This window comes from Elaeis guineensis, chromosome 12 (assembly GCF_000442705.2).
Source record: "Elaeis guineensis isolate ETL-2024a chromosome 12, EG11, whole genome shotgun sequence".
Taxonomy (NCBI): domain Eukaryota; kingdom Viridiplantae; phylum Streptophyta; class Magnoliopsida; order Arecales; family Arecaceae; genus Elaeis; species Elaeis guineensis.
The window spans coordinates 12,373,112-12,445,200 of NC_026004.2; the positions used below are offsets into that span (position 1 = coordinate 12,373,112).

At 35.7% G+C, this 72,089-nt stretch overlaps 3 protein-coding genes and 2 long non-coding RNA genes across 5 annotated transcripts; 4 read left to right on the top strand and 1 right to left on the bottom strand.

The window, feature by feature from the left end:
• The first annotated feature begins 15,074 nt into the window (after nucleotides 1-15,074).
• On the top strand, nucleotides 15,075-18,522 carry LOC105055165 (GDSL esterase/lipase At4g16230). Its single transcript, XM_010936908.4, has 5 exons — nucleotides 15,075-15,309; nucleotides 17,228-17,340; nucleotides 17,459-17,665; nucleotides 17,751-18,003; nucleotides 18,119-18,522. Exons 1-5 carry the CDS (start codon nucleotides 15,075-15,077, stop codon nucleotides 18,328-18,330), a joined length of 1,020 nt encoding a protein of 339 aa, XP_010935210.1. The 3' UTR covers nucleotides 18,331-18,522.
• Nucleotides 18,523-19,157: 635 nt separating this feature from the next.
• LOC140852865 (uncharacterized) lies at nucleotides 19,158-20,901 on the top strand. The gene is made up of 3 exons (XR_012135784.1): nucleotides 19,158-19,432; nucleotides 20,019-20,071; nucleotides 20,773-20,901. It is a non-coding gene; the product is annotated as an uncharacterized lncRNA (long non-coding RNA).
• A 6,145-nt stretch (nucleotides 20,902-27,046) lies between these two features.
• Nucleotides 27,047-33,413, top strand: LOC105055161 (enoyl-CoA hydratase 2, peroxisomal). Its single transcript, XM_010936905.4, has 11 exons — nucleotides 27,047-27,249; nucleotides 27,359-27,381; nucleotides 27,490-27,595; nucleotides 28,403-28,476; nucleotides 28,636-28,708; nucleotides 30,241-30,280; nucleotides 30,586-30,658; nucleotides 30,749-30,899; nucleotides 31,801-31,871; nucleotides 32,904-33,077; nucleotides 33,161-33,413. Exons 1-11 carry the CDS (start codon nucleotides 27,187-27,189, stop codon nucleotides 33,246-33,248), a joined length of 936 nt encoding a protein of 311 aa, XP_010935207.1. The 5' UTR covers nucleotides 27,047-27,186; the 3' UTR covers nucleotides 33,249-33,413.
• A 4,887-nt stretch (nucleotides 33,414-38,300) lies between these two features.
• Nucleotides 38,301-45,582, top strand: LOC105055160 (rop guanine nucleotide exchange factor 1). The gene is made up of 5 exons (XM_073247084.1): nucleotides 38,301-38,909; nucleotides 39,083-39,199; nucleotides 39,289-39,827; nucleotides 44,164-44,514; nucleotides 44,870-45,582. The coding sequence occupies exons 1-5, from the start codon at nucleotides 38,597-38,599 to the stop codon at nucleotides 45,296-45,298; spliced, it is 1,749 nt and encodes a 582-aa protein (XP_073103185.1). The 5' UTR covers nucleotides 38,301-38,596; the 3' UTR covers nucleotides 45,299-45,582.
• Nucleotides 45,583-47,248: 1,666 nt separating this feature from the next.
• On the bottom strand, nucleotides 47,249-51,130 carry LOC140852964 (uncharacterized). The gene is made up of 3 exons (XR_012136023.1): nucleotides 50,581-51,130; nucleotides 50,295-50,356; nucleotides 47,249-49,815 (listed from the first exon to the last, which is right to left on the bottom strand). It is a non-coding gene; the product is annotated as an uncharacterized lncRNA (long non-coding RNA).
• Between the last annotated feature and the right edge of the window lie 20,959 nt (nucleotides 51,131-72,089).

Consider the following 72,089-nt stretch of genomic DNA (forward strand, 5'->3'; position numbering starts at 1 on the left):
TGATCCGAACCTAGAATTGGAGTGTATAGGATTGGTTTGTATCCAAAAAATAAATATCTAACTAGAAAAAAGTTAGGATTGATAGAATTCGATATTATAATCGTTGAATATAATTAGTGGAATAGAATTTTCAAGTAGGAGCTTGCAAAGTGGATGTAGGTGCTAGGTTAGCACCGAACTACTATAAATCTTTGTATTGTGGTGTCTTAATTTTTCTTCTTGCTCTCTTATATTAACTTCTTACTTATTTTAATATCCAACACATTGTTCATTATTTCCATTGTACATCATATATCTCATCTAAGGTGTATTTTGTAGCACTTTTTTACTTAATTTTTTTAAGAACCTAATTCACCCCCCTCTTGAGTTGTATAGCTGGACAACAACTAGTGACGCCTAACAGTATGTAGTAACGTTTCATTAGAATGAAATGGATGAATCTCTATATACAATTACTATCTAAGTCATTCTATCGTGGTCCTGACAAGACGGCGGTTATGAAATTTTTCATCAAATCTCAACATCTATCATATATCAAATTTATTCAACTCGAATTTTTGATATGAAAATGCTGAAAGTTTTGTTCTACTATTTACACTGTTTTGATGAAGATCTTCTGAACTCAATCTTATAAATCACATAAGACCATCTTTCTTATCTATCAAGAGCGATAGATTCTATATAAGTTCACACCATATTCCTACAATGAACCTATTGTAGCCAAATATATTGCAAGAGTCCATATGGCTAAAAGACTAAATATATGTATAGTCAAACAACAGTAATCCTATTATAAATAGCCAAGACACTACAGGTCAAAAGACTAGTTACACTACTGCAATATCGAGCAAGTCACCGATGAGTGAGTAGACATCCAAATGACTTCTCATATCGATCATACTCGGCATGCTTGTTCTCTAATAATTATCTGTACTCTTACTTCAATATTTTCATATTGTAAACTCAAGACTCGTCTATCCTAAAAGAAAAGTAATATGTGCATCAATTTCTCCAGATCAATCACCAGCTTTATGATAATCTATCGATCGAAAATATTTAAAAATTAATCACCAATGATACATACCTGAAATTTTTAATTTTTGAAATATGTGTTATGATCTTATTAATTATTTGGATGATTTATAAATACATAAATAATATGAAAGGATTAAATAAATCCAATTTCATTGATAATAAAAATATAAAATATAAAATTATATTTTAAAATAAATATATGTATCGGTTTGATTGACTTTTAGAACATACATCTAATATTTTCTATACCCTGAAGGTCCACTAAACATGTCTGACTTAGAAGCGATATTACTATAGATGAAGTGAAATTAGCAATTTCAGATTTGGCCAAGGGTAAAGCATCCGGACCAGATGGCTTTCCTGCATCCTTCTATCAAATATATTGGGAAGTTATCAAAGATGATATTATGATCTTTTTCCAATCCTTAAATAATGGAACATGCGATGTCTCCGGGTTCAGCTACTCTTTCATCACTCTCATCCCGAAGAAAAGGGATAATCCATCTGTTAAAGATTTTAGGCCAATCAGCTTAGAAAATTCTATAATCAAAATCTTCTCCAAACTATTAGCTACAAGATTGAGGTGTTTCATTGCATCATTAATTTCTTTCAGCCAATCAGCACTAAACAAGGGACGCCAAATATTTGAAAACTTCATTGTGGTTTCAGAAATAATTTGTCATTGCAAAAGGATCAATAGGAAAGGGACGTTTATAAAGGTTGATTTGGAAAAGACGTTGACAGAATCTCTTGGTCTTTCCTCCTTAAGATATTAGAGAAAAGAGGTTTCTGTCTAAAATGGATCTCCTGGGTGAAATAGCTATCACTACCTCTCGATTTGCACTATTGATCAACGGGCAAATTGGAAATTGGTTCTCAATAAAGAGGGTATTGAAGCAAGGTAATCCCTTATCCCCTTTTCTTTTTATTTTCGTAGCTCATTTGCTTTATCGCATCTTTCATCAGGCTGCTAAAGAAGATCTCATCGTTGGTATTGGTACAAATTAAGAGCTCTTCTACTAACATTCTCTGTGTCTAATGTGTCGACGATACTGCCATCTTTTGCCACCCAACCAAAAAATACTTCAACAACTTAAAGTTTATAATGTATGCCTGTGAACTTTTGACTGGTTTGAAAATCAATTTCAGTAAAACTCAGATAATCGGAATTGGACTTACAAATGCTGAGACATCAAGGCTATCCAAGTTACTTGGTTGTTGGACTAGTAAGCAGCCTTTCCACTACCACGGCCTGCCGCTCAATCATCGATCCATGAAAAGTTCTGAGTGGAAGTTTTTAGTGGAGAAAGTAGAAAGAAAATTAGCAGCGTGGAAGAGAAATATTTTGACTTTAGCTGGGCATTTAGTCTCGAACAACTCAGTGTTAAGAGCGATCCCCATCTTTTGGATGTCCATTCTATACATTCCTGCTGCTATTATCAAAAGGATAAATCAAATATGTAGAAGCTTGCTTTGGGGGCATCAAAATTCTTGCAGCAGATCTAAAATTCTTGCGAATTGGGAGCAGCTATCTCGTCCAAAGAAGCTGGGAGGATTGGGCATTTTAAATCTAAAAATTCAAAACACAGCACTACTCCTCAAATGGTGGGACTCCTTGTTTTCTGAAGTCGACAGGCCTTGGAAAACCCTCATACAGAAAGAATACTCTGCCAAGGTAGAACCAACAATTGACTCTCAATACATCCATCACATCGCCTCACCCTTCTGGAGAAGTGTTTTAAATACAGCTCCGATCATAAAATCTATCTCCTCTCCGGTGATTGGAAATGGCAAAAATACTTCTTTTTAGTACGATACTTGGGTGGACACCTCTTCTTTTAGCACCTTATTCCCCACTTTTATATCTGTTTGCTACTGAGAAGAGCATTAGTGTAGCAGAATTCATGGCCAAATCAAATTGGGCAAACAACTTCAGGTGCCCACTCCCTTCATCAGGCATCACAGAATATCAACACCTCCAAACCAAGCTCAGCAAAACTCATCTTACAGAATTCAAAGATCACAGACATTGGATATGGACCTCATCCAACAGGTACTCGGTTTCTGAGTGCTATGAGTTTCTAATACATGGAGGGATCATTTCTCATTTTGGCAAAGTGGTTCGGAAGCTCCCACCGCCAGAGAAATGCAAAATCTTCAACTGGCTTTGCTATAACAATTGGATTCTAACTTGGGATGTTCTGAACAAAAAAGGAATGCAGGGTCCTAGTCTATGTCCACTTTATGGTTTTCACAGCGAAATCTCAAACCATCTTGTTACATCATGCCGCTTCCCAAAGAAAATTTGGAGACAATTACTTCCCTACACAACCCTACTGGACGACGTCATAGAATTCTGGCTCCCATGGAGAAAACGATACGCTGACAAAAATCTCAAAAAGCTTTCGGCACCTCAGTTGCTATTACTTTATGGTGCATTTGGATGGAGAGAAGTAACAGAATTTTTTGTTGTGAAGCTCTCCGTCAGAACCCAATAGTGAATCTTATTCCTTCTTGAGGACTGGATGAGGAGCTCAAAAGATGAACAGTTCTCCAGCTTTCTCTTCAAGCTCTCCTCTTCCATAGGATACATCCCATACTCTACTTAATCTACCGTTCCTATGCAGACCCCTGGGAAATCGAATCCATCGCCTCCTGCTTCAACCCCAAACTCTACTTTTCGCTATTCATAACAACCTCACCTGTCTTTTACCTTCGCATTTTGTAAACATCGACATTAATTTTATTATTAAGCATAATATATCTACAAGGGAAGTGTCTCACTAACGTCATTTTATTATATAAAATTTAAAAAAAAAAAAAAAAAACAATCATAAACATACCTTACGACTCCTCTATAAATATCCAATTTTTGTGAAGATGCACGGACGATTCTGTTTGAGAGATTAATTAATATCACATGTATTTCATTAAAAAAAAATAATATGACATTCATGTTATGTGAAAAACACCTATACAAAGCGTGCACGCAACGCTTCAGACCCCATTGAACCTCACCTAATCTTTGATGTAGACATAACGATTGAGAATATAATTCAGAATATATTTAACTGTACCAGATATAGATATCTCAACAACTTTCCATTCCTCATTAGAAGGATTGTTTTGATTCGTTAATTTCATCGTCAGTGCACCAAATTTTGTTAATGCTCCACAGTCATATAAAATATTTTTTCATAAAACTACTCTTTCACTCTCTACTTTGTCATTGTAGTAGTACTCACATCTCTTGGGTTCAAAAATTTTATTATATTGACAAAATTTGTTTTCATGGCATCCTTGCCATCCCCAAGACCACATCTTATTATTAACAACCTTGCCATCTCCAAGACCGCATCTTATTATTAGAAAAAAAAAAAATATATATATATATATATATATATGATGAATTAACATGTGTTGCATTATAGATGAATCATGCATAGTGGGCCAATATAAAACTCGAGGCACATGTAAAATAGTTGTAAGAGGCAAAATTATTGTCTAGACCACACCCAGTGCAACCTCGGAGCACATGCACCATGGATAACATGTAATTGGGAATTCATAAAGTACAATATATATATATATATATATATATATATATATATATATATATATATATGGTGAATTAGCATGTGTCGCATTATAAATGGATCATGCGTAGTGGGCCAATATAAAACTCGGGGCACATGTAAAATAGTTGTAAGAGGAGAAATTATTGTTTGGAATACGCCCAGCGCAATCTCGGAGCACATGCACTATGGATAACATGTAATTGGGAATTCGTAAAGTACAAAGGTTAATGTGGCATGTTATCTAGTATACGATTTGGTTGGTCTATTTTGGCATGGTCTAGACAATAATTTCTCTTGTACGAAAAGTCTACCAACCATATATGTCAGATGAGAAATTAGATGAACTAGATCCAATGAATTAATCTATCATGGAACACATGTATGCTGGCTGTAACAAAGGTCCATTAATGGCTCCTATCATGCGAGAAATTATTGGAAGCAACAAGTCCACCGAACCAGTCCAACTTTGCGGTGATCGCGAGAAGAAAGACCTCCAGTGCGCCTATCATGTGAGAAATTTTTAGATGATTTGGTTCATTGGATCAATTTAATAGTTACTCACCACATTACCTCTATTTTTTATTTAATCTATTCAAGATCAAAACAGGATTGGGAATAAAACCGTACATCCGTCTAATAATTTCTCCTGCACGTCCTCAGTTATTTCGACTAAATCAGCAGAAAACTTATTTGCCAACAGTTGGATTCTAATCCGGGCAGACGAAGTGGGCCCTACTAAAGTCTAAAGTCGGGCCCTTTTGTTATGGGAGTGGGCAGACACGAGATAAAGGAAGCTAACGTTTTTTTTTTTTTTTTTTTTGTTACATAAGGAAGCTAACGTTTTTAATTAAAAAACAAAACAGAGAGAAACCGAGATATTATAGTTTTTAGGGCCATACAAACTCGGTGGATAACAGCCATTTTTCCTTTCCTGTAGCCATTAGCTAAGTAGGCTGGCATCTCTTCCTTAAAAAATTTTTATATTTAAATCCAAATCATAATAAATAAATATCATATTATTTTATTCTCACTATATGTTTTACGTTCTTGTAATGGATAATCTTCAAAACAATTACATAAGGAAAACTATGTTAGACTACCCTAGTCCCGTTCCTTGTTAAGATAAATTTTATTTTGGATGCTATTTCATAAAAATTACTAATAATTGCATAAAACAAGATTAATATTTTAGATCTAATGATGGATAAATTGTAAATAATAATTGGAAAGAAGGTGTGTTTGAAATAAGTTATCCTAAGAATGAATTTCGTTTCTTGTTCGAGTTTATGATGAGATCTTCTTTGAGATACAGTGAAGTAGTGAACCTAACTCAGCCTAAAGCTTTCTATGGTGAGCACAATTGCATGGAGATTTGATGGATAGGCTCTTTCAATTCTTCCACAAGAAGAGCAAGAAAGGCTTAAAAAAATTTGAAAAGAGAGAAATTGAGTGGAAAACAAGGAAATTCAATGAAATTTGAAAGGCTAGCACGATGCTCTCTTGGAGTAGTAGCACAAGGCTTCATCTAGATTTTTGTATTTAAACCTTGAGAGTCGGAGATCTTTTATATGCTTAGTCTTAGTAGTCTCTTAGTAAAGACCTTCATGACTATTAGCCTAATTCGTAACTGAAATTTAAATTGGGAATCAGCGCTTTTAATTTGGCCGGGATGTCTCCGTCGAGTGAAAGAGTAAGCATGTGCATGTGTCCACCTAAACCTTAAACAATGGAGAATCAATAATTATGTATATCGGTATTTAAATATCAAACGTTGGGCTATTAAGAATGTTTTTAAATTTTTTTTCAAAAAATAAATAATTAAAATTTTTATCGAAAAAATTTGGATCCTCTTGGTTGTTGACAAGAAAGCTTTGAGACTGTTCCACTCCCACAAGGTTCTTTTTAGTTTCTCCATAGACTGATAGAAAGCTGTAGAGGCACCATCTGCTGGCTGGCTGAAGACTTACCCTCCACGAACGGAACTTGGAAGCTTTACCATCCATGATGTGTCCGGTTTTAACATTACTATCTTTGCTCTAGTATAATTTTGTAATTTTTTCTTTTCTTGCCTTCTTCCGTTAAGTAATTCTATTATCTCACCCAATAAAATTTAGGTGGCACAGGACCTCCCCTTCAGTCAGCAGAAAAAAAAAAAAAAGGAAAAATAATTCAGGAGAAAATTAAAACTTTCCAACGTAATTGCCTAGAAAACACTCGCAGGCTCCACCTTGTCTGCATATGGGGCGTTTGGATCGGACACTACGGTAGTTTTGCCTTTCTTCTTGGTTTATATGCACGATTTCCACAAGCTTTCAGTTAATGGTTGGCCATGATGGCTTTCATCAGCTTCTTACCCAGCTTCCTACTATAAATAACAACTAGAGGATGAATAATAGCATCAGAGGTTAGAAGCATCGGTTGGAATTTATCCGATTAAGCTTCATCTGGATATGTCCCATATTAATACATATCGAAATTTATTTTAGTTGATTTAATTTGATTTAGACTGATATACTTGATGGTTATTGTGATAAAGTTATATTTACATGATCATTATGGATAATGTCCATCTTAGTCATTGTGATTGATTTAGATACTACCTCGATGGGTGAAATACGTTATAAAAGAATATTTCTTATGGATTTGATCTCCAACTTATCCGAGAGCTTGTGAAGTTCTCCCAATTGAAAATTTCAGAGTTAGAATTACAAAATCAAGGTACTGCTCGTAGATAGTGAGAAGCATATTCAGCTTGATCTCTTTTTGTGATTACAAGTAGATAGATTTGAGAGATCGAAGATGGCATTGATGGCTTTTTTTTTAAAGTAAGTTTTATTGTCCCATAAAATTTTAATATAATGGTAACAGAGTCATATAGATTATTTGGCTTGAAAATTGAAGCTTTTTTTATATCCATATAAAGTTTTCATGAATATAGATCTGGCCTACAACAAAGAAAAAAAAAGATTTGGAGAAATTATGTTTTTGGTCTCTAAACTAAGTCAATTTTTTTTTAAATAGTCCCTAAACTATAAAAAACTAAAGTTTAGTCCCTGTACTTTTTGAACCATCGTAATATGGCTCTTTCTTCATATTCCGACCACTTTTTCTCATCAGAAATCTCAGCTGGCAATAACCGATACTTACGTAGTGAAAAATATCTGATGAAGATGACATGATATAGATGACGTAGCATATAAGTGATGACATGGCATAACAGATAAAAATTTTATTTTAATGATATGGCATGGATGATGACGTGGTATATGATATAAAATTTTTGTAAGTGTCCAATCATCAAGTGACGTATCAATATTTATAGGTGATGTGGAATATATGATGTGGCACATACGTGATAACATAGCATGAGTAATGACATGGCATCTGATATAAAATTTTTTCAAAAATATTCAATCACCGAGTGACACATTAGCATGCATAGGTGATGTGGCATAGATGGCGTGACACATGCATGATAACGAGGCATGGATGATGACATAGTATCTAATGTGGAATTTTTCTCGAAAGCATCCAATCACAAGATAACACATCAATGCCCATAGTGCTGTGGTATAGATGATATGACACATATATTATGATACGGTACATATATGTGGCATAGATGATATGGCACATATACGATGATGTGGCATGGAATGTAATTTTTTTGAAAATATCCAATTATCATGTGATACATTAGTAATTCAGTACCACATCAGCATTTATATGTCAGTCACATCATCATCTATTCTACATCATCATCTATATAATAAATTATATTTTTTATCTCAAAATTTTATAAATATTTTTATATAATTTTTATATTTAAAAAATTTTTAACTAAATTATTTTATTATCAAATATGATTTAATCCAACCTTTCCATCGTGATAACAGAGAATGTGATGATTCTTAAGTGAGACGAATCATTGGACGCATTTCAAATCCAAACAGTCGCGACATGGCGGCTGCGCACTGCTGTATGTCAGACCACATCTCACGTCCATCTGAGCAGCGGGCCCGACGGCTATCTCGGTGGTGGTAAATGTCGGGCTATGTCGGTGGTGGTAAATGTGTGCAAGGACAGTTGTGGCAATAGTGGCATCCAACATCGAACCACCTCCATGCAGCATCCATGCAAGCAATGGGGTCGACTGCCATGGAGCCTGATGTCAAATGCGAGTCTATCTGAGCAGTGGTGCCGTTGGGCATATAGACGGTGAGAGAGATGTGCGAAGACAATTTTGGCAGCGGTGGCACGAACATAGAACCGTATGCATGTCGTGTTCGTCTGAGTGGCTGGGCCGACTACGATGGTGGCGGCATCCGTGTGTGCGATAGATGTGGCCGGCATGGTGGAGCAAAGCTCCGAGGCACACAGCATCCATCTTAGAGGTGGGGCCCACTGCAGCAGCATCTTTCTATATGGCTGGTCCAGTTGTGGCAATAGAGTCACGCAAAGGCGATTGTGGCACTATCGGACATCGGAACACATGCACAGTGTCCTTCTGAGCGGCTGGATCGACGACCGTCCTAGCAGAGGTAGAGACATGTGAGGCAGCTGTGGCAGCTATGATGCTGGATGTTGAACCGCTTGCATGCGACATTCGTCTGAGCGGTGGGGCCAACTGCAGCAGAGCCGTGCTAAGGTGGCTACGATTGCGGCGGCGGCCATGCGAGCAACGGATGGCGTTGGGTGCAGCTGGCATGGCGGCATGCGGCTTCGCGGCATGTGGCATCCATCTGAGCAATGGAGCCCATTATAATGGAGTCATGCGAGGGTGTTCCGGTGGCGGTGGCATCATCATTGGCGTCTGTGTGGGGGGTCTGGAAGTGGTGGCGGTGTCGCCGAATGTCAAACCACGCATAAGTGGCGTTCGTCCAAGCGGCGAGGTCGGCGGCGACAGAGGCACGCGAAGGCAGCTACCGCAAGGTGGGGCAGCGGGACCAACTACGGTGGAACCATGCAGTGGTGGTGTCCATGCGAGCGATGGGTGCATCCAGCATAGTGGAGCATGGCTCCCGGGCATGCGGTGTCCATCCAAGCGACGGGGCCGCTGCGGTAGAGTTACGCGGGGACAGCGGGGCGGCAGCGGCGGCGGTGGCCATTTGAGCGTTAGGGCAGCAGCAGAGTGTAAATTAAAACATATTTGAAAATCAAAAGATTTAATTAGATATTTTTTAAATTATAAAACAATGATTGAGATCCTAATTAGGAGATCTATTCTACTGTAGTTGGAGCAAATGCCTGAGATCCTTGGTTGTATAATTCACGATTATCGATCTATTTTTTTAAGGAGAAATTCGACAGCAGTAGCGAGCTTGGCAATGGCAAAACTGAGAATGTCGAGTCCGCATATTTTTTTGTTGTCACTGCTGTTGCTGCCAAATCTCAAGTCAAAGAGTTTGAAACTGGTCTTCTCGAATGTAAGCAAGATGTTGGACTCCTCGGCCAAAGACTCCTCAAGAGAAGGTGAGAAAATAGGGTCCTCGATTGGAGACGAGGTTCTAAGACAGACCACTCCAGATGTGGGAGAGCAAGACCATTCCAGATGCGGGAGCAGGACCCACAAGAAGTCCCTAATCAAAGTATTTCTGATGGAGACCCTCCGATGGTTAAGTCAGCTCAGAATTGGAGAATATATAGAGAGAGAGTATTTTGAGGTGTTGTGTGAACTTAACTGGGGTCCCTTTTTCCCCCTATTTATAGAGAAGTAAAAGTTATGCACGCCAGGGGGACTGGTCGTTCCCAGAAAGAATGTGTGAATCGCACTAGAGGAGATTGGATTTCTTCATCTGCAATGTGGAGCCAACCGGCAGTTATCTTTTGGGGTGGAATCTAATCTTTGAGGTTAAATCTTCCTTATCAGGCTTTTCTATGATTGTAAGAAGACTTACTCTTCCAGAATGAGTTTCTTGCCAAATCGGGATGACCTACCCAATTTGGACTGCCCTTAAGTCGGCTGTAGCTAATCCTTACTTTTTTTGGCTATACCCGAGGACCTAGTCAGCCAAGACTAATGCTGGTCCACAACTATCGTTATGTTACCATCGCAATCTTCAGATCTCCGAACCTGATTTACTTTAAGACCATCTTGGGGTTCGAATCTAGCTCTCTATTTTGAATATTGATACCATTTTTGATTTTTTAAATATATCTAATAACTCATCCCGCATCAGAATCATCACCTTCTCTTCCATCATACTCGAAAGGTTAAACTAAATCATACTAGAAAATCAAAGGACCTAATTATAAATATTTTTAAAGTATAAGGACTATTTAGGAATATTTATGAAACTTAGAGGATGCATCATATAATTTATGGAACATGAGTGATGACATGGCATGTGGTTCCCAACATGTCACTTAATGATTGGACACTATCAAAAAAATTCAAAGCACATGCTATGTCACTTATGGATGCTGATGTGTCACTCGATGATTAGATATTTTTGAAAAAAAACTCCACATTAGATGCCATGTCATCATCCATGACAGATTATCTATGCCACGTTAATATGAGTGATGACGTGTCACTTAGTGAATAGACATTTTCAAAAAATTTCATAGTAGATGCCATGTCGTCATCCATGCCACATTATCTATGCCACGTACCTATGAGGATTGACATGTCCTTTGGTGATTGGATACTTTTGAAAAATTTTATAATATATACTCGTTATCATCTACACCACGTCATCTATGAGTGCTGATATATCACTCGATGATTGGATACTTTCAAAAAATTTTACATTAGATGTCATGTCATCACCCATACCATGTCATTAAAATAAAAATTTTCATTCGTTATGCCACACCATCTTTGTCATGTCATCTTTATCAGATATTTTGTACCACGTAAGCATCGATTATCACCAACTGGGATTTTCGATGAGAGAAAGTGATCAAAATTTGAGAAAATGATCATATCTAAATGGTTCAGAAAGTACAGGAACTAAACTTTAGCTTTTTATAGTTTAGAAATCTTTTAAGAAAATTTGACTTTGTTCAGGGATACATGATTTATCCAAAATTTTTTAGGAGGAAATTAAAACTTTTTGATGTAATTATCCAGAAAACACTCATTAGCTCCACCTTGTCTACTTATGGAAACCTAACACCCCTTGGGCACTAGATCGGACACTATGACAACTTTATCTTTCTTGTTGATGTTAGATGTATACTCTAGAAGTCAATATGACAGACACATTTGTAATAATTCTAGAATATATTTTTATATTTAAATAATTAATTTATCAATAAAATGGATAATTTTTATCCATTATTGTGTTATATATCTGAAAATCATCCAAAAAATTAATAATTTAAAGATACATATTCTAAAGAGTTTAGACTTTGAGACATGTATAATTAATTCTTAAATTATTTCAAATCAATGAATCATCATAGGAATGGTAATTGATCCAATTAGATCGACACACAGATCATTTTCTTCGAGATAGACGAGTCTCGAATCTACAATGTAGAGATATTGAGCGAGAGTGCGGATGGTTGTTGGAGAACATTGATACTGAGTGTAACCATACGAGAGATCATATGGATATCTACTCACTCGTCAGTGATCTTCTCGATGCTGTAGTGGTGTGAGTAATTTTTTGACCTGCAGTACCTCGACCGCTCATAATAGAGTTGCTGTAGTTTCACTACATATAAATATGATCTCTTAGCCATTTGGATCTTTGTAGTATATGTTGGCTACAGTAGGTTCATTGTAGGAGTAGGATGCGTACTTATAAAGCATCTATCGATCTTAATAGATAAAAGATAGTCCTATAAAATTTGAGAAGCTAAGTCCATAAATCTATGGCCATAGCAAGGTGATTGATGGGAAAAAATTTTCATAAATATCATATTTGAACCTGAGCTAATCTAATCTTTCATATGATGGATGTTGGGGTTTGATGAGTTTTCATAACCTCCATCTTGCTAGAACTCATGACAGAGAAACTAAATCATATGGTAACTACATCTAGAGTTTTTATTTTTTATTCTGCTGGATCGCCACTACATGATGCTAGACATCACTAATGGATTATGAGAACTCACTAGGATCATTTCAGATCGATAATCCTTATCGAGTGTAAGTTAAAATTATTCTATCCCATCAAAAGATACTATGATGGAGATCGTGGTATATCTCACTATTAGACAGAACAAGAACCTATAGAGTCACACACAAAAAAGAGATTCTTGACTGATCAGATGGTTGAGTTACGATTATGAATCATAATAAAAATCAATTATCAATATTATTGATGATGTAAAAATTATAATTAACTAATTCGCTAAGTGTTAGTGAATTATAGGAGGATCAATTAGCAATTAGATTATTGTCTGCTCAATTTGATTGAGCTATGAGGTTCAAATCAGATCTAATTAAATTATATTTAATTTGGTATGGTTTAGATTTGATTAGATTAAGCCTAATTAGATTATGAGTAACCCAATTATATAAGGAGATCAATTCCTAGTTTGACTAGAACTTGATTGAATCAATTTTCTAATCAGATTAGGATATAATTCAGATTTAATTTGAGTTTTTAATTGAGCTAGGAATTAGCTTGATTTGGATGCTACCTAATCCTAAGTTGGTTAGGATAAAATCAAATTTAAATTAGCACTTAAAGGAATCCTAACTAGTTGGACTAGAATTCTATCTTCATGCATCCCACATATCCACGCCTATAGGAATACCGCATCCCCATGGTTTTTGCATGTCCAAAACATCACACCAAGCCTTACACATGTTCTCCTTTGCTCCCCTTTCAGATCTGGTTGGATTTGGAATTAAATCAATTTGGTTATGAATCAAAATAGGAGTTGTAGTTTGATAAGGTGTTGACCTTGTTAAAACCTAAATCCTATCCAACTCATGGATGCCATCTATAAATAAGGGGGCTTTGGGATGTGGAAATAAGATCAGAAAACCTTCCTTGAAGTGTGAGCTTGGGCATGGGTTCCTCTTGGGCATTGGGTTTTAGAGAGAAGAGAGAAGTGAGATGAGAAAGGGTTCTCATAGCTTCTTTCTCATCTTCTTCCTCCTAGTCTTCTTCTTATTTAAAAGAGTCTTAGAGATTAAAGAAGGTTCTTTTCAACTATTAAGGAAGCAATCTTTATAAGGGAGCTAGCATCCTGAAAAGATCAAAGAGTCTTTGATTAGATCAGACCTCGTGTGGATATCCATAGAGGTCGGGTATGTGCGTGGCTATACCAGAACATGAGATATCCTCATATTCAGATCTGAAGAAGGAGTTCAGCGATTCAGATATGTGATTCTATCATAAAATTATTTTTATTCTCTAAAATCAAATGCTCTTAATCTTATTTATCATTATATAAACTAGATCCATAGGTGTTTAAATTAAATCTATGCATGCGTAGGATTAAATCTGATTTAATATAGTCTTCTACTACTTTTATTCAAAATTATTTTAAAATCTGCATGCAAAATACCTAAAATTCAACAGTTGATTTATTAGTTAATTATATATGCACGCTTCCCACAAACTTTCAGTTATAGTTGGCCATGATGGCTTTCATCAGCTTGTTACCCCACTCCCCTACTCTATAAATAATAGCTAAAAAAAGAATAATATTTATTAGAATTTATCCGATTAAGCTCTATCTAGATTTGGCCCATACTGATATGCATCCTCATTTGTTTTAGTTGGTTTAATTTGAACTGGACTTTGATGAAAGATAAGTCTCTGATAAAGTGATAAAGATATACTTAATGGTTATTATAATAAAATTAACCTCTATATAATCAAGGTGAATAGTTTTCATCTCATTCATTGGTGACTGATTCAGATACTATCTCTAATGGGTGAGGCACGTTATAAAAGAACAACACCAACGAATTTAGTCTCCAATTCATTCGAAAGCTTGAGGTCCTTCCCATCAAAAATACTCAAAGTTGAAATTGAAAAATCAAGATGCTACTCATGAACCGCGAGGAGCATGTCCAACTCAATTTATTTTTATGATTGCAGTTTGGTTGATTCGAGAGATTAGGGACGACATCAATGGTTTCTTTTTCAAGTAACTTTAATTATCTTATAAAATTCTAATATTATGGTATCATAGCCGTATGGATCGTCTAGCTTGAAAATTATAGCTTTCTTTATATCCATATAAAGTTTTCATGGATATAAATTTGATCAGTCAGAAAAAAAAACTTTTTTTAAGAAGAAAATTAAAACTTTCCTGCGTAATTATCCAGAAAACACTCTTAGGGCTCCACCTTGTCTGCTAACGGAAACCTAACGCCCGCTGGATCGGAGACTATCACGACTTTATCTTATATACGCACGCTTTCCACAACTTTGAGTTATAGCTGGCCACGGCGGCTTTCATCAGCTTCTTACCCCGCTCCCCTAGTCTATAAATAAGAGCCAGATGAGGAACGATAGCGTCAGAGCTTAATTAGAAGCAGCAGCCATGGCGTTAGTTCCTGTTCTTCTCCTTGCTCTTTTCTTTTCTCTGTCTGTGATTGGGAATGCTCAGCCAAAGGTTCCGGCGATCTATGTGTTCGGTGACTCCACGGCGGACGTCGGAAACAACAACTACCTGCCGGGTGCAGGCAAGGTCAACTTTCTTCCTTACGGCATCGACTTCCCGGACTCGATTCCCACCGGCCGGTGGACCAATGGCTACAACTTCGTCGATTTCTTCGGTACGTGAGAGCTCTAGCTTTAAATGGATTAATGTTTACGATGGACATGCATTTTCAATTTGTTTTGAAGGGCAGAGCATTTTACCGGTTATTTTATTATAAAGAGGATCTTCTTTACAAGGTAACATTAGTCAAAATAGCTTTATATATGCACACACATAATTGTGTGTATAATGTATATTTTTATTTGCATTCTTCATATACTTACTCAAAAATAAGGTAATGATGTCACATTAATTGCAAATCTTTAGCAATGGACATTAGGAGAGCTAGCTAAATATTAATCATTTATCTTATCATAATATAATATACCTTTTACTAAATTATAACCGTTATTTGCTAACATTTTATATTTAAGCTACTCAAGCTTGGCTTGAGTTATATATATAGAAATATTGATTGAGCTTCAGATAAAATGTTCAAACTCGGCTGTTATGATAAGATCCAAGACAAGTGCCATTAATTATAATTGTTGCAAACTATAAGTGTTTAGGCTCACTTCATTTACCTTTTGATAATAAGGCTCACTTCATTTATAAATGGAGTTTTATATGCTGATAAAACTAGCTAAAGCAATGCGATATAAAAGCATACGATGCATGTTAGCTGTTCTACCGAAACAGTCTCACAAACTGCTCGAACTGGCAATGATCTTTTGCATGTCATCTAGATGATATTTTGTACATTTGATGGGCTAAGGGGCTAAAGGATGAAGGAATTATGAACTTATGAGGCAGAACAATTGCCCTAATTTGCCTCTTATCTCGGGTCGTGTACTGGTCAAATATGTCCATCTGCTATCGCTGATGAGATCGCCATTTGATCCTCACATGGAAAAGTGGAGCTGGTAATGCAAAGATATGATCTCTACCGAGCCATCAATGTCGTCCATCTCAGAGAAAAAGTAGAATACCTTCTCAAAAAGAATAAAAGCTAGAGCAACCAAGAGACACCCCATATGAGTACGTGCGAATAATGTATGTACCTCAGGTCCATGGATAGATGCTATCCACGGGTGTCTAATTTATTTTTTTCTTGAAAACTTCATACTCATTTCTTGTGTTATCGTCAATATTTCTCTTTCATGAATGAGCAAATTACAAAAATATATCAAGTACACTTTTTATCTGGTTGATGTTTTGTCTCCTACCTAATTATTTCCTGGGTATTATCTTAGTGAATTGATGGACGTTAACAACAACAGCAAAAACAATAATAACAACTGTCTTGTTATTTTTTCTCCACTATTTCTTCAACCAACCGTCTTGTTAATAGTTGGTCCATTCTTCTTGATCATAAATCTCTTCTTGGTTTTGGAAAGCTATGGGAGAGGATTAGGAACTATAGAAGACCAGGTATTTCCTCTTCAGATGTCATGTTGCTGGTGTCTAATGTTCTCTCTGTTTAGGCTGAAATGCTGTCTTTGCTTCTCCAGTGCTGTGACATCTTGTGTAGGAGACTATGATGGTTGAGGTTTCTCTGATGTTATGTGCTTTTTTGAATGCCTCTTAAGCATCCTGCTTGCTTATCTGATCAGTCTCCTATTTACTTCTTTGTTCTTCTGATAGGATGTTGTTTTTTTTGGGTTTCCTGGCTGGGGAATAGTAGTCAACCTGTAGACCTCTCTCTTCCCTTCCTATCTCTCGTATATTCTACCTTATACACCCTGGATGTGCATACTTTTTTCTGAATAAAATTGCAGGTGACTGATGCGGTAATCTGCCCTCCAGTCTCCTTTGCTCTCAAAATAATAATAATAATAATAATAATAATAATAATAATAATAATAATAAGAACAACAACAACAATAAAATGGGGAAAATAATAATAGTAAAGAAAGACATGGATCATAAATTCTTACGCTATTATTCCTCCCACTTGTCCACTTTTAGCTACTGATCTCTGATGATGTGCGCAGCCCGTCAGATGGGCTTCCAAATGAGTCCGCCACCATATCTTTCCCTCCCAAACAACACCAGCCAAGTTGGAGTAAACTACGCTTCTGGAGGATCTGGAATTCTTGACTCCACTGTGAGCACAACTACGCTTTCTACAATGCTTACATATTTTGTTTACCTACTTAGCTGCTTTAGAACTCCTAAACAACTAAACAACACCTAATCAATATATTCATTTGTCTATATACCAGGGAAACCATACCCTCACTATGACAAAACAGATCAAATATTTTGCCGCAACTAACAAATCAAATATTGTACTCTCGAAATGTATCTTCCTCATCAGTGCCGGGGCTAACGACATCATTGCCCTTCTTGCAAAGAACACGGCATCAAGCATCACACAACCTGAACAATTCTACAACAATCTCATCTCCAACTACACAAAGCAAATCGAGGTGAACTTCCTCTCTCTTTTCTTCTCAAGTAGCATTACATTTCTGAATTTCCTGAAAAGAGCTAGTTACACTTTATAATGACTAGGCATTGTACAACTTGGGAGCAAGGAAGTTTGGGATAGTCGACGTTGGACCCATCGGTTGCACCCCAGGCGCAAGACTATTATTTAACCATTCCGGAGCCTGTTTCGACGCCGTGAATGTTTTGGTCCGTGTTGTTAATGATGATGTCAAAGTTATGTTAAGCAATCTTAGCTCCACATTGAAGGGGATGAAGTACTCGCTCGGCAGTGCTTATGCAGCGGTGTCAAATATGATAGCTAATCCAGAAGCAGCTGGTAAGCTCAATAACTACTCTTGGTGCAGGGTCATGTAACTAGTATTAGTTCCTGCATCTTGGATAAAAAGGTTAGAGTGATCAAGTAACTAAAAGTTTTAATAACACGTCGCCAGGTTTTAAAGATGTCACAAGTGGATGCTGTGGAGGTAGTTCGGTTGAGTGCACTCCGACCACTATCTACTGTAAGAACCGCACTGAATACCTATTTTGGGACGCTATACATCCTACCCAGAGGGCATACGAGGAGGCAGTCCTAGACATCTACAGTGGATCACCGCCGTTTGTCACCCCTATTAACTTCAAGCAGTTGGTGGAGGATGCATGATATATAGTTAGAAAAGAAGTTGCTGCATTATTCAATAAGGCACGTAGCCATTAATGTTGGGGAACTATAATTGCAATGCGCATGAGAGTCTAGCTAGTTGCCATCAGGGGTGATGGTGTCTTTAGAAATAAATAACATGGGTTTGGGTTTGACTACTGTACTACAGAAATTCTTACTCATGAATTATAATAATATATTGTCCACATATGCATTGCCAAACTAATGCAAACTTGCACTAGGGATGGCCATAAATATATCTTGACAGTTTAGCAAATAATTGCCACGGTTGAATATGCACTGTGAAAATTTGAGAAAACTGTCATTAATTAAGAAGCTTTGCGTTAGGTTTACTGATGACCATCGGATCTGCCATGAGAAGTCATGGATCGATGCATAACCTGCGTTTCCAAATATATCTCATACAAAACCAACAAGTGCAGCGCAGCCACATGGAATGCTCCTAAGTTCTATACAGTTGTATATATGTTAGACTATTTCTATGGTTAATGACCATGAAATTTAACCAGTTATCCCATTGTTGTATGCCTAAACCATAGTAGAAGGGAATCACAGGAGAGGCTGCTGAAAGAAGAGCTTCAAAAGTTAAACTTCATATTAAATTTGATGATCTGTGCGAGTTTACAACCTAACATGATGTGAGATCCGGCCCGGCCTGGCCCGGCCCAAGGCCGGATTCCCTGCCTGCCACGTGGAGGGTCCGCGACATGGCTGCTCGCAAGGGAGGCCGCGCGCACGCCACCGCTCCCTCCCCTGGTCGATGCGGGAAACTCCTCTCTCTCTCTCTCTTCCGCTCTCTCTCTCTCTCTCGCACTCGCGCGCTCTCCCTCTCCCTCTTTCTCTCACGCGCACTCTCCCCAACCCTCTTTCTCTTTCCCTCTTTGTCCCGTATCCCTCTCTTACTCTCTCTGTCTCCCATCTGTGTGTGTGTGCGTGAGAGAGTAAGAAAAGAAGAAAGAAACAGAAAGAAAGAAAAAGAGAGGGAATCTTTTCTCCTTCCCTTCTCTTCTTCTCCTTCCCTTCTCTTCTTCTCCCTTCTTGCTGTGTGGATTGTGGTCACTGCCGTGGATGAGCTCTTGAGCAGGTAAGATTAATCCCCTTTGGTATTTGTTGGCTGATTTCAGTTAGAGTTTGATGAATGATTATTAGAATTCTCTTAGATAATTAATTTCTGTTATAAAGTAAGTAATGGATGGTAGATGGAATAGAGAGGTCAAAACAGAAAATTAGAGCATTGAAATGGGGGAAAATTTGGAGAGGGGAGGGGACTGTCAGAAGAAGAGTAAGTGTTACAAGAAGGTGGGGATGCTAATGAGAGCAGAGCTTTAAGAAAATTGAAACATTAGAAGTTAAGCTTTATGGGTGGATTGGTTCTTCTCTATGTTAATTTGAAAATTTTAACTTCCTAAAGATTTAATAATTTAAGCTGAAATTTTAATCAAGGATTGTTGACTTATAAGTCAACTTGCTGGCAAAATTTGGATATTTTTGGAGGAGTTTAGCTAGAGTAAATAATTGATGAAAAGAGATTATTGCGAAAAAAAAAGAATGTGGGAGAAGGCTGTTATTTTTTTTTTTTTCTCTCTCTTCAAAATTGAGGGATTTTAAGAAGTAAGAGACATGAAATCTTGTTATAGCTTGTTAACTTAGTTATGGTTGTGGTTTGCTAGGTTTCAAAAAATCCTAACCGAGGGATTAATTGCTCGACTGTCGACAACTTTGGGTAAGTAACATTTGCATATTGATATGATATAAATGATTATAAGTAACACTTACCTTTTGATACAATACAAATTATTGCAAATATTACTGACATATTAACATGATTACCTGAATCAAATGAGAATCATCTTGTTCAATTAAGTCAGTGCAAATCATTGTAGATATATTCAGATCTGATAATGAATAAAATTGTGACATATTATCTCTTTAATATGATACGATTTATCATATGTGACACTTACATTTTATCTTGATTCATATGAAAATCATCTTAATCGATTACATTTTATCATGATCAATCTGAATCAAGTAAAGATCATTTTATTCATTTGAAATGATACAGACTATTGTCGATTCAATCAAATTTGATTATACGTGAAATTGCAGTGTATCATCTTTTTGATCTGATGTGAATCACTTTAATTAATTTTTATTTTAATTATGCTTGAATGATGTGAATAATAAAAAATTTACATATTATGAATCATTGATTTATGAATTGAGACTTATAAGTTGAACTGAATGATTTGACATGCTATGATCAAATCAAATTTGATAAATTATGATTATTGTCTATTGAAATACGTGCATCATAGCTGTATCAAAGTTGTATTAAGTTATATCAAAATTGCATAAAAGATGTATTGAAAAGAAAAAAAATATATGAATTATGGTTAATGTTATGTATCACTTGATTCTCAGCCCAATTGTGCTGATGTTCGAACTTGAGATACCCACCATGAGGCGTAAACATGGATTTGAGATCTCCACCACAGAAGCAAGCATGGACCTTTTGAGATCCCTTACTACAGGGGCAATCGTGACACCACAGTAAGAACTGAGAGTAAAAAGAATTGGATACCCATATTTAAGTATAGTATAATAAATTAAATATATATATTAGACTTTTATACTACTTATTGATTTTCACATCATTGAAAAGCTGATATGTAGCTGCATCTTGAATATCTTTAATCTAATGATTTTGATCTTGATCAGATTGATATCACATCCTATATGATGTATTTGAATTGCATAACATCATGATTTACATTTAGTTGATAAATGTATCTGTTACTTACTGAGCCGTGAAGCTTATAAATCTTTACCTATTATTTTTAGATTTTGAGACTAATTTTGGGTCCACACCTGAGGTATTTTGGGATTTGTATATAGAAAGTGAGGTCGGTCTGTAAAAGGTGGTTAGTTCTCAGGATAGTAAGTATATATTAATGATTGTACAGATCTGTTTTGTAAACTTGAAGTTTTAAATTGATCTGTGGAATAGATAGTAGTTATTTTATTCTACCGTTGCCTATGCAATGAGTATTGGTATCTTTCATATTATTTTAAAGTTTTGTCAAGTTGAATGCCTTACATGCCTATAGGAAGGGTACTCAATAGGTATACGGCGGCTATTCACATTTTTTGAATTTTATTTTAATTTATATTCTGGATTGGGGGCATGACACATGATGTGATAATAACATGATGCCATCCTAATCTAAGCCTATTCTATATCCAAAAAAGGAGCATGGAACATGTTTCAGACATTGTGATTGCAGTTAAAAAACCCTTAGGTTGTGTTTGGTAGCTGACAATCTATCCAGATTGTTGGCAAGTTAAAGGAGCCCCACTGGATTATTGCATTTGGTACATTCTTTGGATGGTAATCTGGATTACCTTGGCAATCCAGATTATCTCCCAGAAGATAATTCGGATAACCTAAGGGAAGGATGGTTATCCAGATTATCAAATATTTGGTAATCTGAAATGAAATATTTAGACGAAATCACCCTCTTTGTGCCTGCTCCATGGGAAGGGCAGATGGCCCGATGGTGGCTGTGGCCGGCGAGGCGACCGGCTATAGGAACCCGGGTGAGGGTCGGGTGGCCACCCGGTGGACAGCAAGGCTGATGAGGGTGCTGGCCAAATGAGCAATAGAGAGAAAAATAAAGGGGATTGGTTTTGGTGGTCTATTTCCGACGATCCTTCGTTGGATTCTAGCTATTGGAGGGTTGATCGAGAAGAGGAAGAAAGAGGGAGGAAACAAATGGACTTTACCTTAGCTCCATCATCCTTCTCCCCAGCGGCCTCCTCTTCAACTCAACCTCCTTTGTCGCTTCCTCCCTAAGCGGGGGGTGCTCGTACCGATGGGCGGCGAAGCTGGATGAGACGGCGGAGGGGTGCGAGCTAGATGAGATGGCGGTGAGGATGCAGTGACAGGGTAGTGCGAACGATCGGGGGACCAGAATGCGATGCCAAAGGCACTGCGGATGGGGGCCGCGGGGGTTGGGGTGCAGGGGACTGATGGGGTGGGTGAGGGCGGCGACACGGGTGGGTGAGGGCGGCAATGGAGGGCGGCTATGGGGGGCATGGGATGCGGGTTCACCAGAGGGCCAGAGGATGGTGCGGGAGGGCGGGAGCAAGCGCGACGAGCGAGGTGCCGCTGGGGGGGAGGAGAGGGGGGTGTCAGGGTCAGGCGTGCGGGGGAAGGAGAAGGAAGGAAAAAAAAATAAAAGTAATAAAAATAATAATAAGTATTACAATAATTTTTATCATTAAAAAATTAAATAAATAATTTATAATGCTAAACTAATAATTTGATTTAAGAATATTTTGAGAATTTGATGTTACATTATCAGTAATCTGATTGTCATACTCAATATGTCAATCAAGATTTTCAATAATTTTACTACAATATTATCTCCGTGTATCAAACAAAGTAATCAACATTACTAACAATCTATGCAGATTGCAAGTAATCTAAATTATCTTTTAAGATTGCCTGATGATGCATAAAATATAACCTTAATACTTCATCTGTCAAGGCAAAGTTGGTAGGTTTTGCATTGAGAAGAGACAAACACAGAACTTGGGGGTCCCTTCGCTGCGAAGCCGTAACGGTTCGCGCTTGATTGGCGAAGTACCGTATGGAGATCAAAAACAAACAGTAAGCATTACCAACTGGGCTCTGGCCCAATGGCTGTTTAGGTTTCGACTGCTTGGCAGGCTCGCCAATTGGCCCACTGGGCCTGGGTCACAGACGATAACAATGGGAGCCATTGGATCCTCCTATCTAGGGTCTTAAGCTTATGGAGGCTGGGCTTCAATTGAAGGACAATTTGGTGGATATGATAGGAAAATTGTAACCAAGGGCCCCAAGGGTCCGGTCAATCTGGATTGCATCGTTTACAATGGAGTAAGGATAAGTCAGCTTGATTTAGGGTCCTGTCATACAGAATACAATAGACTGGTCAAAATAAACTAATGTCATGTTAGTTTATGCACAACTGGGTCTTGACTTGATGTAAATTTAATTCAGGAATATGCCAAGGTTCCCTATGCTGTTGACTTAAAGGTTGGAGTCCAATCTAATGAACTGTTTGTCTGTCCTAGCAGTGGATGAGTTTCTACTTATCAAACTTTAGCAATAGTGTAAGAACCGAATTATATTTAGTATTAGATATCATGGATCATCAAATAACGTTGACGGCATGAAAGAACTCTCGATTGGACCGCTTCTTTGCAAGTTGTGAGAAGGGAGTGAGGAGAGCCAAATGTCGTCACCCTTTCCTGCTCCTACCTAGTATGAAGGGTTTAGAGTTTATCAAGCATCATTAAGAACATTGCAATGCCGATGCAATAGCAAATTTAATGGTAATGATTTAGCTAAGTGAAACTGAAAATTTTGGAAATATGAAGAAGATCAGCTAACACTATGGAAAGAACTCAGTTAATGCAAATTTGGGGAAAAACTCAAGAATAACATAAAAAATGTACGAAAAAAGTATGAGAGGATGACAAACAAGAGCAAAGGCAAAAACAACCTAATCCACAACATCATACAATAGTAGTTTGTCTAAGTCTGTTTTTGGTTTGATCTTTTTAATTCAAACTCATGATTTTGTTAATTTCATAGATTTTAAATATTTGAACTTTAAGAATCAATTTTTTAATGGATGCTTGGTTGTTAAAAAAGTGGTCAGGAATATGAAGAAAACATATGCTTGCAAGTATAAAAGATAAATGAATTTAACAAATCTTAGAGACAAAATAAAAATTTCAATTTGATATTTACAGGCGTTTGTGAAGTTTGATTGGAAAAAAAATGCCTAGCATCTAAAAGTTGTTATTTTTAGTTTTAAAACACCAAATCATCCGGTGTCATGACTTGCTCTATATCTAATATCTGAAGTTCGTGATATGACTTGCTCTATATCTAATATCTGAAGTTCGAACCCATGGTTCTTTTAATTTGATGATAATTAATTCTGAAAATATCTTGAAATTGATAAATATCTCATGACTTTTTGTTATCTCAATTCTATTACTTTTGAGTAATTGAAAAAATATCAACCATTCTCTCACATGAAAGATATAATCTGAACCCTTAGTTTTTAGACAAGGATTGCATCTTTCATGCCAAAGAAGGATCGGCCTTTTTCTATTGCAAACAGATGCAATAGACTTAAACTATATTCATGGTTTTTAGATGCTGTGTTGTTTTATATTCTTTATTGTTATTTATTTTTTTCTATCTATTGCACCAAAAAAAAAAAAAAAAAGGAGTCATCTTCCTTTATATGAATCTATTGTTGGATCATGCAATGCTCACTTTGAAATAGATGAATGAAAAGTTCAGAGTGCTTGAAGATCCATGCGAGATGCAATCCACAATCGACATTGGGAAAGATGATCAATCATTTTTTTGTGCAATAGAAATCTAAGTTTTTAGACAAAAATTGTATCTTTCACATAAAAGAAGGATATACTTTCCTTCGCATAAATTCACCATTGGATTGCATGATCAGATTTATGCCTCTGGATGAATGAAAGAGTTTGAATGCTTGAAGATCTATAGAGGACATGATCCAATGATTCACATCAACCATTTTCTCATGCAGAGGCCCAAGGACTGGAGCAAAAGTCCTTCATTTCTTGCGTGTGTTTCATTAGCCAAACCCTTGTCTCTTTTGGTAGAAACTAGCATATAACCTATGCAATATGCAGGATACCTTTTTTATTTTAAAAATAATATATATTTATTAATATTTAATAAAAATATGATAATCAAACTTGAGCAGTGAATGTTATTAAATTTGGATATATCTTGTGAAGATTTAATGGCCCAGATTTGACGAAGCCCATTCCTAAATCCTTTATTTCTTTCTTCTTTTTTCTTTAGTGATTTTTAAAAACCTTCATCTCTCCTTCCTCTCCTCCTTTGATCCTCTTCTCTCATATGCCGCAACTCTTCTGATCGCCAAGTCGGTGATGTTACTTACTAGAAGAACCTTCTTCTATTGGGTCACCACTACCACCACTATTAATGACAACAGTATTTTTGAGCTCCAAACAAAGTAGTGATACTCGGTGTGCCGGACTTGATTATAAAGATATCTTCGGTAGCCACATTCTCATCCCTTGTAGGAAAAGATGGCAATGAGAGATAGCCTTCTGAGATTCCAATCAAGAATTGGTTGGTAAAGCAGCCAATACAAATATATCTAAGAGAATTTAAGGGTTAAAAATTGAGGAAAAAAATTTCTTATATTGAAACACTAGGAGAAATCAATTAGAAGGAGGAGAGAAGGGAGGAAAAAAAGAGAAATTTATGGAAACGTAAAGGAGAAAAAAAGGTCATGATCATTCCCATAATGTCACATTTGTATTTATGTTATTGAAGCCGAAATATTTCTATATAAAATTTAAAAATTATTTATTAAATATATTTCTAAGAAAATATTTTCAAGCATATGTAGTGGATTTATTATTTATAAATATAGCAAAGGGCCATGATTATCTCATAATGTCACATTTGCATTTATATGTATTAAATATATTTTCAAAAAAACTTTCATGTACATATGATATACTATTTATAAATATGGCAAAGGATAGCTCTACAATTAAGGTAGTCTTATCAAATGTGCTATTTATAGTCTTGCTTTAAAAATATGACGAAAGAAGAAATACTATTTATTATTTTAAATAATTTTTAATATAAAAAATATTTGTAAAGAAGATTTTTTATTTTTTTTAAAATTTATTTCTGATTAAAGATCATAAGACTTTTTCAATAACCTTGATTCAATGGTGAAAATTTGATAATAGATATGGTTTCGCCAATTTGATTACAATCAGACAGTGTCAAACTTAAGAAAGATTATTTTAGGAAAAGGTTCGAGAGCTAGTACTTGATGAAACAAAAGGTAGAAAAAGGCATGGATCTTCTCAATTGATGGCTACGATCATGTTTAACTTTTAAACAAAAGAAGCAGTAAATAAATAAATAACTAAAAAAAAAATGATTGTAGAAATCATACCACATGGCCATGTATTTTTAAATATATTTTTTATGCAAAAATATATCAAATATAGATATGGCATAAATGTATTCCTAAATATAATTTTTTATTTTCATGTATACATATGGTGGAGGGAGGCTCAGTCAATATAGAAGTTTCTATTTTAATTATATATATATATATATATATATATATATATATATATATATATATATATATATATATATATGTGTGTGTATATGTATGCATGTATGTGCGCGTGCGCACACACATAGATTGCATTTGATGAATTGCCAGATAGCAGTAATCTAAATTTACTGTAATTTAGATAGATTGTCAGTAATATTGGTTACTATATTTGATACACAAAAATAATGTTACAGGAAAATTACTGAAAATTTTGATTAATATGTTTAGTATGACATCAAATTTTTAAAATATTTTTAAATTAAATTATCAATTTAATATTTTAAACTATTTTATTTAATTTTTTAATAATAAAAATTATTATATAAAAAAATTATTATTTTATAAAATTATTTTAAAAAAATAATATAAATTATTTGATATTTTAAATTATTAATTTAAAAAATATATTTAATATAATAATTTAATAAAATTTTTTAAATTACCTAGATAGATTACCGGCTGCCAAACGCAACCATAGAATTTGCTCATCCTTTAACCATTCCACGGCGTAACGTCAGCTCATCAGCGAAGCTCAGGAAGCATTCCCCGACGCCAATCTCTGTACTCTATCCTCCCATCTTGGCTCATTCTTCTCGTGCTTCGAGGAGATCCGGTCATGGCGAGCTCCAATCCCTCTCCCGTCGATCCGGAGCTGGTGATCTCTCACAAGTTCCCCGAGGTTTTCTTCTCTCCTCCTCCTCTCAATTCTCCTCACCTAGAGAAAAATTTCTCGGTCTGCGTGTAATTGATGTCCTGTTCTCTTATGTCTCCGTTCTTCTGCCCACAAGACTTCATTCTCCTACACTGAAAGGTCAGTTGAGCATCAAGATGTGAAATTTCGAAATTCTCTGGCTTCATGCTGCTAAAAGGTGGGATTTTTTTTCTTCTAAATTTTTGTTTTGATTTTTGTGTTTAATAGAGATGTGGCGCTCTATGCCCTTGGAGTTGGAGCTTGCGCTGGAGATGCGTTGGATGAGAAGGAGCTCAAGTATGTTTACCACAGGGACGGGCAGCGATTCATTCAGGTCAAATATGAAGCTTTCTGCGGAGAAAATCTTTTTCTTAATATGAAATTAATTTCTTCAAGATGCGATTTGGTTTTCAATAGGGGGATTGACTTTTTCTTATGGCAAAATCTGCTACCTTTTGGGAGGCATAACTCGGTAGATTCTTTTGATTCAAGTGTATGATCGGATATGTGAAAGCTAACTTTGAGCCCTAAAACTTTTCAATCATGAACAATTTAATTTAGCTTTACTGGCTTCAATTCCTAATCATTAGTAACGTTGAAAATAATTCAGCTGCGATGCAAACCGCCAGCCGTATTCTGTTCTTGACAAGTATTTACATGGTCTACAAAACTGGGGCAAGGTAGAATATATGGATACGTAGCCTGGAAATTCCAACAATCAAGGAGACTCGTATTGGTAGAAAGGTTTAAAAAGAGGAGAGAAGACCACTAATAGCCATAATGGAATTTAATAAAATTGAACCGATGAAGATAGATATGATAGATTGAATAATGCAAGCTGTTTACAAAATTCTGCATCCATGATTTATAAATTTGACTCCAAAAAAGTGAGACTGGATTTCTATTTGGTACTTATGAGTACTTTTCCTGTTGTGTCTGTTTTCTCCCAACCAAAAAAAAAAAACAGGAATGTTATTGTCTCTATAGTTCTGATAATACCATGTTTTAGCAAGGATTTGTTGTTTTAACAAGGACGGTTAGTGTAAAATCTTGAGCCTGTGAAAAAAAATTGCATTTTGATATTTGGCAGCAATCACCTGGTTAAAGATCTTGATGACATCTTGAATTTACTGATATGCAGGCTTTGCCAACTTTTGGTGCTCTGTTTCCATTCCAAAATAAGAAGGGTCAGGTTGATGATGTGCCTGGCATGCAGTGAGTACATCCCCTGTTGGAATCGGCTTTGAATCATGACTTTTTCCATGAGTATCTAGATTTTATCATGTTTTAGTACCTTGGCATCTCTAATTGATATTAAACTGTATTCATACTTTTGTCTCATTATTTGAACTGTAAAACTTATTCCTTATCCAGATTTGATCAGAGGCTGCTATTGCATGGTCAGCAATACATGGAGATATATAGGCCTTTTCCTTCAAGTGGTTCTGTAAGACTTTTTGCAGCAAAAATTTCAGTTTTTGAATATTTTTATGGAACATATTTAAGGGTGAAAACTAAGATGTAAAGATCCTCATGCATCTAGAGTTAGCGATCCTTAATGCTAAAAACAAGCAGTCTTAGGTCTCGATAAATTAAGCCATCTTCTGAGGTGAAGCCTAAATATTTTAAGTCGCTTTTACAGTCATCATCATCATCACATCATCTACTAGTTCTTCTTAGATCCGAGGGATTCTGAAGTGAATGCAAAAGAATATAAGTCCTTATGTTCTTCTAGAATTGAGGCAACAAGTATTGAGAAGGCGAAGCATTCTTTGCCATCATAAAATTCAATAAATCTGAAAGTTACGGACTAAACTGTCCCAAATCCTTGTGAGAGTTCAAGTGTCAAGTACTCTAAAAGTTTTCTACCATTTAGCATCAACTAGGAGCCAAAGGTAAGTACAAAACACTTCAGTCTTTTTTATCTGTACAGAAATGACCCGCTCTTTTAGATTAAACCCTTAAGTTTTTTTTTTTTCTGAGTATATCCTATATTTACCTTCCATGTTTTTTCTACTGTGAACAAGCATCTGCATAAAACAAACTGTTATCAAATGCTATTGAATGACAAACAAACATTGATGCATCAAAGTTTCCAACATGGTAATGTTACATATCTTGTACTGAGGGTGCACTTTGTGACTTTTACCTCAGTTGCATGACTAAAGAAAGTGCATCACCTTCTTTTAGCAAACTGAGAAATATCAATTATTCAGAAGGCTGCTAAAAGTGGATATTCTGAAGCTAGTTTAAGATGAGGCTGAAGGGAGGAGTAACACCTATCTTGTCCTATGATGGTAGATACTTACCTGTATATTACTGGACTAAAGAGTTGCAATGACTAGTTGTGGTTGGGTTTTGAATGATTTGAACTAAGTAGGATATCTTTACATGAAACTATTATACATCCTGATTTTCCAGCTTATGTTTAAATCTTCAATAAGCAGCTGCTATCACATTGCCATAATTTCATCCAAGACAACTTTAACATTTAAGCTTTCATACCTGTGGTATCAAGTTTATGAACATGTCTGTGATAATTCTGTATCTTTCCTTTTTGATAAGCATCATGTATTTGTCATGTTTTTTGTATCCCCTTGCAGTCTAGCATCATATTACTACCCAGGTCCACTCAATTCAACCTTTCTCAACTTGTATAGTTGCTTCTCCTGAGGTTCTTTAACATGCTTTAAGGGGAGGACATGGGGTTGTAGGCTCCATCAAATTTTCCTTTAAATCGTTACTTTTATCTCTTCTCGTTTTCTTGCGTGCTATTAGAATCATTTGATCCTATATTTTTAATTGCTTAAATTTCTGCTATCAACAAGATATGCTGAAGGCCCTTTGATACTCTTTGTTTTAAAAAATCAGATATGTAAGCGAATACTGCATGAAGTTTAATTCAGCTAAATTCATGACTTTTATCTTCAGAAAGTGCCCAAAATTTTATGCCATTCCCTTTTTTTTTTATTGAATCAGATTCTAAACAAAATAGCAATCGCCGGCTTGCATGACAAAGGTGTGTTTCTAATAGTGCTACATTTGCAATTCTGAATTCTTTATCTCAACTCTTTTTTCCGTTCTTTTTTCATTTTTCTTTCTTTTCATAGTATAGTGGCTGTTGTCATTTAATGTGTACTATCTGTTTGTCCTTCCACTAGTGTAAGGGCCTCCAGCTCCCTTCAGTCCACTAAATCTGATGGTTAATTTTGTTGCTAAAAATCATACCAAAATTGCAAAAAATATAATCTCCAGATAATGTCATACAGTTATGATGTTCATCAAAATTGGGATTTTTCAGTAATATGCTCTCTGATACTCCAGGAAAAGCGACTATTATTGAGATAGAGACTACTAGTTATATAAAAGAGTCTGGTGAAGCCCTGTGCATGAACCGGTCAGTAACATATTAATTTTTTGTATGTTACTTGTTTGTATATTGAGAGAATTTGCAATATATAATCTTTTGGAGTACCACTCATTGTAGGAGTACCATCTACTTGCGTGGTGCCGGAGGCTTCTCAAAGTCCTCACCACCATATTCATATATAACCTATCCGGCCAATCAGGTTTCTCGTGTTTCAGTTCCAAAATACAAACCTTCTGTGGTTTATGAAGACCGTACACATCAATCCCAGGCATGTGTTTTTTGTTTCAGTTCTCTTGTACATTTTGTTAATTTTGTTTTGTAGGAATCTGTGCCTGTGACATATCAACTTAAAACTATTTATATATTTTTTTTCACTTCCATGTAAGGCTATAGAATAAACAGAAATGTCATACAAGGACATTTGACTCTCTTCTTATCTTTCATAGTATAATTCTAATAATTTCTAAGTTCTACTGTATATAAATTTGCATGATGTTTCATACTTTTGTTGCTTATTTGATTTATTTAATTGTTCTATTTTCGCCATTAATCATGGTTAGATGAGTTAGATAGTACTAGATCTTTTACATTATTATTAGCTAGTTTTCCAACATTAGTCTTGCACTTGTAGTTTGTGGAACAGAATTGAAGTGATAATAGTGGATAAACAATTCATTCTGAAATCAATAGAGATGCAAACTCCTAGACACTCTCCCGAGATATGTACAGACTCTTGATTTTTCTTCACTTTCTTGCTCATTGGGCATATCTGTGGAAAATGTCTCTTTTTTGTTGAAAGGCAATATGGGTGCTTATAGGTGCCTCTCCCCCTTGTTCTCATTTTCTAAGCATTATAACTGTTTCACCAAGGGAGTGCTTTTAGGCTATTTGCTTGCTTCTCGTTAGCTTTACATTGTAAAGATACTCCTCCTAAAACATTATGTAACCAAAGCATTCTTTATCTTCTTAGGGGGGCTGGAAATGCTTTGCTGCACTTACCATTTATATATGAGCTTCTATGATTGACACTGCCATGTTACTTATTCTACATATTGTGATAGTCTCCTTAACAGTTAGCTTTCTGTACCAGCCCTTTTTCTTAGACCATGAGCTAGCCAATCTCCTTTCCCCATGTGGAAAACTGATGCTCTAATGCTATTATGATGCAGGCCTTATTATACAGGCTATCAGGTGATTATAATCCTCTACATTCAGATCCCATGATTGCACAGGTTGCTGGGTATGTATTTAAAGGAATAGGCATGTCTAAGATTTCTTCTCAGAACTAGTTTGGCTATCAATTATTGCCCCCTTTTTCCTTTTCATCTTTTTATCTATTCTTGCATGTATGTCATATCATCATGGCCTCTATAACACCAGTGCTTAGCTTAACTACTTTGCATATTTAGATTTGTCTAATATAGAACTCATGCTCGCTTGATTAAAACAGGTAGCAATTTTTTGGACATGCTTGCCATTGTATTCTTGGAGCATTTGCAGGATAGAAGGCTAGAATTATAAGGCCTTTAGGTTGTGATAGGGTTATAGGCAGATAGATTTAGTTATTTCCTTAACTGTTGTCAAGGAAACCATCATTTTTCTTTCATCTATGGACCTTTCTTAAGTTCATTGTAATTCTTTTGAATAAGGTAAAATTCTCTTTCTTTGAGATCAAACGATGATATATCAAGAGTGTGATAATGGGCAGTAGTGATTGATGGGTGATGAATTAAACAGATAGCATAGGTTGATAGGTGAGAGCCCTCCTGAATTCTTGCCTGCTATTGCAGGAAGAGGAAGTGACTGGAAATGCTTTTTTTCATCCATCTTGCTTGCTGTCAGAATTTATCAGAGGAAGAAGGCAGAAGCAACCCTGCCTCATGCGGGGGCTTCTTTTTTTTTTTTTGGTTAGTTTTGTTTTTTTGGGGAAAGGGGGTTGTGGAGAGAATTGGGTGTGGTTCTCAATTCCTAATGGACATTTTGGCTAGAACATCAGTAACCTTTTCACCCATTTGCCATTTGGGGGTTGGTGGAACAAATTCCCACTAGCGCATTGGCTCGTGTTACAGCTGGATATCCATTTTTCTGGAATAAAGTAATGCCTGTTGCTTCTTCACAAAAATTTCTTTCACAGTATTTGATATTTCCAAATTTATGCTGCTGCTAATTAGTTAGTTCCATGAGGTCTACTAATCTTCTGACATAATCATGCTTTTTTTTTGGAATCCATTTCATCTCTCTTCCAAATGGATTAACTGGTGGTTTCTTGTAGATTCACTCGTCCAATTCTGCATGGTTTGTGCACTCTTGGTTATGCGGTCCGAGCCATTATCAAATCTCTGTGCAATGGGGAACCAACAGCAGTGAAAAGCATATTTGGTCGTTTTCTTTTGCATGTATATCCAGGGGAAACTTTAGTCACAGAAATGTGGCTTGAAGGCCCAAGGTAAGAAAGTTTTTTTTTTCTAAATTTTTGTCGCTCATGTCAGCCCTCATCTCGGAATAGCTAACTCCAGCTTCAATGTGCAGAGTGATATATCAAACTAAGGTGAAGGAACGAAATCGGGCGGTGCTATCTGGATATGTGCTACTTAAACACATCCCCTCATCCTTGTAATCCTTGACATTTCTTTGCTCATTGCAACAAAAGCTGGATGTGGGCTGTGACTTTATTTTTAGCAGTGACATACCATCAAGAAGTGTAGAGCTTGACTGGTGGTCAAGTGCAATAAATATCAGACCTATGTCAATAAAATGCCATGTTTAGCTGTTCATACTGTCACCACTGTGTTAATCAGATCTCTTATGCATTCTACATTAGCCTCCTACTATGTGTACAGGTGTCGATGGACTGTGTGCTGTTTGGATTGACCAGTAAAATTGTTTAGAACTCTTTATCTCTTCCAACATCATCCTCCATTCCCCTTTTTTCCAGTGGTCATCACCCTCCAATATTTCGACTTCTTGATTCTCTTCAGGGTAATTTCATCTTCATTCCTAGGATCCTGCTAACTCCATCTCCAAATATACATGACCACTTCAAAACTACCTATCAGTGAACTTGCACTCTTTTCTTGCGAGAATAATTGGTTTCCTAAGCAACAAGATCCCTTAACCTTACTTTGAGTTGCATTGTACGCTATGTAGTATGTCTTCCCAGTTTTTGGATGAAGCTAGCATCACAAAATGGTTACATCTAATAGCCATGAATAGATCTTAATTAAGATTTCATCGGCTAGCATGATATAAGTTTTCCAGTGTAGCTAAGAATTTATGCTGATGCTGAAGAATGTGACACATCCTTTGATTCCCTAGTGCTTGTGCAAACTAACCAATATTTCACGCATAGCATTATGGGAGGAGGGAAACAAATTCAAAACATGAATGCAACAGCTAGATGAATTGGCTAAACATGTCCTTCGGTTGTGCTACAAGCCTGCAAATATTGCATGCTTTATCTAGCTAAATATATTGGCTCATTGAAGATGCAAGGATTATAAGATCTACAAATGTGTTCTGTAGGAACGACGATGACAAAAAGAAAAAAAAGAAGAAAGAAAAAAAAATGATGCTTTGGCAAATGGCTCCACATCAACAGAACTACTGTTTTGTTCCCACAAAAAGTAGATGTAATAGCACTTTTTAAGCTTGAATTTGGATTTTGAAGCACTTGAGCGCCAAGAAATGCTGCCATGAAAGATCCACAGGGAAAGTTAGATACTGGCATAGCAATGACGTGCTGAAAGGACCCGACTAGTTTTTCTGAGAGATGCTCATGTAATGTTCGTCTCATCAAGTTCGAATTCAAGTGGCGGGCAAACCTTTCCACTCGCCCATTGCCCACCAAGTAATATTTCCGGGCCACTTCACGAGGCGGATCTGTAGAATTTCTATGAACTATTTTAAATCAAGTAACGTGCTCTTGGGCGGCAGCCTTGCACGAAAAAATTCACAGCCTGGGGATGGAGAAATTGTATAGACTTAGTCTACGTTAAATATTATAGATTAGGCCAATGAAAAAAATGTCACCGCAGCCACAACCATCTTAAAACACCTATTTAGCCATCTCAAAATACTGTTCTAATATTTTTTTATGGGCTTAGTCTACAATATTATTGTAAACTAAGTCTACCTAATAATTTTTTCCTTGGATCTCCCAAGAATATATGCATCCATGCATAAAGAAAAAGTGGCTGCCGACGCCACTCTCCCAGTTCCTAACCATGTGCTCTTCTTGGTATTCAGTGGCCTTGAAACTTCTATAGGATTTACGCAATTTCTTTTTGCTTCAGTCTTTTGAGTTCTAAACCTCTCAAAGGCTTCCAGCAAAAGTTGGACCACGAACCCTTATGGACTGACTCCTGACTAGGACCGGATCCGAGGGCAATCAATAGCATGATTGCTTCTTCTAAAGTTTACATGAATAACTTGACCATGTCATGCTGATTCGACTTGGTACGATCGAATCAAAGAAAATGTTAGAGAAAATGGACTAGCTGCAATTGTGATGTTCTAACATCCTCCAGTTGCCAATCGTAAATGGGTTAAGATTTGACTTACATTAAATAAAACCTACCCATCCACCATTCCAGTATGAAGCCAGGCCAAAGCATGATGAGTTGGTGACCGCGTTTATAACAACCGAGATAATGATTGGAGAAAGTATCACTGTGTGAAACAAAATTGGAACCCCTTCTAGCACTACTTTTTTTCCTCTCCATCTAGCATTCAATGTTATGAAAACTTCGTTGTATTAATCCATCTAAAGGCCTGTCCGGGTGTGGCCCATGCTAATATATGTGCTTGATTGTATTTTATTTATGAGCTTATGGCTTGAGATATATAGATCCAGGGATTTAAATGTGCATTAAGGTCTATCGGCCAAAAAGAGGTGGACGCATCTCACCTCTCATAACCATCTAGAAGGGAGCTAACATTCATCGCAATCCCATAATAAATAGTTTTATTGCCCCATAAAGTTAACGAATTTATCATCCAGACTCTCTGAGTGTCCTGCCTCTTCTGTGAGAACTCACTGTGCAAATCCTACTTAGGCATCCACTTGATCCTCTTTTTATTTCATTCTTCAATATGCTATTGTCTATAGATTGACTTATAAACTGAATGTTTGCCAATGGTAAATGAAAGATAAGTGACATGCTTCCAGCTCTGCACAAGTTATTATTTTGTGAAGACAAGTCATTGAGGCCTGGCAGACTAGGCATCTATGCACCACAACTATTTTTTACATCAATCACTGCCCAATATTCCTTGCGAATCGTTGATCGAAAACCATCAGTCAAAGCCCAAAAGCCATGGATTCTAGCGCCCCATGTGGCTTCGGGAATGATTGATGACTATTTCTTTATCTTTTCTTGAGATTTAACCCAGACCAATTTTATTGCTAAACTAATTGTTGATTTTAGTTTTTTCTTGTCTGAGACACTTTTAGTTCATAGCAAGCTCGATCTTCTTCCTAGTTTCTACTCTTCTTGTTGGATCAAGAATTTTCTGCGACTATGTAATAATTATCGAAATTGATTTGTTCAATAGTTTTGTTTTGTCTTTGGACATTGTATTATTATAGTCAATTATATTGGGATTATATTTTGTTGACTGCTGCAATAATTATTTTTTCTAAATTTTAGATATTTTATTTTTCTGATTTTTATGAATATATTTATGCTAGGCAGAGACATTAAAGATCTATTTACAAACAAAAAAAAAATTGCTATATTATTATGATTTTACCATGTCAGTCAACATGAGAAAGTTTCATATTGACAGATAGATAGTAAAATCATATTGATGCTTATTATGTAAATTTATTTGGAGAATTATTTTACAAAAAAAAAAAGCCAGAACTATTACTGTGCAAATGCATGCATTCTTTTGGCTGTAACAATCATCATATTTTGATTTGTTTAAGTTGATTAGCCATTGAATTGTGCAAATAGATGCCATATATTATAAATATGGATGCAACCACAATGACACATTGGAGATCGATAATCTAATCTTCATCCCTCTATCTAATTATTATTATAAATAATAGCAACAATAGGAGTACTGCTCATCTCAATCCCGAGCGAATGATTGGGTCACCACCAATTAGGTCGCCCTTCTTATCTCATGCAACCCCCTGATCACCATTGGATGGTGACAAATGACACCACGCAAGAGACCAACATCCCAGGATATATATATGTATGATAACAACAAACTCAATGCTTGCAAGGAAACGCATCAAGATTTGGATGAAACCGGCCATGTATGTTGTTATCTACCAAACTCTAATGCATCCTTCTCGTGATGTCAAGCAGCCCCTCTCCTCCTGCAATCATACTCTGATCAGATCTCCATTTATTAAATATAAATTGAATCATTGTGTTCAATAATTTTTCCCTATAAAGAACGGTACGTGCCTTTGCCGATTTGTATATAATTTTGAGTGTGCTAAATCATTATCGCATGCTTCGAGTCTACGGTATCAGAATTACAATGTACAGCTCATCGATCTACTGAGGCGGTCATCAAAATGTTCCCTGCCATGATTCCGTCACGCTGTAACAGTTACTACCTAAAACGCCCCTATATTTTATTGAAAGTACGAACCAGCCCCACTGTTCCGTAAAGCGCGTACGCCGTTTACACTCTACCACCGGAGCTAGTGTAGCCTCGTGCGTCACATCGTGGTCAAAACCGTCATTTTGCTTTTCTTTTGTGGTTAACTTATTTTAAGGGATTTTAATTGCTCAGACGGAGTTGGTGACTGCCAAACTACGCAGCCCCACAGTTTCACCTAGGTGAAGCGTGCACAAAAGGTTTCTCAGTGATGGCCCCAGAATTGGACCGATTTGTGTATTCAATGCGATACAATTGAGCTGAGATTGAATTTGAGAGGTTCAATTTACAATCACAATATTGATGTATTAGGTGATAGTTTATAGTTGAATGTTCTATCCTATTCTTATTAAGCCAATGATGAATGCATACATATACACCATCGGTGATCGAGAATTGGATCTCTGGTCCAATCTTAAATTTTTTTTTTTTTTAAGTTTTGATTTCCTTTCTATCAAACAAAAGGGAAAGTAAAAGTGCGTTGATGTAAAAATTATCAAGCCAAGCTTATCTTGAGGAATGGGTTGGTCACCTTATTGGGCTTCGTAACATTTTTCTCACGGCAAACAGATGGAACCGTCTCTTTCGGCGGCATCCCGCTTGTCCGGTGTTCGTCCTGAACCTACGGGTCGAACACACGTCCCACGATCGTACTCTTTAAAATCCACGGACACCCAAACGACACCCGCAAGATATACCCCACTCCCAGAAAACGGGCCCCACAACAAACAGGACTTGCCCAAAACGTACTATGTATAACAATCCTATTACCGGTGCACTTACGTGGCGTTCAGAAGCGTCGTGGTCCGACCGGCCGAGATCCGACGTCCACGTTGACATTTTTCTCTGACGTGTCGGATGATCCAGCCACAGTAACACTGGGCCCCACCACAAGGAATCAAGGGTAAAACTGTAAAAAGGAAAAAGAAAATTTAACATTAAAGAAAGAGCGCGTCATGTCGGGCTGGTGATACGGAAAGGAAAGAAGCCGCCTGCAAGCGTTTGCTCTTTTGCTTTTCCAGCAGAAACGAAGATGGAAGGCCGATGGAGAGAGAATCTTAGAGAGAGAAAGAGACAGAGAGTTTTAGAGAGAGAGAGGGTTAGAGAGAAATAGAGCAGTTGGTTGGCGCCTTCTTCTTCTTCTGCTTCCCTTGTAACTCTACTTTCTCTCTCTAGTTCAGTCCTTTACTCCTTTTGCCCACTGTCGCGGTCCGAAGGCCTACCTTGTACGAGATACGATCCGAGACGTCCACGGCGGAAACGAGCGGGAAGGATCACTGATCTCAGCAGCCGGCGGTAAACTGGATCGGGTTTACAGGGCTAGGGTTTTCGGGTGGGGGAATGGGGAGCGTGTCCTCGGAGGCGTCGGACGAGCGGTGCGGGAGCTACAGCCCGAGCGCGGATGTGAGTGAGTCGGAGAGTTCTAGTGATTTCTCCGGCCGGAGGTACCGCGGCGGCGGCGGTGCCGGTGGCGCCTCTTCATCGGCCGCCGGGGCGTCCAGCTCCTTCGCGTCCTCGCCGCTGGCCGCGGCGCCGGCGGGAGAGAAGCCCCGGGCAGCCACCGCCGCCGCGGTGGCGGCCCGGGCGCTGATGCCCGGTGGGGATGTGGTGTTCTGGGACGCGAAGCTAGAGAAGCGGGAGACGGACTTTTCTGGTTCGTTGTCTATATTTTCCTAATTTTTCTCTCTCAAAATGAGCAATGTGCATTTTTTTTGGGTTTAAAGAACCAAAATAATCGCATCTAGTTTGAGATCCGGAAGAAGATCCACTGCATTTTTGCTGTCGTTGTTCTCATTTTTATTAATTGATGGATTAATTTTTCTCCAGAAGTGGAGATGATGAAGGAGCGATTTGCGAAGCTTCTTCTCGGTGAAGACATGTCCGGCGGCGGAAAAGGGGTTTGCACGGCGCTTGCGATCTCAAATGCCATCACAAATCTCTCTGGTGACATAAATTTCTCTTTTTTTCCTCTGTTTTTTTTTTTTTCATTTTTTGTGATCTTTGTTGACTTTTTTTGGGGAAATTGAGTTCAGCTACCGTGTTTGGGGAGCTGTGGAGGCTGGAGCCGCTGGCGGCACAGAAGAAGGCAATGTGGCGCCGGGAGATGGAATGGCTTTTATGTGTGAGTGATTCCATAGTGGAACTCGTCCCTTCTCTCCAAGAATTTCCCGGCGGGGGGACCTTTGAGGTGATGGTCCCTCGTCCCCGCACCGATCTCTACATGAACCTCCCGGCGCTCAGAAAGCTCGATGCGATGCTTCTTGGGATGCTGGATGGGTTCCGGGAGACTGAGTTCTGGTATGTCGATCGGGGGATCCTGGTTGCCGATGCTGATGAGGATGGAAGTGGGGCATACCCTTCTTCGTTTGGGAGGCCGTCTATGAGGCAGGAAGAGAAATGGTGGCTCCCATGCCCACGGGTCCTGCCAAATGGTCTGTCTGAGGATGCCAGGAAGAAATTGCAGCAGTGTAGGGATTGTGCAAATCAGATACTCAAGGCGGCTATGGCAATCAACAGTGGGGTGCTTGCCGAAATGGAAATCCCTTATGTCTACTTGGAGACATTGCCAAAGGTATAAATATGTAAATTATGACTTCTGATACAACTTTGAATCTGCTTAATTGGAAACTATATAGGATAAAACAATTGGATATATCTGAATCTCGATGAAGTGTGCTAACAAGCATGTTTCTAGTTTGTAACATTTGGATTTAAATTTTAGTCCACTACTACTTAGTGACGTAGATGAGGCCTGCAATTCAGTGATTTTTATTAATGGATGTATTTGCATATGTTGAATCTTTACAAGGTAAGTGCTGCATTTGGGCTGGCATATTTATATTGTTACATATTTTTCTGTTATACTTCTTTCTTGTCAATGGCAATCATATGGAAGGTAGAAGTGGTTTTAGAAGTAGATGAAGGCCAAGAATGTTATCCAGACAAATGATGGTGGAAATTGAATCCACATTAGGCATATCATAGATGTGCAATTTGGTGGTCAGTTCATGTAACAAGGAGAAAAAGATGGCCCAAAGAAGTAGAAGGGTGATGGAGAAAGAGAGGACGAAGGCTTATTAGAAGGATTATTTTCAAGAATGACATGGTCATCAAGGGTGTTGCTGGAAAAGGCACATGTGGAGTATGAAGAATGCAATTGGAGGTTGCTTAAGGAATCTGGAAATATGAGAACTCTTTATCTCTTGTATATAAACCTCATCACATCACTATCCTCCTTGCTCAAGAATGTATAATCGAAGATATCCATATCCAAGAGTTAGTTTGGGTCAGAACAAAGGATATACAAGTGAGTATAGCCAGCTATTCGGTAATATAATCAGTAGAAAAGAGATATGTTTACTGGGTTTTAGGAAGGTAAAAAAGAAGGGTGGGGTCTAGGGAGGGTCAGATGTATGCAGCATTACCCCGTATACAAAGAGGCTTATGTAGTAAACCAAGTAGTCCTATGTGGAATCTCAATTATCTTCATAACAGACTCATATCAAGAAGATTAAGATATGACTCTGACAGCAATGTTTAGTTTCTAACTAGATAGTAGAAAATGAATTTGTGAATGTCAAGTTATGGGTTAGGACTGACTTCAAATTAGAAAGTGCTAGAAATTGACTAAAATGAAACACAAGGCTGGGAAGGAAAAGATGAGCAATGAGCCATTGTAGATGCATAATAGGCTTCTTCTAAGACATGTCAAAATCCAAAGGCCCAAATGACATGAGGGAGGAACTATAACTATTGCAAAAGGACTAGTAAGTAGAAAAGGTGGCTTCAACAGTTAATGAATGTGGTCAAGCTATGAGATAACAATCTTAGAATACAACTACAACACATGCAACCAGGATGGTGGAAAAATGGCATTAATGATGCTTATTTGTAGCAAGTACATGTTTTGTCTGGAGCTATTAGAAGCCTTTCAGGAGTAAAAAAGGAGCTTATTGTAAATAACAAAAGTAGTATTGGAAGAGGATGAGGCAAAAAAAAAAAAAAAACTATCAGAACTTATTAGCACTTATTACAATTAGCAAACCTGTAGATAGCGGGGTGCTAGTGTTTGATTGTTCAGAGATGTTTACTTTAATAACCTACTTTCTTGGAAGTAAAAACTAATATAAGTTCACATTTGCTATCCCAACAATGCCAATTTGTAGGAATAGATGAGGTGCAAATAGGAGGTTTCTTGGTAAATTGCCCATTATCATGATATGGAGCTATCGAATATCTAGAGGAATTCCTTGATGAGCCAACCTTTCATGCTTGCTATGTATAGATTTGCCTTGACATGAGTACTGATAAAGCTACATGTGAATTTAAGGAACAATGGACTAAGAAGTAATGCTCACAGCTGAAACCAAATATTACTTGCAGATCACCTTTTAGTTGGTGATATTTGGTCCTACTGAGGTTCGGATCAGGGCAGAATCTTTGTTCCACTTGTGGACCATCATCACAACTAAGGGCAGTAAAGTGTATCAGGGCCTCTAGAGAAAGGTATGGAACTTGAAAGAGAGAATACCAATTTCTAAATACCAGCTGTGCTAAGAATCTAAGATGAAAGTTTTGTAACCTAGAATGGGTGAATAATCTCCAAAAGGTACATGTGGACATTGAAGGGGTTGGGCTGTGTACTAGATTGGCCCACACTGATGAAGGCCTGAGGCAAGGCAGACCAGCCCAATCTTAGCCCCACTAGCCGCAATCCTAGTATGGTCCACTGCCGTAGCCAAACAAGGGTTCGCCCAAGTCATCCTTTGGGCAAGCTATGGCTGATTTCAACTCAAACCAACCGGTCGCAGTCCAAGCTGTTTTATGAAATGGCTAGTTTTTATTTTATTTAGAGAGACTAAGAAATTGAATAAGTACATCTATAAACTCCTTGCATGGAATTCGAGTAACACGTGAGTTTCATTTGTTGTACTATAGCCTTTGTTTGTTAACACCTAGATTACGATTCAATGCATGCATACCTTTTTCTCTTTTTGTGGGCACCTGCGAGGGGTTGGGGTGGGGCTGTGTTTGGCTAGGTTGAGAATAGCAATCAGGTTCACAGGATGACAGTCCAAGCTCAGCATGATTCAACAGTAACTTGCTTGGTTCAGCTCATCAAAATACAGGTTAAGTCAAGCTGGCAATGCACTGGCCAGACCCAAGTGTGTCCCCACAGAAAGGGACAACTAAGATGCTAAGAAAAGCTTAAATAACATTCATACAACAATGGTAAATGGATTATGATTAAAGGGTGAGCTAGGGCACATAATACCAGAGAAGCCCCAATATGAGGACCTTTGATCACCAAAATTGCATGAAGATCAAAAATAAATGCATCAGAATATGTAAATATAATTAGAAGACAAAGGAAAAGCACCATTCAAGGTTTCTGATGAAATATAAGGTAGAAAACTTGAAATATAGCTTAATCTTGTAGAACCAGATAGTTCACTGGGAAGCCAGTTGGTGTTATTAATATCATGAAAACTAAATTATGGGCTCTATGGTCTCTAAATGAGTTAAGAATTTAATTAACAAGGTCACAATTCTTGTGGCTATGGGGAGAATGGCTGACAGGTGAGACTTTAATCTGTTAGAGGAATAAAATCATCATATATCATTAGAAAAAAAGGGAGGAATCTAGTGTCGTGGCCTCCACAGGGAACTCCTATCATTCTAAATCATTTTCATTCATGAGTAAAACCTTTCATTATTTCTGAATCTAGGCCAGCTTTTTGCTGATTGTCAGCATTCAAGTCACCAATTGTTACTCAGAGTTAAAAGTTGGGTGCCCAAATGGATCAGAAAGAGAATAATTTAACACCCTGTTTGTGCATTGGCAAATAATTCTTTGTTTCCTAAAATCATCATCTTTAGAGAGTTGGCATGCAACTCAGTGTTCACAGTGTTCTGAAATTTTAGTTGATTGTTTTTTCCTTTTTTTTCTTTTTAAAAAAGGACATTGTTCATCCCAGTCACATTAGATTTCTTGTTTGCATGTTCGCTCCTGTCTGAAACTGGTTTTTACAGAATCTTGGTTTTCCTTATCTCTGTTGGTCAAATTCAACTCTTTCTTGCATCTTTCTCCATCTTGTTCAAATGTTGGCTATTTTCATTCTTAATTATATACAGAATTTGCTAGCTGTTTTTTCTCCTCTGCCATGCATCAGCAATATTTTTTTTCCCAAGTAATGAAGGAGACAACATACACTGAAGCAAAAATAGTTTGCTCTCATTTTGGCTTTAATATGGATTAGTTTTGGCATGTCTGGTTCTAAGAAGACACGAAAGTATCCTGTTTGAGAAAGTTATCCTGCAAAAATGATGTGAACTGACTTTGATAATTGCTGTTAAATTTCTTCTTTTCTCTTTTGTGTGGATGAGAGATTGTGCCTGCATAGGTGGATGTGCATGTGCATGCAGATGCCTGTGTGGGTGTGTGATCTTGTGTATGTGCATTCAGCTTTAGTGAGGAAAGCGAGCCAGACGTTTGTATCATGGACATCTAGGGAACTGACATGTGTACTGACTTAGAAACATCCTTATGTTATTTATGAACTGCTTACAAAAAAGAAAAGGAACACTAGTTTTAGATTTTTGGTTTCTTTTAAGTTCGCCATACTAGCAATTTTATAACTTCTAAAGAGAAAAACACCTAGGAACGCTCCTATTGTTTTTGATGATCTGGTTTGTGATAGCCACGTAATGCACATATGCCTTCTAAAAACATGCTTTTTTCCTAAATTTTCTTCTATCTCATAATTCTTACCAACATTTCAATCAAGTGTATCTTCGTAAAATTATGAATTATCTTTATAAGTTTCAAAAAGGATGGTAACTGGCAAGCAGTTCAAGTGGGTTTATTACTGATCAGACTGAGCCTTTTCTATTTCATGTACCTGCAGAATGGAAAATCCTGTTTAGGTGAGATCATCTACCGCTATATAACAGCTGATCAATTTTCACCAGAATGTCTCCTGGATTGCTTGGACCTGTCGTCTGAGCATCATACTCTGGAAGTAGCAAACAGATTTGAGGCAGCCATACATGTTTGGAGGTTGAAAGGCCACAAAGGAAATCCTCAATCAAAAGCAAAGAAGTCGTCATGGGGTGGGAAGGTCAAGGGTCTAGTAAGTGATTATGAAAGAAGTCAGTTTCTTGCACAACGAGCTGAGTGTCTTTTGCAGAGCTTGAGAATTCGGTACCCTGGTCTCCCACAGACTGTTTTAGATATGTACAAGATTCAGTACAATAAGGTTGTTCTCGTATTCTCTCTGAACTATATTTATTCTCTCTGATCTATATTTTGCCATATGTCCTTTTGGTAGACATTCTTGTTATACTAAATGGTATAATGACTAATCAATGGAAAAAGGAAAAAGATTTCCATGGAGTTTCAGAAGTTAAATTTCTCAATCTTCAGCTTAATTTATGTGCACTTTCTCTAAAACATTCAAGCAATCAACCAATTTTGGATGGGTCGTACTAGGAGATCCCTTCTAACTGGGCATGTGTATCTTGGTTAACAGCATGGGTTTTGACTATCAGTAGATTATTTGAATCAACAGCACATAATGTTCCCTTTTTTTCTGGTTTAAAATTGTTTTGTAGGATGTGGGGCAATCAATCCTTGAGAGTTACTCAAGGGTCATGGAGAGCTTGGCATTTAACATAATGGCAAGGATAGATGATCTAATTTTTGTGGATGATGCAACAAAGAGATGTGCGGCTGCAGAATCTGTTTCTATATTTAATCGAGGGCTTGGAGGACTGCCCATTCAAAAAAGGATCTCGCCTAGCCCCTTCTCTATCCAGAACACCCCCTATGCCTCTCCATTTGCCACACCTACACTTTGTTCTTCCACTCCAGTGATTGGAAGCCCGGGAAGAGCACATCCTTCTGTAAGTAAGATCAACCTCCGAGGACAGCATGATGATAAAGAGGGAAAATTCATATCTGGTGAGGTGGAGAGGGTGCGGTTGTATACCAGAAACCTGAGTGCAAGGAGAGATGCAGGAGATGCCCCTGAAAGGGACTGAATTGTGAAGAAACAAATCCAGTAGAATGCACTTAGCAAGAGATGGGTCAGTACAAAATTCATCCAATGGAAAGCATTGAGGAAGAGGCGTAAGCTGGTGCTTGTCAGGTTGGTCACTTATTCCTGTATAGAAATAACATGATTCAGGCTTTTCTTAATTCTCCATTGGAAGTGACCATCCTGTATATGTCCGTGCTACCTATTATGACTGAAACTGAACAGTTGGTTGTAAAGAAAGTTGTTGCATTTGGAATCTAATTGATGTTCAAGGATACTTCTTTTTAATTTTTTGGTAGTCAGCAACTGTACCTCTTAAGAGGATCATGTTTATATGAACTTCCAGTCGCAGAAAAGACATGCCCAAGTACCTGACAGTTATCAAGCCACAGAAAGTGGCTTTTGTTTGTTCCTGGATCACCCAGTCATGATGCTAACTGATAGCATATAAGAACCAACCATGCGATCATAGATTTTAACAGGTGATATCACTTAGTGATTTCTTGAATCTTTGTCTGTAGATAAGCTGTTGCTCCTTTAATGTCCTTTCATCTCCCTACTGAAATGTGAGGTGGTTCCCCCCACTTTTTCTCTGAAAATAGTACTGTTACTCTCTTGAGGTTTTCTAGTCTCCTTTATCTTTGTTTGAGATAAATGATCTCCAAAAGTTGATGGCACTGTATATGCATGATCTTGTAAATGCTCTATCAGGTTAAGATTTTCATTTCATATTAAATTATTTTCATTTTGTGGGATGCAAGTGTTGATCAAGCTGATGCTTTGAATATTGATTACATATTCTGAAGAGATATTTGCGCTTGGTCTTTAGACTGCTCAAAGCTGAAAGATGACAAAAGAAAGGTCCTGATCTTTGGGGAGTACTCAAGTTCTATTTTTCTACTTCTGCCAGAGACGGATCCTGCTAGTGATTCCTGGGATGGTGTTGCTGTGCTTTTGAGCACCCCTTCCCTTATATGGTAGATACATTGGGAAATATGACCCGCAAAGAGGTGCTGAGAAATGTAGTCTTGGCGGTGGACATGTAATCTCCCACGGTGTTCACATAAGCTCAGAGTTGTCAATTTATGATATCTTCCTCCCATTCGGAACCGAGGGTTTGATTCTAGCAAGGACAGGCCCTGCTGCCTGGGGTTCTCTTCTGTTTTTTCTGGACTGGAGTTATATTCTAGATCATTCGAGATCGTCCATATGGTATTGTTTAACACCAGTTCGGGCATCAAAGGTATTGTTGACTCCAGTTCAGGCATCAGGAGTATTGTTTAACACCAGTTCAGGCATCAGGAGTATTGTTTAACACCAGTTCAGGCATCAAGAGTTCTGAAAGCAGCGGAGAGCTTGCATGGGGATGAGAAACATTGGATTGGACCTTGGGTTTGGAGTCTTAACGATACTTTCGTCCTTTTGTTTTTGGTGGCAAGAGAAATCAGTCACATGTAGACAATCCTTTAGAATCATCATGGTGAGATCAATATGGGATTACAAAAAAAAAGTTGAGAAAGTATATCAAACAAGTAGAATAAAGATGAGGATCTACATGATCCTTCTGCATCTACCCTATAAAACCCACACGAGGATGTATTTAGCTCTGCATTGACTATTTATGAATTGATCTTCGATACGTACACGAGATCAAAGAATCCAAATAACATCTTTTGGATAATTTTCCTAGGTGAATATGTAGGTTTTTACAAATAATAGATTATATCCATTCACTCCAAAGTTATTTATGGATATTTTAGGAATACAGCGTATAACCTGTGATCTCGTCGGTTGTGCTGCTCCAATGCATAAATCTTACAGAATTTTCAGTCTAATTCTGTAGAAAAATCCAAACAGATCTTTCACCAAAATAGATTACGTTGCTCGTTGTTGAAAATTCCTCCCACCGGCTGCAAACTTGATCAAGAGAAACCTCACCAAAATATTTGTTCGTTCTATTAAAATTCTTTACATAATTCGATGGTAAGAATCTTTTACAACTCAGGGCATGGAGACTGCTACGTACTGCAAAGAATTATTAACCGCGCTCCCCAATTTAGTCCGCCTAACTCGTGTAATGCTTGAACCTATAAGCTTTTGCTTCCGAACTTAAGATTAAAAGGATGGACCATCTCTGCCACGCCAACGTAACGCAGTACTGAGGTATGTGTACGTACTCGGCCGGTGGGGCTTTGCAAGTTAAGGCTACGATCTTTTGTCCCATGCCCCCCACACACCTTGCACCGACATGGACCAATCTTGTGTCAGCCATGGAAGAGGCCACGCAGCGAATTCTGCCTCGATGCACTTGGCTATTTTTAGTGGTCCTGTTGCAGGATAAATCCTTCTGACAAAAGCAAAAGTAATCCAGAGAGCACATTCTAAGGTGGGGACATTTGCATAAAAGAATTCGAAGCAAGGACCATGAAAATGATAGCATATTAAAGGAAAAAAAAAAAAGGAAAAGAAAAGAAAAAGCATTTGAAAGATACAAATTGTGTGGAGAGAAATATGTCCATTTTATGGTTGATTGAGAATGCATTTGAATGCCTCTTAATAGCAAAAAAATTATTCGCTGTTTGTTTGATGGTCCCATGGTTAATGGAATAAAGTTGTGAAAAAGCTAAGAGGAAAAAGAACAAAGGAGCTTACATAGTTACTTTTATCTCATCTTCTTTTGAAATAGTCTTATGTGGATCTTTGATCAAATAAATTTATCCACTACTTTTGGATGATTTAGTGATGTTTGGCGGGTTGACTAGATAACTTTAAATTATCCACCCTTCTAACCAGCAACGAAACATAACCTAAGAACCTCAAAAGCATGTCACCATTAAGTCTGGTAGATTATAGGAGCATGAACATCATAAAGATTTTGTTCTTAATTGGAATTATTAGAAAAGTAAAAAAATTGCAGATGATTTATAACTTTGGTTTTTTATATTGGGAAGGTACAAAAATGCACAATAGATAAACATATTGAAGGATGATATCTATCTTTAACACATCAAACTGTAATGTCTTAACATGAAAGTTTTCTTTCCGCTGGCAACTTTCTCCTCTTTAGGCTGGATTGAAACTTTGGAAATACATAGAGCTAGAGACAAGTTGTTGTTCTTTACCTCGACATGATTGGCCTAGCAATTTATTATGCATCTAAATGTGGTATACAATGAATCAGAATCAGCTTGCGCTGTCTTGTAAAGTTTGGTTGCTTCATATCAAAGCCTGGATTTTGTATCCAGAAGGACCAAAACCTAGATGGTCCAGACTACACAGCGACAAAGAGGCCATGAGGTTTTGACCACAAAGTATCCCCGTGCTTCGACCAAGCCATGCACGCTCCTTTGACCACCCGAGCATAAACAAAGGGCCAGAAATGATAGCTTTTCTCTTGCCCGGTTACATTTCGATTTCCGCGTGATCCTTGGTGCTTCTTTCACGCCTTGTGAATTTGTTCACGTAGCTTTCATTCTTTGATGGAGAAAAGACATACATTAGGTCTTAAGTTTTTTTTTTGAGTAGAAAAGGGGCAAAAGCCATCCAGATTTTATTGTTGAAGAAATAATATTTACAGCTAGATGAACAGTCTTTGTTTAAGGCTGTTCACCATCTAAAGAGTCTGGAGTTAGAATATTACACAAGTCATCATTAGAGTGTGCAGCATAGAACTTGCACCCTCCATTGTAACATCGAGAAGAAAATAGAAACAGAGATATCAGATGGAGAATTTGGACAATGATAAAAGACCAAGAATAACCAAACTTGAATCCACTGCATAGTAATTGCAAACTTGAGGTCGACTAACATTAGGTCATAAGTTATGAAAATTTAAAAGGGTTGTTTGGTTAAAAAAATTATAAACGAAAAAAATAAAATTTTCACAGAAAGAATTTTTTTTTGGAAATTTAGTTATAAAATTCTAAATAATGGAGCAAACAAGTAGAAATTTAGATATTAATGAGAAAACAAGTTTCTTTCATTTTTCCTTATAACCGAACACACCTTAAGCGAGTGCAAGACTTGAAACATTTATCCCTTCCAGTACAGTGAACCCTACTTTCCTATTCATGCAAATTTGTGGCATATTGTATTCAGGCAATTTATTGCATGCGTACATGTGTAGGTGTGATGCTAATTAAATGATAATTTTATGAACTGTTTCATTAGTGGTAGGGCTGAACTTAAATATTTTTTTTTTCGCAGCTTTTAGAACTAATTTGCAATATTTGAAATTAAAAATTTCTGCAGCAAGCTCAAGCAGCAATTTAAACTAATATTTTTGTACCTTCCAATTGTGATTGCTCCTCTTTGGATGCGGGGAGATCAAGATATCTCTGAGGTATCTTTTCTCAAGATGCGCAATATTTATAGGAGGATTCGTGAGTGTATTCTACTTACCGTATTAATTTATTTAGTAACATCGATGAGGGATACATGTCTCGATGTATTACCATCGTCTCTTTCCTTTCTCTGAAAGCCCATAGTGTACGGCATGAAAACCTCAACCGAGTGAAGTATCTATTAAGAAACAAAGTAGGAAGAGAAAATAAAAAGGTAGCAGGAATTAGATTTTATAAAAGTTGAAGTGGTCATCTAAGCATCGATCCCATATTAATATTCTCTTGTTCTTTTTTCCGTTTGAAAGAAAATTAAAAGAAGGAGCTTCATTCCAAAAACAAAAAAAGAAAAAAAAAAAAAAAAAGAGAGAAAAGGGAGGAGCGGGATGAGAGAAGAAGCAGCAGCTAGAAAAGAAAGGCCAGTTATGTCTCCCGATTCAATGGAGACAGAAAGCAAGAATGCTTTTGCATTTGGGACCAAAAGAAAGAATTCCAGAAGAACTAAATATTAATTTGTTTTTATATGGTTTTGGAGACTGGAAAACCCAAAAGGCAAGAAAAATAAAACTGGGCTTTTGCAGCGCAACTTTTGACCCTTTCATTTTCTCAATCAATGGTTGGGGCAAAATGCAGAAAGGAAGCTTCAGTTGTTAGCAGCACCTGAACTTTCATGACTTCGTCCATTCCTCTCACTCCTGCATGAATCAGTGGATGTCCCTTCGCTAGAAAAACAAAATGGAAAAAAGAAAGAGTAATGTATGTGAATAGTTGCATTATGAGTTTGGCCACAGATAATTTTGTTAAAAAACATAATAACCGAGGACAATCATAAAAATGGATAGTCAATGCAACGCATCATGATATTGCATGATGGCAGCCATGGAAACAAAGCAAATAAATGAGAGATGCTGCAGTAAGGATCCAATTAATGAGTACTTGTGCTTACCTTTATCTCTTTCTCCACTGTTTAGAGAACACATGAACTTGAATGTTAGATTAATCCACTCATCACATAGGTCTTACAAAGAGAATCCAACAGAGCTCCCTTGGCAGGTTGCCCACCTCCATTTCTACCTCCACTCCATATCAGGTTGGCCCTGATGGAGGTGGACAGAATGCCAATGAACTCTGTAAGAAGCCCTTTGACAAACCCATATGACAGCTCACCATTGCTATGAAAAGGAAGGTATGGGAAGGTATCCATAGAGTAACAGGAGTCTAGATGTGAAGAACAAGGAGAGGAAGAATACAGGAAAAGGAAGCAAGCAGAAATCGAGAAGAAGAGAAATATACAGGGAAGGTTTAGGGTGGATATGGGATTGTTCTATTTTCTTGTGGGGAGAAGGTGGGACAAACAATGAGAAGATTGGAATAAATCATCCGCCATTGACTCCGCGCGCACATACACGGACGGGTAGGGGCACACTGCACACAATAATATTGGAGACGGAGAGAAAGAGAGAAAGAGGTGTAAGGTGTAATGATTTCTCCACCATGTGTTGATAGTTAACCACCATGTAAAAAGGTAGGACCAATCTTCCTATATATCTATCCTTCGACAACTACACATACGCTCCCTCGTCGAGGCCATACTTTCACAGGCCTTCTTTTATTACTTCGCTTTTTCTTTGGAGCTGAGATGAAAGACTAACGACCTTTTTTTCTTTTTAATTCTTATTTTATAGGATAGGACAAAAAAACGCGCGATATTGAGTAACCCAGCTTTGGTGACTTGATGCATGGGCATTAGAGTCTCCAATTAATTAGTATAATGAGAATTGTGGGGAATCTTAAGGTATGTTTTGTTAAAGTTGGGGTGCAGATGTGGAACAGGCGCAGTCGGTAGGATTAGAGTTGGAGTAGAGCCTCATTCATGATTGGTCCTCTTTCCTTTGTGTCATTAGGGATAAGTATGCCTTCAGTTCCAGGGAAGAGATAGAGTTCTGGTGGACAAGCTGAAGGATAATAAGCATTTATTTCATTGTTGCTATGGTACATACCCAGAATATCATATTTTGACAATAATGTTGAGGATCATGTAAAAAATTTAGCCCTACATTGAGTAATTAGTAAGAAGCAGAAATATATACAATGATGATTGGGCTCAAAATCTAGTGTTTTAAGCTTTTAGATTGAGTTGAGTATCTGACATGTATATCAAGTCCTATTACTATAACTTCCCCATCTTCCAAAAAAGTGATTGCAGAGCTATGTTGAAGATATAATGGAGCTATGCACCATGGATTAAGTTAGATTTTGTTTGGAACCTATGCATGTTTTATTCAGCAAATATTCTTATATGAGCTGACATTGAAGATGTAAGGGAGGTACCATGAGTTATTTTATATTTCCTTTTGAACTAGTAGAATTTATAGATAGAATATGATTGAATTAAGTAATAATAGTAGGAAGATTATTTGTTTCATATATATATATATATATATATATATATATATATATATATATATATATATATATATATATATATATATATATATATATATGCTGATATATCTATATGCATATTGCATATTTTATCATAATTTTACTTGCAATAAAGAGAATTATGCCGTACTATATCATAATTTCTGTTTTCTATTTTAAAAACTTAATAAAAAAATTAAGCCTGATAATTCTATATAGTATGTGCATAAGAGAGACCTAATTCAATATATGTTTAAAAATTTCTATCCTATGCTTGTCTTATTGGCTAACCAAACAATGTCAATGAATTCAAAATATGATAATTTTCTATTCTTATGAAGATAAAAAAATGCTACTTATTATACTAGGGTAGTACTAAATTGTACATTTGAAAGTTCAAACTTTCTATTAGAAATAGGGCTAAAATCGGATCAAATACCAGCATATTCATATCCATATTTATTTTATCTAAAGAATATAAATATATATCCGGATATTATTTGGATGCAAAAATTTATATCCATATTTATTTTAAACGGATACAAATATAATTCGGATACTGAATGTATAAATATAATGACAGATATAATTTAAATAATTAAACTTTATGACTATAAAGTCAAACATATTACTAAATATATGATAAATCAAGTTAAAAATATATTATATAGTTGTATATTTTTTATAAAAATTAATAAGTATCATATAAAATTATATAGGATTATATGTAGATTCAGATATTTGGATATAGATCAGATAGTTATCTATTCACATTCATATCTATTTTTCTTTGATGAATATGAATATGGATGCGGATATTAGTCAGATCTTCTTTCTATATCTGGATTGATTCGGATATAGAAACGGATCCGGATATATAATATCCAGACCACTTTCATCCCTAATTGAAAATGCTCAAATAACATATAACCTTCAACAAAAATCCTAAATAATTAGGATAAGCACTTATATAAATGCAATTTGGGTTCAAGATCATTTGCATCAGTGGCAGAGCACCTCAATAGGATGATTCAAGAGGATTGCAAGATCTGTTGTGGACCCCTCTAACCACCTCAATAAAATTGAATAAGATTTTTGACCAAGATCCATCGCATCTAAAAGATAAATTTCTCATCTAGCATTAGTCTTTAATGTGTCATGCACCAAAATTAAGCACTTGAAGTGTACTACAAAGGTGAACTCATTTTAAAGGGTTTGTTGTATGCAGTGGACAAAGGCCTATAATAATATCTGGGCATCAAGATTGATCAGCTTAGGTGGTTTTAATTCATTTTGAATAAGATTTTGATCAAGCATAACTCATAGTCATTGAAGAATTAGGTGAAGCAAAAACAAAGTTGATAGAAAAATTAAAATCTAGCTTTAAAAACATTTTAGCTTTTCCAACTTATTATTTTTACTAGCTATGGTTATTTTGAGAAAATCATAATCTTTTTTTGACTAGAAAAGAAATGCCACCAGAACTTTGTAGGTCAGACTGCACTAGTATAAGTAAAGGAACTATAGTCAATTTAACTATTAAATTAATTAGAAAACTTAGAACCATACTTTTCTTATTTTTTTTATATATATTTTTTTAAAACTTCAAGTTGAGCAAATTGAAGGACTTATCTCTTTTTCTCTTTGATTGAATCATAGAAAGCAGCTTTTTATGGTTAATAACGGTATAATTTAGTACTATAAGACGTGGATCAAATGGGAATTGTATATATAAATTTATTTAATTAAGTTACAAATATGTGAAATATGTCATGTTTCCCCTCCTCCTTTTTCTCGAAATGAATTTGTATGGGTTAAAATCACATTCCTTTATGAATCCAAACTATTCCAATGATAAAGTTTTCATATATATATATATGAAATATAATATCTGCCAAAATATCAAATTATGTAAATTAAACTAACAAAATAAATTTATTTTTTTAACATTTCAGATATGATATGCGGCAGCAGTCTAGAAATAGCAGCCGCCCAAAAATTTTGGCTGAAGTGACAAGCAGCGACATTCGCAAGGTGGTCTTGGAAGAAGGGGTAGAGACCTGTGCAGATATATTTTCCTCAAGATTTCTAATGTTGGATGAGGTAGATTGTTACCTCTAGAAGTCATGCAATGTACTCGCGTCTGCAAGAATATTTTTAACACGAAGACAATATTGAGCATGGGCAGATTTTTGGAATATCTCATTCATGTGCATTGCTAGAATGAAGAACGAATCTGCTAAATGACTATTCTGAATTACAAGATGTTAGTATTTGTGGACTGATTTTGAATCTGTCGGAGAGCTTAGTGTTAGCCTATTTTGAACAAAAATTAGCAGAGAAAAAAGGTCCTCCATTAATATTGAAAAGATTGGAGAAAAAAAGATGAGGATAAGCATATATAGTTGGGTCAAGTGAAATACATATTGGCCTAAGGTCATTAGTCTCTTTCTCCTATTCTTAGGGTGCCAATCTGGTCATGGACTTAATAATGACAGAAACAGAGAATCGATCAATATGACTACAAACAAAGAGGGAATGCATAGCAAATAATAAACAAATATTAAAGAACTGCACAAAAGGAACGGAAGGGAGCAAAAAGGAGTCCGAGAAAAAGGAAAAGATGCCTTTGACTCTGGTGGTGAATGCAGAAAGTCCGTAGGCTTTTCCTTTCCTTCCCTTTATCCCTTTTCTCCTTTTAACGCCTTTGTAGAAGGGTAATAGTAAAACTGGTCAGGGTGGCAGCAAGCAGTGCTCAACCCTCCATCAACCCCTAGTGTGGTGTGGTTCCCACTGCTCGATGCATGGGTCATGATGGCATCGAGCTATGCTTTTAGCTGGCCACGAGTTGCGAGAATCCAATCTTGGTTCACACAAAAGAGTGAAAACAGTTTGGAGATCTTTGCGTGGATTTTGGTAACAAGTGGGATATATCCATCTGCGGCAATAATAGTGTTAGGAGGAAATAGGTATGTACTCCTTGGTTGAAATAAATGGGCAAATATAACGAGCAGCTTCTGTGCAGCTGGCACAAACGCGTGTCTACATGCAGGCCTCAGGCTAGTCGCCAAGCACGTTGGCATCCATCTACTATCTTTATTCTAGGGCCGAAAGTTTATTCCTCCCTATCAAGTATCTAATTTGATCTGATATTAAGAGGATAGATTATACTTGATCCATAGTGGATCCAGGATAGATATAAGCAGTGGCAAAATCAAATCTGAATCTGATATGTAACTCTTCACAAATCCTCTTCCCTAGGCAACAACAAAAAGGATTTGTATGTGAAAAAAAAAAGAAGAAATTATAGCTTTGCCGACCCGAGCAGTTCAACCCACTTCCAATTTACTTTATCAGCTATGCCCTATTCTGAGATAAATACCGGATGAATACAGATAATTAATTCTGTAACTATTTGTCGGTAAATACCTCGTACAGGGACAGATTGAAAGGTCAGAAACAACATATGCTTGAATTGAAATTTGACCTAATGCCAAGAGGCTCTTAAATGAATGACTTTTGCTATCTTATTTCGATTGGAGCCCGTTAAATCAAGAGCATATCTATACCATATTAGAATGAGCACATGATCCCTTGTCTCTGTCAAACTTGCCAATGAAGCAGATATTGTTTGTTCACAAACAAAATTTTGCTATATAACATCATCAATTTGATATATAACATCATCAATTTGATGATTTTGATATCAACATGTGACTAATAAATGATATCATCCAAATCTCATTTTCTATGGTATCTCCCAATTTTCTTTCTCCATATCTTACTTTCTCTTTGACAAATTTATTTTCGCTTTATCCCTATTTTCCTTTTAAACAACTTTATTTTCATTTTATTTATTTATTTAATATTATTTATCATTTTTATTTATTGTTTTTGTTACTAAACATGCATCATGCTATGTAAATGCTGGTATAAATAAATAAATAATGCCTATATATTGATCTACATACATTATTAATTATTATTTATAAATAGTTTTTTTGTACTTAATAAATATTACATGAAAATCTTCAGCTTTCACTAATTATTTAAGCTACTTATGAACTGCTTGGGTTTAGCTAAAACTTAGATGGGCTTGCTTGAGCTGGGCTTAATTACGATAAAAAGCTAGCTTCAAGTAATAGCCCAGAGGTATTTTGAAATTAGGTTAGATCTGAATCCATCTCCATTCCAGTATTTAGGTTTACCCTCGCTTGAGGTCCTGCTTTGTCTACCCACTTGTAAGTGGAACTCAAACTTGCACATCTCACAAGTAGGTGTCAATAGGGCAAGCTGACCGGTGTAAGGTTAGAATCTTTCTATAAATCTATTTTCAACTTAAAAACAGCTCTCCAAATGAGTTTTATGTAAAAGTAGCTATCCATTCCAAACATAAGTTAAAAATAACTATCTATTTTTGATGAAATTATCTTTATACCTTTATATCCTTTAAAATACTGCAGTATTACATTATTATAGTATAGTATTCTTTTACAATGAGATAGTACTACATTATATTAGTATTATATTTTTTTATAATAATGCAGTATTGCTTTATTGCATTATATTAGTATAGTATTCTTTTACAGTAATATAGTATTATATTAATGTAATATTCTTTTATAATAATATAGTGTTGCTTTATTATATTATATTAGTGTAATATTCTTTTATAATAAGATAGTATTACATTATCATAGTATAGTATTTCTTTATTGTATTATTACTTTACAACAATACAGTATTACTTTATAATAGTATAATATAACTTTATAATAGTGTAGTATTACTTTTATTATAATGTAGTATTGTTTTATAATAGTATAGTATTACTTTGTAGTATTGTTTTATAACTATAAGGATAATTTGATCATTTCATCCTATTTGGATAATTGCTTTTAAGTTATGTTTCAAATGGAGAGAATTTTTTACTTGAAACTTAAGTGGGTAGCTACTTTAAGTTTAAACTCAATTAGGTATTTCTCATTAATTTTTTCATTCCAACTAAAATATTTTTATTCATTAAACAAAAACTTGCTGCACAAATCATGTCATTGCAATTTTGTTATAACTAATTACCTTCTGTTACAATTATAAATAACTATTTTATAACTATTATTATTTTAATCATGAAAATAACTACGTGATTATAATTACTAATATAGCAGTCAAAAGTAAGAAAATATAGTGGAGAAATGCTAGCTAACTTAATCAATGAGAATTAAAAAAAAAATTATTACAAAAATTATAGCGTCATTGAATTCTTGGATACAAAGACACCTCATTCTGAATTTGAGTCAAAGAGGGTAGCATCTAGTTGAAACAATAACTTGCCGCACAAATTATATCATTGCAATTTTGTTATAACTAATTACTTTTTGTTGCAATTATAAATAACTATTTTATAATAATTATTATCTTAATCATGAAAATAACTATGTGATTATAATTACTAATATAGCAATCAAAAGTAAGCAAATATGGTGGAGAAATGCTAACTAACTTAATCAACAAGAATTTTAGCAAAAATTATTATAAAAATTATAGCATCATTGAATTCTTGGATACAAAGACACCTCATTCTGAATATGAGTCAAAGAGGGCCGCATCTGGTTTGTTTGTTTATTTAAGAGTGTATTTGGTTTGTGATAGAAAATGAAATCGAAATTGAAATAGATTGGAATGCCATATATCTCTAAAATATTTGAATCACGATCAAATCAAATTTCTGTTCAACAAAAATTGAACAGAAAACAGGCCCATATGCCTGAGGCCAGAGAAGCAACCGAACAACATAAAGGATTAAAGAGATGAGATCAAGATACTTCTCCCATCAGTCGTCGCCCAGAAGTCACAAAACAACAGTAGGGGGAGAACCATTAGTGCAGAAAAAAATATTTTGATGTGCAGTAGATATTATAGTTGGAGAGGAAATGGTTGATGCGCCCATATTCCGGCTGCTCTGCCTCCAGCAGTGGATGGAATCATCCTGCAAAATAAAGTGAAGTTGCTCATGTACAGGACCTTCAAAATATCATGCAAGTTACGAGAAAGGGGTGCAATTCCTCGATATCAGTTGGGGTCTCTTTCGAGTTGTACGTATTTAAAAAATAACAATATAGTAAAAGAAAATAAATAGAAGAACGATCAACAATTTCTCGTTAATTTTACAAAAAATGTGCTCCATTTTTAATATGGCCGTGTGGGTAGTTGGCCGAACGGCAGCGGAGCACTAATTCATCACTAAACGCTTCACAAGTAGTTGGACTTGGAGGCAAAAAATCAAGCGATATTTAACTCGTGGTCCCTAAAAATCTGTTGATCCGGACATATAACGGATAATCAAGTGCTATTTAAATCATGCTCCTGAAAATATTGATCGGGGCTTATATTTCCACTCTATAGGATATTTATCATATAACTTAAAGCCTCTAACACCATTTGTTAAATATTAAATTACCCACAATGCCCCTGTGTACCACCAACGGTTCATTAATTCAGGATTCGCAGCCCGTGAATCCAAGCAGGAGCGCATATGGACGTGTTCTACACGCATGCAGGTCTAAAAATGTCCCAAAAGAAGAATCCTCCCCATGCCATTTCATCATTCTCTTTTCATCTATTATTTCAAAAAAGAAAATCTGTGGAATCGCTTGTCATCACCTCTTCATTCTTCAAAACGAGAAATCCCTATAAAAATTTCATTCTTGCTCTTCATACGGTCTCATCTAATATTCAAACGATCATATTTTTGAAGGACAGAAGCAGCTTAGTTTTTATTTATATATCACAAGATATAACTCTCAACCGTATTTACGATGAAATGATGAAAAGATGAAATAAACGTCTATCTCCTATAATGATAGATTTAAAATTCTATATTCTAAATAATTCAAGAATATTTGTTATGCTCATTGCCAATAAATATGTTAGAAATATGAATAAAATATATGCCAAATTAAATGCTGTAATAATTGAGATGATTGTCTGTCATTTTATAGGCTTGAGTGAAGCTATTAAAATAATAGTTCATATGGTAATACATGAATTCTTTGTACTCCTTTTTATTTGGTATTCTGTGTTTGGCTTAGTCTTGCTGTGCATGTCTAGTGGCTGCCTATATGCACTTATTATGATCTACATATATGCAATCTATTTTAATTACAAAAGTGCAAAATTGTTTGCTCATATGCTAAAAAAAATCATCTTTTTACATTATAAGAATGCTCCAAAAAATAGCTCATCTTGTTTTATCTCCTTTGGCAGCTCAAATATATAACTTTGGTCAAGTCATTGAAGAAACAAAAGCTGTAATTGAAGAGGAACCAAATCGAAGAAATATTTTCAATGCTTGGAAGAACTCCAAAGACATGTCAATAAGGAGTTTAAGGATATAGAAATCCTTCATGACACAATTTGCAATTTCTTTCTACAACGCAAACTGTAGGAATTTTATGTGTGAAGAATGATTGTTAGTATGTAATCATAGAATATGCATATAAAGGGTGTAGATGACATATTCATGCTTCTCGACTTAATAATCAAAAAAGGTTAATTTGCAACAAAAAATGAACAATGAACATGCATGCAGAGGAGGGTTGCAAGCTTGTCTCATCCTAAAGTTTTGAAGCATTGACTTTCTAGAATTGTGAAAGAAAAACTTCAAGAAAGACCATTGTGTGAGCTAATTGAAAGAATATGGTGTGTAATTACTATATCATCAAGCATGATATGAGAAGAAGGCACCTATGAAAGAGCTCTATGATCATAGATCATTATTGTATGATTAGATACGCTGGTATTGCAATGCTATTCTTTAGACCCATCCTAGTAGCATAGCGGAGTATGAAACCAATGAAGATTGATTTATCCATCTATTCATTAATTCATTTCAAACTTCAATTAAGGATCACATAAAAAAATATAGAGCTTTGAATTTTCATGGATGGAATATTTATAAAGCACAAGGATGGAGAAGTACAACTTGGTGTCACTTGCAAAGATACAAATGATGATTTATCCCTATAGCATACGATGTGATCGATATAGAGACCGATAACAATTGAAAGTTTGGTTTTATCGGATTTTGAAAGCAGTGATAATCCCTGCAATGATTATTATGATCAATAGTTCATAATTATGATGAACAGGCACCAGACATTTATCAAAGTAATATCGTAGTACATCTATAATAGTTATTGCTCATATTATTATTAGTAAGCGGATAGGCTTGCATGTATAGATTTCAAAATAATTTTGAAACGACAGTGGAAGCATGTCTAGATTAAATCCTTTAACCTCACATGCGATATATTAAATCTATTAACTATCCATGTCCAAATCTACGACATGCATATAATCTAAAAATAAAATAATATAATATTGAGATCGGATCTCAATATTTTTGCGTGGGTCATACTACACCACAGTCGATGATCGTGGATCTGAATGGTTCCTTTAGCCATGCATATGTCCGACCTTCATAGATATCCATACGAAGACTTGTTCCGATCAGAGGTGGATGTTTTCACTGGAGTGCTAACTTCTTTACAGAAGACTCCTCTTTGATGACTGAAATAATTTCTTCTTAAATCTCACAGACTCTCTAGAGATGGAGAAGAAGAGGAGGAATAGGGAAGAGGGAGAAGAGAGGAGGCTCGTCTTGAGAAAATAATTTTCTCTCTTTATTTTTCATCTATCCTAGGCGTCCAACTTTTGGACCCTTTTATAGTAAAGAGGGAATTAGGGTTTTAGAGGATGGCCACACCATTTACACACCACATCATATATGGAGCATCCCATATTTCCAATGCTAAAAACAAAGTAGCGCATGAGAAAGAAATCAGATTTCTTTCTCATGCCCATCTCTTTTTTAGCGCACATATGGGATAGGGTTGGCGCCACATATTATTTTCTATAATTTCATATTTATTTTTTTCTTATCCTCTCATCTTGATTTGAATCAAATTCAAATTAAGTAGGAGATAAGAATCATGACTCATCAAAAAATTACCTACCATTCTTATCATTATCTCTTGATTTGAATCGAATTCAAATTAGACAAGAGATAAGGATGATGACTCATGAAAATGTGCTGTCCCACCCTTCTCTGTGCCCTCCTCTCTTTCATGCCAACATTCCTCATGCAGAAACACTTTTTGCATGAATATTTTCAGCGTGAAACCCAAGGGTGTGCAAGGGGAGAGAATCCTAGGGTTTTGAGACTCTGGATTTCCTATTTTGATTTAAAGTAAATCAGATTTGGTTTGATCCAAATAAGAGGTAGGAACCTAACCAAATTAGAAATCCAATCTCTTCCATAAATTTTTAATCCAATTAAAAATTAATTAAATCTAAGTCCTGATCAAATTAGGAATTAGTCTCCCTCACAATTAGACTTGATGTAATCAAACCCAATCTAAGTCAAACTAAATCCAATTCAATTAGACTTGATTCGAAGCTCATTGCTCAATTAAATTTAGGTAATTAGCAATTCAATTGCTAATTAATTCTCTTATAGTTCACTAACACTTAGTGAATTATATAATTATAATTTTTGTTGAGGATTAATCATCTATCATATTGATGATTTTATCCTTCAACGATTCATAATCGTTAATCAATAATCTGATCAGATAAAAATCTCTTTTGTGTGTGACCCTATAAGTTCTATTCTGATTGGTAGTGAGATATATTGTGATCTCCATCACAATATCATTGAAATTTCTTTCGATGGACTGAAACAATTCTAACTCTATCCTTCGAGGATCATCGATCATCAAGACAATACTCGATGAGTCTCACAATCCATCAGTGATACCTAGCAGTATGTAGTGACAATCTAGAAAAATAAAAGTAATAAACCTCTAGGTACAGTTATCATGTAGTTCGATTGTTCTGTCGTGGGTCCCGATAAGATGCAAGTCAAAAATAACTCATCAAATTCATTCATCCATCATATGTCAAATGCAGTTGATTCGAATCCATATAAAACTTTATAAAAATTTTTTTTCATTATTCACCTATCATGGTCATGAATTTTAGGACTCAGTCTCAAAAATTATACAGGATCTCTCTCTATCTATCAAAATCAGCAGATCCCATCTCAATACATATCCTATTCCTATAATGGATCTATTGTAGCCAACATACACCGTAAGATTTCAAATGACTAGGTAACCAAATGATTGTATAGTTAAACTACAGTAATCTCACTGTGAACAGCTGAGACACTGCAGATCAAAGAACTATCTACACCACTGTAACTTTGAGTGGGTCACTGACGAGTGGGTAGCCATTCTAGTGACTTCTCATATTAATCATGCTTAGTACTTTTAATCTCTATTAAATATCTGCACTCTAACTCTAGTATCCTTATACTGTCGACACGAGACTCATCCATTCATGAAGAAAAGCAATCTGTGCATTGATCTATCTGGATCAGTCACCGTCTTCGAGACGATCTATCGATCGAAAGTATTTAGAAATTAACCATAACTGACACATGCCTCAAATTTTTAACTTTTGAGAGTATGTGTCATCATCCGTTAATTTCTCGAATGATTCATGGATACAATCAAAATACAATATGAATGAAAAAATAATTTAAATTTTATTTATTTCAAAATTCAATTACAAAGTTATGCCTTTAGAATATATATATGTGTCAGCCAATCCGGCTTCTAGGGCATATATCTAACAAACTTTCATTTGACTTAAAGCCAATTGACCATAAATCTAAGCTCCATCTTCTCAAGGTAAGCTTCAGTCATTTGTTGGCTCAACGGCTTGATCAGCGGATTAGCCACATTCTCTGTGGAGTCAACTCTCTACACCTCGACGAACTTCTTCTCGAGATATTCACGAATCAGATGAAATCACCACTCGATGTGATTGGACTTCTGATGAGAACTCGATTTCTTAGCGAGCGCTATGGCACCATTATTATTGCAAAAGAGTAGAACGGCATTTGATGGCATCACATCTATCTTTGCAATGAATTTTTTATACTAGAATCTTTCTTTAGTAGTCTCTGATGCGGTGATGTACTCTACCTCCATAGTAGAATTTGCAATAATCGATTGCTTAGAATTTTTTTAGCTAACCGCACCACCATTACACAAGAACATAAAATCTGATGTAGACTTTCTATCATCAACATCAGATATAAAGTCTAAGTCTATGTATCTCTGTACCCGCAAGTCTCCTCTTTCCAAGACTAAGAAGAGATCTTTAGTCCTTCTCAAATACTAAAGGATATTCTTCACAGCAATCCAATGTTCCTCATCTGGATTCGACTGATATCTGCTTGTGACACTCACAGCAAGAGCAATATCAGGTTGAGTATGTAGCATTATGTACATGAGGCTCCCTATAGTCGAAGTATAAGTGATCTTGCTCATACACTGAATCTCCTCAAGTGTACTAGGACACATCTTTTTGAAGAGATGAACTCCATGCCTGAAGGACAATAGACCCCTCTTAAAGTTTTTAATGCTAAATCACTTTAGCACTTTCTCTATGTACAGTCACTATGATAAACCTAGCATTCTCTTAGATCTATCTCTATAGACCTTTATTATCAAAATATAGAATGCCTTTCTAAGATCTTTCATGGAGAACTCTTTGGACAACCAAAGTTTCACAGAAGTCATCATGAGAATGTCATTTCTAATTAGGAGGATGTCATCCACATATAATACGAAGAATGTGACAGTCCTCCCATTGATTTTTTTGAACACACATGGTTCCTCCTCGTTCCAAACGATTTGATCGCATTATTGAATCAAGTATTCTAACTCCAAGATGCTTGTTTTAGTCCATAGATGGATCTTTACAGCTTACAGACCTTATGATCTCCATAACTAGATGTGAAATCTAGAGATTACTCTATATAGATATCTTTCTCAAGATATCCATTCAGGAAGGCAGTTTTCATATCTATCTGTCATATCTCAAAGTCATGAGCTGCTGCAACAGCAAGTAGTGTTCGAATGGACTTCAGCATGACAACTGACAAGAAGATCTCCTGATAGTTAATGCCTTCATGCAGACTATAATTTTTGACCACAAGCTTCGCTTTAAAGATTTTCACCTTTTTATCTGAATCGATCTTTCTCTTAAAGATTTATTTACATCCAATAAGAACTATTCTTTCTGATGGATCTACTAAGGTTCAGACCTGATTGGTATGTATGGAATCAATCTCTGACTTCATCACTTCCAACCATTTCTCGGAGTCGATATTTGACATCATCTCGTCATAAATTTTAGGATCATCAATATGGTCTATATCATATATAAAAAATATTTTCTCTATATCCTCTGCTAGCATACCCATGTATCTTTCAGAAGAATGTAAGATCCTGGTGGATCTACGAGGTAGAATGGATTCCACAGGCTCTATGGTTTGTTGCTTTTTAGAGATACTCTCTTTGAACTGAATTTTCCTCCCATTACCTTTATCCTGAGTAAAATTTTTTTTCAAAAATTTGGCATGCAGGCTCATAATCATATTGTGATCCTTCGGGAGATAAAAATAGTACCTAAAAACTCTTTTGGATATTTTATAAAATGAGTTCTCATAGACCTAGCCTTTAATTTATCCGTCTGTTGTCATTTGATATAGGCTGAGCATCTCCAAATTTTGAGGTAACCAAAATTCAGCTTCTTACCATACCATATCTCATATGGTATGGTAGGAATGGATTTAGAAAAAAATTTATTAATTAAGTAATTGACTGTCATTAAGGTATGTCCCCAAGAAAATAAAGGGAGGTCGGTGAAGCTCATCATGCATCGAATCATATCCAATAGGATTTAATTTCTTCATTCTGAAATCCTGTTGAGTTGAGGCATTCCAGATAGAGTCCATTGAGAGACTATATCATTTTTTTGAGATAATCGAGAAGTTTTCTACTCAAGTATTTCTTCTACTCTATCTGATCAAAGTACTTTGAGTGATTTTTTAATTTGCTTCTCCACTTCAGATCAGAATTTTTTGAACCTTTCAAAGACTTTAGATTTGTCTTATAAGAAATACGTACCCATATCATGAAAAATCATCGATAAAAGGTGATGAAGTAGAGATAATCCCCTCTAACTGGTACATCAAATAGGCCACATACATCAGTATGTACCAGAGTCAGTACTTCAATGGTCCTTTCTCCATGTCCGACAAAGAAAAGTTTGGTCAGTTTTTTTTGAAGGCAGGACCCATACACTAAAAGTGACTCATCCGAGAATGAGTCTAAAAGACCATCTTTCATCAGTCTGTTGATCCTTTCTTTTCCAATATGACCTAGCCTAAGGTGGCATATGTACTTTAGGTTAATCTTATCTCTGGATCTTTTAGATCTAATGGCACTCACAGTTTGCTCGAATAGATTAATTGACTCATCTGCATCAGTATGCAAATGGTAGAGACTGTTGATTAAGTGACCATGTACTACTATTTTATTTTCAAAATAAATGGTACAATGGTTCTTATTGAAACTAATTTCATAATCATTCTGTATTAAGTATGAAACAGAAATCAAATTTCTGCTCGCATTAGGCATATAGTGACAGTCCCTTAGTTCTAACAGAAATCAAACGGTAATCGAAGAGGATAGGCCCCTACAGCCATAATAGCAACTATTACTCCATTGTCTATACGTAACGTCATCTCTCCTAGCCTCAACCTTCTACAATCCTTAAGATCTTGTATTAAAGTGCATAATTGGTAGTAGAAGAAATCGTAAGGTTAGTCTTAATCACGAGCAGGTTTGACATATCTTCTAAAGATGTGTCCCTTGAGCACTTCAAGATTTTTATTGATATTTTTTGGTCTAAGACACAACCTAGATTCTTGAAACTCAAAACATCTTTCAAGTCCCTTAGCCAATCCTTATAGTTGAAACCTGACATTTGGTTGATTTCTAAGATGCAGGCTAGACTACTGAAAAAAAATAATTTTCTACAGAGAGAAGAAGTTTCTAGTTAGACTTTTGTAATTGATTTTAGTTTATTTTAAAAATAAACTTAGCTCCCACTATTTTTACGGAGCTTCCACTAATTTTTTGAATTCTAACACTCCTCGAATTGGGAAGCAGAAACTCCTTCACGAGTTAAGATTCCTAGTGGACACTACGGTCTCACCGATTGGCACACTACCTCATCTAATAGATCTTGATGAATGTGTCAACCAATTAATGGATAATTCTTATCCAATGCTTCTTAAGCAAATTGCAGCAGACTTGATCTGTAAGTCTTGAAACTTTATCTGACAGATCTTGATCTCATTCCTTAGTTAAGTCAAACCCACCATTGAGTGTGAGTGAAACCATCATTGGACTCTCATCTAACAGATCTTGGGCCTAACCTCATCTCCACCCCGTATTTAGAGTAGTTGTTTCTCCCCCGATGCAATTGACTCACTGTATCTAGCCAAGTATAATCAACATTGGAGAGGGCACGGCACTCTACAATGGTGGAAGACTCCTCGATTTAATATTATTGAAGAGGTTTTAAGTTCAGATTTCTTCTAAGCAGTCACATATATCTCATGTAAATGATAGGTCTGGTTCAGATCAGCACATCTCATATCTGACTAACTAGGTTTAGATAAGCACATCTCATGTCTGACGAACAGGTTCAGATAAGCACATGTCATATCTGATTAATTTAATTTAGATCAGCACATCTTATGTCTAATTAATTTGATTTAAATCAGCATATCTCATATCTGATCAATGTAATCAGTATAGGTGAACTCGAGTCAATAAGTAACTTAATATAAAATTTAATCTTCCAAAATGGTTGGATAAGTTAAGATGAGTGGAGTCTTCCTATTGCTTTTTTTAGATACCAATAAATTGATCAGATCATATAATAAAATTAATTAAAGAACCACCATCAAAATACTTATTTTAGATATCAAATTGGTTGATTAGAATCGATCAGATTGGCCTATTGATTTGGGCCCAAACCACAGAGCCAAATTTGATCTTGAGTCAATCAATTCATATCAAAAAGTGAATCGATGCGACCAACTATAACTAAACTCGACTTTGAACTCTTTTGACCTAATCTTAACCAACCATTGATTAGGTTCGATCAACTGCTCAAAATCGACAAAGGATTCTAACCTGATCTAATCAATTAATCTTAATTGTAGCTTGATCACTAGACCTAATTTGTTAAATCTATACTCACATGTAATAACATATTTTTTAGATTTTAAAATATTTTTTAGAATATTTTATTGCATGCATTAATGGCTTATGATCATGAAACTTTTTCAGATCTAAGCCTAAAGTCATATATCTCATATATGTAGTTTTAGATCTAAACTACAAAACATATATCACATACATAATTTTCAGATCTAAAACTAGAATTACACATATCTCATACATGCTAAATTAGATCTAAAATAATGATTAAAATATTTTAATTTTTTTTTTTAAAAATCGATTTGCATCAAACTAGGACAACCTTTTCAATATAAGGGGTAAACCCTATATCAAGACAACCTTATAGCAGTTTGATACAAACTTTTAATCATTCTAATTTTAGATTTAAATATGAATAAATATATATTATATACATCTATTTTTAGATCTAAAAGATTAATTTAAAAATTTTAAAAATAATTTTTAAAACTGATCAATATTGTGCTAGGACAAACTTTTCAATATAGGAGGTAAATCCTATATTAGACAACCTTATAGCGGCATAAGATTGATTTTAAACATCTCAAACTTTTAGATCTAAAATAAAATCAGATCATGTATGTCTAAAAACAATCAATGGCTCTGATACTACTATTAGAAAGTGGATAGGCTTGCATGTATAGATTTCAAAATAATTTTGAAACAACAGCGGAAATAAATCTAGGTTAAATCTTTTAACCCCACATGCAATAGATCAAATTTTTTAACTATCTGTACCCAGATCTACGACATGCATATAATCTAAAAATGAAATAAAATAATATTAAGATCGGATCTCAATACCTTTGTGCTGGTCATACTACATCACAGTCGATGATCATGAATCTGAATGGTTCCTCTAGCCGTGTACATGTCTGACCTTCACAGGTATCCACTCGAGGACTCATTCCCATCAGAGGTGGGTATCTTTATCAAGATGCTAGCTCCCTTGTAGAAGACTCCTCTTTAATGGTTGGAATGATTTCTTCTGAAATCTCATAGACTCTCTAGAGATAGAAAAGAAGAGGAAGAAGAGAGAGGAGGCTCGTCTTGAGAAAATAATTTTCTCTCTTTATTTTTCATCTATCCTAGGCATCCAACTTTTAGATCCTTTTATATGAAAGAGGGAATTAGGGTTTTAGAGGATGGCCACACCATTTACATGCCACATTAAATATGGGGCATCCCATATTTTCAACACCAAACACAAAGTAGCACCCAAGAAAGAAATCAAATTTCTTTCTCACGCCAACCTCTTTCTTAGCACCCATATGGGATAAGGTTGGCACCACATATTATTTTTCATAATTTCAGATTTGTTTTCTTCTTATCCTCTCATCTTGATTTGAATCAAATTCAAATTAAGTAGGAGATAAAAATCATGACTCATCAAGAAATCGCCTACCATTCTTATCATTATCTCTTGATTTGAATCGAATTCAAATTAAGTAAGAGATAAGGATAATGACTCAAGAAGATGTGTCGTCCCACCCTTCTCTGTGCCCTCCTCTCTTTCACGCCAACATTCCTCATGTAGAAATACTTTTTACGTGAATATTTTCAGCACAAATCCAAGGGTGCGCAAGGGGAGAGAATCTTAGGGTTTTGGGACTCTGAGTTTTATATTTTGATTTAAACCAAATTAGATTTGGTTTGATCTAAATAAGAGGAAATCTAACCAAATTAAAAATCCAATCTCCTCAATAAATTTCTAATCCAATTAAGAATTAACTAAATCCAAATTTTGATCAAATCAAGAATTAGTCTCCCTCATAATTAGGCTTGATCTAATCAAATCCAATCCAAATTAAATTAAATCTAATTCAATTAAACTTGATCCAAATCTTATTACTCAATCAAATTGAGCAAATTAGCAATCCAATTGCTAATTAAACCTCCTATAGTTCACTAACACTTAGTGAATTATATAATCATAATTTTTGTTTAGGATTAATCATCAATCATATTGATGATTTTACTCTTCAATAATTCATAATCGTTAATCAACTATCTGATCAAATAAGAACCTCTTTTGTGTGTGACCCCGTAAGTTTTATTTTGACTGATAGTGAGATATATTATGATTTCCATCATAATATCATCGAAACTTCTTTCGATGGATTAGAATAATTTCAACTCTGCCCTTCAAGGATCATCGATCATCAAGATGATGCTCAATGAGTCCTATAATCTACCAGTGACACCTAGTAGTATGTAGTGGCAACTTAGTAAAATGAAAGTAATGAATCTTTAGGTGTAATTACCATATAGTTCGGTTCTTCTGTCGTGAGTCCCGACAAGACGTAGGTCAAGGATAACTCGTCAAATCCGTTCATCCGTCATATGTCAATTTCAATCGATGTGAGTCCATGTGAAATCTTGCAGAAACTTCTTTTCATTATTCACCTACAATGATCATAGATTTTAAAACTCAGTCTCATAAATTGCACAGAACCTCTCCTATCTATCAGGATCGATAAATCCCATCTAAATGCACATCCTATTCCTACAATAGATCTACTGTAGCCAACATACACCGTAAGATTTTGTATAGCTAGGTAACTAAGTGATTATACAGTCAAACTACAGCAACTTCACTATAAATAATCGAGGCACCATAGGTCAAAGAACTATCTATGCCACTGTAATTTTGAGTAAGTCACTGACGAGTGGATAGACATCTTAGTGACTTCTCGTATTGGTCACACTCAATACCTTTTATCTCTATCAAGCATCTACACTCTTATTCTAGTGTCCCCACACTATCGACTCAAGACTCATGAATGAAAGCGATCTGTGCACTGATCTATTCGGATCAGTCATTGTCTCCATGACGATATACCAATCGAAAGTATTTAAGAATTAATCACTAATGATACGTGTCTCAAATTTTTAACTCTTGATAATATGTGTCATCATCCGTTAATTTCTCGGATGATTCAGGGGCACAATCAAGACACAACATGAATGAAAAAATAATCTAAATTTTATTTATTTCAAAATTCAATTACAAAGTTATGCCTCTAAAATATGTATATGTATCAGTCAATCTGGCTTCTAGGACATACATCTAACAATTATATCCATCAGGAAAAATTATATTTATAGTATAATATTTCAAAAATTTAAGTTACAACTTTAAAAAAATCTACGTACATTATGATACTATTGGCCTCATATTTGATCCTTTGATCATTGTCCATGTAAGTACTTATCTATTATCTTACAGTTGAAATGAAAAGGCTGCTTGATTTGTTAAATGCTAACATATATATTCCGAAGCTGAATGTTTTCTAGAAACTAATTAGAAAACTTATAGTGGTTGCCTGAGGAACAAAGAATTTTCTTATGCATGCAGTGCTAAAGCATTGGGCAAATATAGCATTTTTAATCTGAACTGGGTATTATAACATCTAATGTGATGGAGTATTTTAATAGTTAAATCTTAAAGGCTCAGCTTTTTCCTGTATCTCAGATAGTTGACATATCAGACTCCAAATGATGTAATTAATGTATGAATGATGGAATCAAGATTACAGTATCCAAATTCATCTTCGCACTGATCCTGAAAAAGTACTATAGAGAAATACAATAGAGGGACAAAGATTTTCCAAATTTACATCAAACATTAATATGAAATATAATGTGCAGGATATGAACTACTGTCGTATAGTTGACCTCAAGAAATATGCCTAATCTTATAGCGAATAATGAATCTTTTACATGCTATGTAAACATACATGTGCATATATTGAGAAGGCTAGTAGATTATTGTACCGCTTCACAAATAACTATTTTCAATCTAAAATATATAGAGTTGTATATGCTAAGCTATTAATCTAATTTCTAATATCAAGGAGTCCCGGAGTGCCTTAAACAAGATTCATATTTGACCTTCTATCACAAAGACTTGTCCAGTAGGTTTAGAAAGAAGAGAGAAAATCTTTATAAATGGAATCATCACGACTTATCAGATACGAAGGATGCATTGAGAAGGCTACTAGACATATTGTACGATGTGTTATAGAATTGATATATAGGAGTTAAAATTTATCCTCTATTTAGGATGAAGGATGAATTGGAGGAAGAATGGATAGAGTAGAAAAGATGAATATGGGAGAGTATGGATGTTTCATATATTTGAAACATGGAAGGATAAATGAAAATGATTCCTTCCTCTATTTTGTATAAGAAGAATGGAAATGAGGATAGATGATATTTATATAATATTTTTACTAAACTATACTTTGATAAAAAATATTATTATGATCAATTTATAATATTTATTTATATTAAAGAAGTAAAAAAATATATAAGCTTATAATCTTTATAATTTATAATTATATAAAAATTTTATAAATATTTAATTTTTATTTAATTTAATTTAATACATGTTTATAAATCAATTATTAATGAATTAATTATATAAATAATAAATTAATTTATAATTTAATTTAAATAGTTAATTAATATTATACAAATAGTTAATTAAAAAACAACAAATGCAAATAGATACTTAGAAGATAATTCTAATTATTTAATTATAATTATAAAAATTATGTATAAAATTAAAATAATTAGTAATAAAATTTAATAGTATATAACTAATAGTATATATAAAAAATATATAAATAATATGAATGAAAAGATAAAAAAATGTTATAGTTTTGTCAAAAAAAAAAGTAATGGCAGTATACAATTTAGTGGGTCAGAATGGATGAATAATCCATCTTTTTTATTCATCTTTTTTATAATTTTTTGAATCAAATGATAGATAGAGACTATATATTTTTCTAACTCCATCCATCCATTTGCTCATGATCTCAGTCAAACACAT

Excerpts from the sequence above, each read along its gene's own strand:
- LOC105055160 (XM_073247084.1), top strand. The coding sequence starts at position 38,597 with ATGGGGAGCGTGTCCTCGGAGGCGTCGGACGAGCGGTGCGGGAGCTAC. Across the intron at positions 38,910-39,082 it reads GCGGGAGACGGACTTTTCTG|AAGTGGAGATGATGAAGGAG; the intron begins GTTCGTTGTCTA and ends ATTTTTCTCCAG. Across the intron at positions 39,828-44,163 it reads ACTTGGAGACATTGCCAAAG|AATGGAAAATCCTGTTTAGG; the intron begins GTATAAATATGT and ends ATGTACCTGCAG.
- LOC105055165 (XM_010936908.4), top strand. The coding sequence starts at position 15,075 with ATGGCGTTAGTTCCTGTTCTTCTCCTTGCTCTTTTCTTTTCTCTGTCT. Across the intron at positions 15,310-17,227 it reads CAACTTCGTCGATTTCTTCG|CCCGTCAGATGGGCTTCCAA; the intron begins GTACGTGAGAGC and ends TGATGTGCGCAG. Across the intron at positions 17,341-17,458 it reads CTGGAATTCTTGACTCCACT|GGAAACCATACCCTCACTAT; the intron begins GTGAGCACAACT and ends TCTATATACCAG.
- LOC105055161 (XM_010936905.4), top strand. The coding sequence starts at position 27,187 with ATGGCGAGCTCCAATCCCTCTCCCGTCGATCCGGAGCTGGTGATCTCT. Across the intron at positions 28,709-30,240 it reads CTTTTCCTTCAAGTGGTTCT|ATTCTAAACAAAATAGCAAT; the intron begins GTAAGACTTTTT and ends TTATTGAATCAG. Across the intron at positions 30,900-31,800 it reads ACCGTACACATCAATCCCAG|GCCTTATTATACAGGCTATC; the intron begins GCATGTGTTTTT and ends ATTATGATGCAG.